The sequence below is a fragment of the Triticum urartu genome, chromosome 6A (assembly GCF_056163025.1).
Source record: "Triticum urartu cultivar PI428250 chromosome 6A, HENAU_Tu73, whole genome shotgun sequence".
Lineage (NCBI taxonomy): Eukaryota > Viridiplantae > Streptophyta > Magnoliopsida > Poales > Poaceae > Triticum > Triticum urartu.
The window spans coordinates 21,251,585-21,323,673 of record NC_141878.1 but is presented as its reverse complement, the minus strand read 5'-3'; the positions used below and the strand labels follow the sequence as shown (position 1 = coordinate 21,323,673).

The 72,089-nt window shown below is 49.1% G+C and overlaps 1 protein-coding gene and 1 pseudogene across 1 annotated transcript; one reads left to right on the top strand and one right to left on the bottom strand.

Annotated features, from left to right (window-relative positions):
* Positions 1-7,272: 7,272 nt before the first annotated feature.
* Positions 7,273-10,787, bottom strand: LOC147963380 (putative disease resistance protein RGA1; annotated as a pseudogene).
* Positions 10,788-18,667: 7,880 nt separating this feature from the next.
* Positions 18,668-20,238, top strand: LOC147963379 (uncharacterized). Its single transcript, XM_087531343.1, has 2 exons — positions 18,668-19,964; positions 20,201-20,238. The coding sequence occupies exons 1-2, from the start codon at positions 18,668-18,670 to the stop codon at positions 20,236-20,238; spliced, it is 1,335 nt and encodes a 444-aa protein (XP_087387469.1).
* The last annotated feature ends 51,851 nt before the right edge of the window (positions 20,239-72,089 follow it).

Here is a 72,089-nt window from a genome sequence, read left to right as displayed (position 1 = left end):
TGCACTCCTTACATAATCTCACTATGTTTTATTCCTATGCATGTCAGTTATTGTACACAATGGAACTCAACATGTAGAGCAAAAGAGACGAGCCTTGTGTGGCAATAAAATTTCATGCAGACGTCGCTCCATGGTGGGCGCAAAGGCAGCCCCCCTCCACCCATTTCGGATCGTAATCAAGAGGAAGATAACTGTTCTGAGGGGGATTCATAAGCAGAAGACCACTCCTATTTACCCCATGAGGTCTTCGCTCTAACTTGACATGCTGATGTTGGTAATATCATGCATATGATGCCTTGCATTGCTTACTGTATACATCAAAGATGTCATCTGCTTAGTTTAGACATGCTTTTGTCAATGCCATATGTTTAGTTTCTTTATCGTATATGTGAATCATGCAATGCATCTTGTTTAGCCAGACATCATATATGTGAATTTTGCAATGCCACCCTGGTTAGCTAGTCATCTTACATTTCTTCTGGCGGGCAAGGCGAGTCGCAGCACAGGGAGAGCTAGGGGCGCGTGACCAGGACGGCAAAACCGCAGGGAGGAACAGAGGGTCCAGCAGCCAGGAGGTTTCGAAAAAGAAACGCCCCGCCGACGGGATGCGGGTAGAGACGGAGACAACCAGGGGGACGTGGTCAGAAGTGATTCTGGGGCGAGAAGCAAGCGTGGAGTCCCGGAAGAGGGAGTCCCAGGCTGTGTCGACAAAAGCCCGGTCGAGCCGGGCGAGAGTGGGAGGATCACGTTTATTAGACCAAGTGTACAAGCGATCAGTGAGAGGGAGTTCCAGCCATGCCAAGGCATTGATCATGGCGTTGAAAGTGGACGCGCGGCTAGCGTCAAAGCGTCAAAACGATCATTGTTCTTCTCCCTAGGCAGGCGGATGAGATTGAAGTCCCCCACGATCAGCCTTGCCCCATCAATGGCTGGCGACAAGGAGAGCATATCATCGACAAAGGTCGCAGTAAGAGAGTGGTCAGCCGGGGCATAGACGTTAGTTAGGGAGAAGGAGAGGTCGGAGACCGTGGAGGCAAGCTTAGTGGTAAGAGAAAAACACGACCGAGCGCAACTGACAAGGGACAGCTTACGGGGATCCCAAGCCGTGATCACTCCCCCTCGAGACCCATCGGCATCCTTAGTGACAAACTCAGAGAGATAGGGGGGGGGGGAGGAAGGACTGAGCTTTGAACACATCAAGAGCCGCGAGCTTGGATTCTTGGAGACACACCACAGTGGGGGACGCGGACGAGATAGAGTTACGAACGAGATCACACTTATCAGGGTCCCCAAGGCCCTGAACATTCCAGAAAAAGAAAGACATGCATTGAACGCGACTAGCCATGGACACCAGCAGGCACCCAAGGGGGAATACAAACACACACGCTACAATGGGAGTAAGACACCACGTCACCCAACCTGACAGCGATAAGGGAAGAACGAAGAAGCAACAAGCCCCGGGCAACACAGTCGGGAGCGGAAACAACCAGGACTCTAATCATGAAGAGGAGCCGACACCGACGAAGACTTGACAGCAGCCGCCGCACGCAGCCCCGCGACGGACGCCGAGGGCAGAGGCCGCACCACCGCATCGTTGACATGGTCGCGCGCCGCCTTGTCCTGGAGACGGGAAGAGCACCCAATCAGGGCGTCCTTAAGAGCACGACGCTTGGCTGCCTTGTCCGCAATCAGAACGAACGCGCCCGTGTCAGCCAGAGCCAAACGCGTGCTGCGCCGCTCCGCCTTCTCCCCCAGCCCCGCAAGCCGCGAGCCCGCGCCAGGATCCGCTACATGGCTATCCATGCAAGGCAGGCCCACGCCCCCCGCGCCATGCAGGCTATGTCGTCGGGCAGCTCAGTGATTTGCACCGAGGAGGCAGAGCGAGGGGAGCCCCAGGCCACCACTGGGGGGCCGTCCTCCCCCACCCCACCGGCGAGCGCCCGGTGGGAGACGGCACCGGGAAGGGGAGGGGCGCCTAGGACCCGCAGGATGGAGTCAAGGGCATCGCCACAGCCCCGGCTGCCGAATCTGCCGACCGGGTGAAACGCCGGGGCCGCGATGTCGCCGTGACGGCGCCGCCCATCGGGCCGGTTGTGGGCGAAGGGGGGGAGCTGAATAAGGGCACGTACTCGCCGTTCGCGTCGAAGGAGCGAGACATGGGCCAGACCGCGGCAGGCTCGATGGAGATGGCGCGCGCCTCGAACGGCCCTCCCCACGGCCAAACGTCTCACGGGATGTTCCGTGTGCGCTCTAGCAGAACGACGACACGGATCGTGGCGAGCTCGTGACCGGAGAGGGCACGGGGGTCGATCTCCAGGACACGCCCGAACCCAGAGAAGGCCGCGGGGATGCAAGTCGGGGTCACGTACTCCGCAGGGAAGCCCGTGGCCGCCAATAGGGCGCACTGCCGAGCGCACTGCGGAACGCGCCCGTACAGCTCCTCGCGTTGACGAAAGTGTTAGGGGGCTCGATGGAGACGACGGCAAGACGGCGCGCGGCCTCGAGGTCTCCGGGAGGCATAAAAACATCCATGGCATCGGGGCGCTGGGATTCCGCCACAACGGACACCCTACTGCCCGAGGAAACCTCAGAGCCGGAGGAGGTGGAGAGGCGCGAAGAGCTATGCGGCGACGGCGGGTCGCGAGGAAGAAGCAGCTCTGGTGGCGGCGCAGGGGCCGCAGCGGCCAGGACGACCGGCTGCGGATGGCCGAGCTCAACCAGCGCATGGGGGGGGGGGAGACAGCGGTGGTGAGCGGACCACCGCGTTCAGCGAGATATCACGCGGCGACGACGGAGGGGAGCGGGCCCGCGAGCTGGACTCGCCCACCTCGAGGCGCCTCGGAGCGAGGGCCGACGGTAGAGGGTGACGAGCAGCGGAGGGGTAGGGGGTTTGGCGACGGGGGGGAGGTGGAGGGGTAGGGCGGAGTGGGGAAGCAGCACGGCTTGGCACGACGGACGGGCGAGGAGGGGCCACAGGATAAGAACGGGAGCGAGCGCGGTGGCCGGAGCGGCGGCAACGGCGGCAGCGCACCGGGTCCCGACAATCAACGACGAAGTGCCGCGTCGAGAGGCAGCGAAAACAGCCACGGAGAGAGAGCGGGGGGGGGGGGGGGGAGGGCGCGACTGCGGGCGGGGGGCAGGGGCAGAAGGGGATAACAGCGCGAAGCGATATGGGCTCTTGTCCCCAGCCCCGGGAGCAGGAGAGGGCGAGTTAAGGCCGAGGGCCCCCACATCCAACGCGCCAATTAACGTGTCATATCTGGATAGGATGGGCGACGCGGCGCGGACCAGCTCCACCCCCCCCCCCCCCCCCCCCCCGCAGAGACAGCCGGGCTACTCGCTCCCCCCCCCCCCCCAGCGACCGGATTAATGGAACCCAGCATGGCTTCAGCGGGGACGGGGCAATCCGGGGGCGAAACGTGGCACGCGATGGGACGGGGCAGAAGAGCGGGAAGGCATGACCTAGGTGGAGGCAAGCGGCTACGAGCCGAAAGGCTATGGCGGCGCCCATGCGCATTAACCGAGCGCTTGAAAGCGGCAGGTGGGGCGGACGCGTGGGACTCGAGGGCGATCGAAGCCAACGCGCGCGCCTCGGCCACCGACAGACACAGCTTGAGCTGCACCGCCGCCGACGCGCCGACGCGGGACTCGACCATGAGCTTGGCGACGGCCTCGCTAGCCACTTGGATGGAGAAAATCTGGGGCTCCGTCTGCACCGCCACAAGGCAAGCGGGGCGCACGCAGAAGAGGATCGAGGCAAGGGTGGATAGAGAGACAGCGGAAAGAGGGGGCCCCGTCGCGGGGACGACCACCCACACCATCCCGGGACTGAGAGGCGAGCCAGGACGAGGGTCGAAGACGACACTGCACCGAAGGGAGGAGAAAACACGGTCTTGGAAGGCTTTACCTGGACGAGGCACGACGCGGAAAGCTCTCCCCGAAGCGTGGGACTTCTTGCCGCTGTCAGAACCGCCAGGTCGACGGCCAAAAGCTGGAACAGACGGCGCGGTGGGCAGCAAGGGGTGGGTGGGTGGGGGGGGGGGGGGTGAGTGGCGGCGGGCGGGGTTGAGGTGGGCGGGGCGGCGGTGGGGCGTCGGCGGGATCGCCTGGCCTATCGCCAGAGCTCACGCCCACCCCCTGCATGCAAATAATCTTCGTTGGTCACTCTCGATGAACCACTTTAAATGCCAAGCTAGGGGACCGATGACTACAGATAAATCTGAGCTGTTTCTGTCTCGTTTCAATTTCTCATAACCTATAACGCGGCGGCTTAAACGTCCACATGGTGGCTTAAACGTCCACGCGACGTTAACCATAGATCAGGTTTAAGTCTATAGCCTTGCGTCGTTCCGACAGCATATGAGCTAAATAATATTAAATTCAGGCAAAGCGCATAAAGAAATCAAATTTGATGTCTAGCTCTTCTGCCAATCTTCAGACTGCTCGGTAGGAAAAAATATGGATACAACCAAATTGTTACCAACTATAATGTTATTCAGCATGTAGTAAACAAGGGAGCTTTTGGCGGAAAGCCGGAAACAAACTAGGGAAAAAAACAAACTAGGGAGAGGACTGGTTGACAAAATTTGAAGGAAGTTACAAACACTGATATGTGTATAGCTCTCAAGTCCTCAACTTAATATATTACTAGTACAACCATTTCCATCAAGATGAATGTGCTTAAGCCACAACGAATGCACTATCTTTAGGACAACATTTACATTTACACGTCATCAGGTCTGCAGTCTGAAACTCTGTCCTCATGCATGTTAGAACATTGGAACTCTCAAGTGTGAAACGCTGTCCTCATGTATGTTCATGGCATCAGTCTGAACATGGACCCTTCATATTCCAGTAGCAGCATCTGCTGCAGAGATATGACTCTCTGTAAAGCCATAATACAATTGCTTTGCTTCACAAACATCACCTCAGTTTCTCGATTTTGGCTACATTCCCAGAATCGTACGTTATGCATGCCATATGTTCTCAACAGATAAAAATAGTTGGTCACAACAAGTTCAGAGTTCAGACACTCTATGTAAACTGGGCCGGAACTGATCAGTAGTAATCAGCATATATATGGATTGCACATCGATGGAAGAAGCAGCCAGGGGATATACCTAGTACTGGTATTGACACATCATTGCATCTGTCTTGACTTGCAAAAGATGAAAGTACTTATTCTCCTTTATTTGAATCATATCATCTGGGCATAACATCAGAGTTGCCGCCTGTATATTAAATAGAGTCATAAAATCAATCAAAATTTCTTTTCTGGATAGTAGATTCATGAAACGGAACTTAACTAATATGATTAATCACATAACTGAATCTAACATTGTTTTTTCCAGACTTGCTTTGAGAAATAAGTTTGTATCCCTTATGGAGAACTGTACATATCAGGAAGCTAGCTATTTCAGTAATCGGACTTTTCTCGAACTGGTAATAAACTTGATAGCAAGGTGCACTCAACATTTAGTACTATGTTAAATACTCCCTCCATTCACAAATATAAGATGCTTTAACTTTTTCTGATTCATATGTATATAGATACATCTTATTATGTTTGTTCACTTATTTCAGTCTTTATGTAGTCCATATTGAAATATCCAAAACATTTATTATAATTGCAAACGGAGGGAGTAATATTTTGAGAAAATGTGATAAGCACTGAAGAGAACCTTTGAGTGCTCGTAGAGCAAAACCTAGTAAAGTACTGCAATGATTGGGGGAAAGAAACATGCAGCCAATTTCATAAGAATGCCATCTTCTGCAAAATGATTCATCTTTCAGTTTCATACTTGTACACATGTTTCATACAGAACTGATATAGCTTACTTTTTTTTTTCTCAAACACTTGCCTATAGCCTAAATTAATCAACAACGTCACCAAAGCTTCACTATCCTCAATATCAGTTAGTGCAAGGAAGATGCGAGCAATCGACATAGTATATATGAATAAAATGTTGATGAGATACAATAATGGAGAAATATTATCATTTGATCAAATGTACCCAAAAATATGTAACAAAATTCTTTTATGAAAAAAATTGTTGATGAGCTACAATAATGGAGAAATATTATTATTGGATCGAATATGTAACAAAATTCTTTTATAAAAAGGTATCACTATTGTTTTCCTTTTAATAAATTTTCTTTTCAAAACAATTATATCCTTCACAATGAATATTGTCCCGTTACAATATGTTCATATATTTTCTTTAGAAAAGGAGGATGCACCCCCGGCCTCTGCATCTGGACGATGCATACAGCAACTTTATTAATTATTAAGCACAAAAGACCTTACAAAGTGGTACATCAGTAAGCCTGAAGCCACCATCTAGGCAACATCTGTCGCTAATCCTACCCCCTTGATGTAGTGGTGCCGAATGTCCGAGCCTAATACCAAACAGACATCGCACCAAATCCTAACATCTAATTCCGGATGCCCCATCCTAGCCACATACCGGGACTGGGTCACACGCCGGTCCGGCGCACTCACCGAGGCTGCCGCCGCCTTCTTTCACCTATCCATCTCCAGAGCAGGTACTGACGCACAGACCTTACCAGGCCTGCCGTCGACGCCACCATGGCGCCAGACAGCTCGACCACCCTGCGCTCGTCCATCCAGCCGCATCCGTCGTGGATATGCAGCTGCACCATGCTGCCACCACTCGTCGTCAATGACGCGGTAGATACAACGCCGCACCACCTGGCAACCTCCACACCATCGCCGCTGCTGGAGCTACTCGGATCCCACCATCCACAACATCTCTCCCCCGAACAGCAGTTCCTCCCAAAACGGCGCCTCCATGGAGGATACGACGCGCATGACGCCGCCGCCGCCCAATCCAGACTGAATTTTGGACTTTCGTCCGGGAGGGGTTCGGGGGTGGATAGGGGGGACCTCGGCTTCGCCTCCAGGAAGGGTAACGGCGTCAAGTGACGTCGCCGATGCCGGGCCGAACACGCCAACCAAAGTTTCCTCCGGTCCCCATCTTATGCCACCAAACCTTCGTGTACTCCGGATCCGGCAAGCCACGATCCGAAACCTGCGAAGATGAAAGAGCCATGGGGCTCAATCCACCAGAAAGGAGGATCGAGAAGAACTCCTTGTAGATCTCCAGACGCCGAATCCAACGATCCGACGTGGCCAGCGACGATCATCACCACCCCGCGGCGGCCTACGGAGTTCGAAGAAAAGATCCAGATGGATCCGATCTGGATCCGGCGGCACCTGCGACCACCGGTCAGGCCAACGCAGCCACCACCTCACGACACGCAGGTCGCCACCGCCGCGCCGCGCACGACGCCGATGGGAGACCCGCCCGCAGCGCCGCCGGACCCCATGTTCGCCCGGCGTTCCTCTGGATCCCGCTGTCCCGCGCCAGCCAAGACGGAGAGCAGGTACAATATGTTCATATATTATCATATATGTTGACCCCCGTTACAATATGTTCATATATGATAAAATAGAAAACTTTTCAATGTGAAGGCTCCGGCAAACAAGAAAGACTCTCAGCTCTACCAAAAGGATTTAGTAGCCTAAACCTTCAAGGTAGAATATAGGAGCTTTGTTTTGCGAAGATGTAAAGATACCAAGCATATAGCTGGTCACGTATATAACGAGACAGAAAAATGCTAATGCATAATGCAACCGTCTTTGCTGGTGACAAGAATGCGTACCAATTTCCTCGTCGAAGAGGCTGTCTTACTTCTGTCAGCTCTGGGCAATCAAGAATACACACGGACTCTACCTGAGCAACTGCTACTGAACCACCTATGGATCTGAGGATTGAACAGTGTGCTATTTTCAATTCCTTCAATGCTGGAGTACCCCCCAGCTGACGAATGTCGATGGACTGCATGCTTTGACATGCTTCCAAGTTGAAGCTCTTGAGGGAGGATGGTAATGTTAGTACCATCTGTGTATTTAACTTAGGACAGTTTTCAATATCCAGCTTCTGCAAACAAGAAAAACCATGGAGCTTATCACCTGGCAAGGACGTCAGCTCCTCACCATTCCAAATCCGAATTTCCTTCACAACAGGTAGATAAGCAGGCGTCAGGAATTCATCAAGGCTCAACAATTTCGTGCAGCTGGTAATATATAGAAAATCAAGGGATGAGAATGCTCCAATGTTGTTGCTGCTGCTTGCTTCAGAGACCCCAACTGATACAAGAGAGGCGCATCGGTTCATTTTTAGATACTTAAGGGATGGTAAATTGCTACTCCAGACTTCCAAGGGAATATATGTTAACCATTCGCAAAATATTTCCAAGTGGGCGAGGAAATTGAGGTTCTGAAAGGACCTCACAAATTGATTCGTGAAATACCCAACGTTCTGTAGGTAAATCCTTCTAAGAGAAGTGGGGAAGGCTACAAAACTTTGCCAATTGATTTTAGGACAATCTGTGATCTTCAAAATTTCAAGCCGGTGAAGATTGTCTGCCTGGTCTGGATCACATATGTACGGGCCAAAAAATGATACACTCTGAATATTCATGCATTCATGAAAGTCCAGGAAACTTAACCTTGGCAGGAGGTTAGGACGAAGCCAACTAGGACAAGATTCACCTCCATAACGCCTTATTCTCAATTGTTGGAGATTCCAGTGAGGCAACACTTCAATCTGCTTCTCCATCATTTGTATCGCCTGATCACCAGTCCATTCTATCCAGAGTGTATTAGAGTGATCCTTGTTATAACTAAAGCGCTTTGATTTTATTTTTTGTAAGCTGATGGCATCACTGAAGCCTTCAGGGAAACTCTGAAACACACAATCCTTAGCTTCTATAGCCTTGAGAAGGTGTAGATGACAAACCGATGAAGGAAGGGTGCTGAAAGTAGGACTTCCGAGTAAACAAAGGTACCGTAGATGCTTCAAGTTGCCCATGCTCTCAGGTAACTGCCTTACTCTGGACAGCCTAAAACTCAGTACACGGACTTTAGGGAGATTCCTGAACCAACAGTCAATCACGGGATAAAAATCGTTTGCACTTTTGTACAATTCATTGCACACCAGGGATCGCAATTTTTTCTTGTTGCATAACCTCTTCAACTCTGAACAGCCAACATTTTCATTAGTGAATACTGACAGATGACGAACATTTGAAGGGATTTTATCAAGATCGCTTGCGTGTTTTATGATGAAGCATTCATACATTGAGACCAGCTGTGCCGTATCATGCATCAAATCATGAATAACATACTTATCACTCTCTTGAGTTACTCTCCGTGTGTACTTGTTATTTTGTTCAGCTGCTCTCTGAAAGAATGATCCTTTTACAAGCTCATCAAAACACAAGGATGCCTCTTGAGGTTCCACATATCCTTGTGCTATCCAAATATCTGATAAAAACATTTTATCAAATTGGTGATCTTTGGGATACATTGCACAAATTGAGAAGCACTTCTTCAATAATGGTGGTAGGTACATATAACTCAATCTAAGGGCTGGCAAAATGTCAGCCACATCTTGTTCTAATTGCCACAACTCACTTGTCAATATAGATTCCCAATGTGTTGTGCTTAGGTCCCTTTGCAACAAGCGTCCAAGAGTTTTGGCAGCCAAGGGAGAACCCTTCAACTTAGGAAGTATGTCTTTTCCAATGCACTCCAACTCTAGGTCGTTGCAACTCCTATTGGATCCGAATGCACAAAATTTGAAGAACTCCCAGAAAATAGCATCTTGCAAGCCCTCCAACTCAAAGCTCTTCATGCCAGTGCTGACTAGATTAGCAACCTCAAAAAATCTAGTGGTGACCAAAATCATACTTCCTTGAAGAGCATTTCTCAAAGGTACGCAAAATTTGTCCCACTCCGCGCCACCATTTCTCAATGCATCACCCCACATGTCATCAAGGACAAGTAACAACTTCTTAGATTCCACAGAATGAGCCAGTTTTCTCACGTGGTTATTCAGATTATCAAATGTTGTATCTTGTTCCATCTGCTCCAGAATCTCTTTAATTAACCTCTTTATGTCGAAATCATCAGAAACACAAGTCCAAATTATGCAGTCAAAGTGCTCCTTCACTTTTGCATCATCGCAGATTTGTTGTGCAATAGTTGTTTTTCCGACACCCCCCATACCAAATATGGGAAGCACACACAAATCAGTCGCTCTGGCTTCATTCTCGGTCCTCCCTCTCTTGCTTGTATGTACTCCTAACTTTTGAACCAAGTGTTTCAGTTCTTTTTCACGGCCAAATATTTGTGGCACCTCAGAAAAAGCACTTGTTTCTGGCCTGATTGATTTGTCAAACTTCAATGGTGCTTTATGCAATCTCAAATCCTTCGATTGATAATGGATGTGATCTAGGTTACCCTGGATTTCCTTCACTTTGTTGAAGTGGTCACAATTGTTGATACTTTTGAAGAACTCTAGAAAGGCAGCATGCATGTGTTCTTCACCTGAATTCTTGCTCTCCTCAAGCTTCAACTTGAGTGCATAATATTTGAACTCATCAAGAAAGTCCTCAGCATCATAAACTGCATCCTTGATGTGCGGGAGAAGCTCGGCTGCTGGTTTCTTATGGCTCTGCCACTCAACACGCTCAATAAGGTCAAGCATCTTGGGCATAGTTGTCTGGAGCTTCCAAATGTCGTTTTCCAAATGACGTAATTGCTCCCTTTCAGCCAGAATCTGGTGTTGCACAACTGAATTGCCTTCACCCAGCAGCTGACGTCGGGCCGCTACGATGCATGGCGTGACCCAGCCAAAAAAATCCCGACATGCATTGATGTGTGCAAATACACCAGCAACTGCCTTGAATGTTTCCATAAACAGCCCGAGGACTGCTGTGATGAATACAAACAAAATTAAGATTAATTGTGAAGAGTTTGATGAGTACAATATTGAAACCTACTACTCCATCCGTCACATAATATAAGAACTTTTCAAGCAGTAGCAATTATCTCAAGTGAGGATAGATGCAATATGAACAGATTGTACCTTCACTCTCTTGCTGGACTATGGTTTGTACAAACTGTTCTCTGTTAGAATGAGTCCGACCCAGGGATTTTATTCTGCCGAGAGAAGGTCAACTGCACTAGTTGTCTGACATGCCTTCTGCAATGACCTGGTGGTTGCCCTTGTAGCCACCTAGTTAAAAGAATTTGATGCTAACTAGTATAAGACTTAGAGCAATATGAAGTTAGATTTAACATTTAAGTGAATGGCCGAGATTAGAGAGTTCAAAAATAGACCAAAATGTCCAGTGAAATTTTGCCTTCTTTCTTTATCTGAAGTTTATATAAAGCGATTACAACTAATTTAAACCCATGAGTTAAATCTAATTAGCAAATAAAATTTTCAGTAAGAATCCCCCAATCAGCTTTCTCATGGAGACTATAAATAAATGTACGATATCATGCGGACATCCAAACAACCATTTTGACAATATTTCTTACGAAATGAGTGAACAGCATTGTTGCTATCCTTTTAAAGGCATTTTATAGAACACCATGCAGGCGGCTGCAGGGTGCCAAGAACAACTAGCCTGACGGAAAGTGACTAATAAGGTTAGGTGTTTCTTTGATCATGTCGTGTGTTTACTTATAAACCCACTCTCTTTTATTAAGGTTGCAACCGAAAATGAAAAAGGAAAAGGAAGGGCAGACGGTGGTGCCTGGAACCAAACAGGTTGTGTGCGGTCTCTCTGTTTCCTCCGCTCGAGACCTGCGAGCTGCGGCGCCGGCGGCTGTCGAATGGCTCTCTTGGGCGGAGTACTGCTACAACACCTCCTACCACTCTGCCCTGCGTGCCACACCCTTCGAGGTGGTCTACGCTCCGCCATCCATCTTGCCGTTCTAGCCTGAGACGGCCCGGACCGAGGCGGCGGCCGATCTTCTCCGTGGCAGGGATGAGATCCTTGCTGAGGTGCGCCAGCGTCTCCTCTAGCCCCAGTAGCTGTCCAAGAAGTACTACGACGCCCACCACCGCGAGGCGGATTCACGGTGGGCGACTAGGTGTGGTTGCGCCTACTTCACCGCTCCATGCAGTCACTGGACCCGCGCGCAAAGTGCAAGCTGGGTCCCTGCTATGTGTGGCCGTTTCCAGTGTTGGAGCGCATCGGCAACGTCACCTACCGCCTTCTGCTACCTTCGGGCGCTCGCATCCACGACGTTTTCCATGTTGGCTTGTTGAAGCCTTTCTGCAGCGAGCCACCGGCGGCCACGCCGGATCTTCCTCCGACCTCCAAGGGCCGTCTACTTCCCAGTCCAGCGAAGGTTTTGAAGGGCCAACAGAGCCGAGGTGCGTGGCGCTTGTTGATTCAGTGGCAGGGACTTTCGGAGGAGGACGCCACTTGGGAGCACCTCGGCGAGTTCCGCAAGCATTTTTCCGACTTTCAGCTTGTGGACGAGCTGCTTGCGCAGGCGGGGAGAGATGTTATGACCGGCATACACTATAGCCGGAGGAGGCCTCATGGCGCAGGCAGTTAGGGGCCCAACCCAAGTTATCTTATCGTGTTAGGGGCTTAGCCCAATTATTTTATTAGGAGGATTATATGAACTCATGTACGGACTCGTTTTGAAATTAAGAAGAAGCAATTATATTTGCTCGGCTTCCTGAAGGGAGCCGGGAGACCTAAACCCTAGCCGGCGCCCCCTGCGCCCACTCTCCCTCTCGCATGCGCGACGACAGCGCCCCAGCGCCGGCGACCTCGCCTTCCTGCAGGCCAACCTCCCTTCCATCCCTATAACCTGAGAGCTCGTCCTGGTAGGGACCCGGTTCCTATCAAATGACCTGGTGGTTGCCCATGTAGCTACCTAGTTAAAATAATTTGATGTTAACTACTCCCTCTCTCCCAAAATAAGTGTCTCAACTTTATATTATCTTTACACAGAACAATATGAAGAATGTTACGTTTAACTGAATGGCCGAAGTTGTAAAATAGCCGAATGTCCAGTGCAACTTTGCTTTCTTTCTTTCTTTATCTGAAGTTTATATAAAGCGATTACAACTAATTCAAACCCATGAGTTAAATCTAATTAGTAAATAAAATTTTCAGTAAGCATCCCTCAATCAGCTTTCTCATGGACACTATAAATAAATGTACGGTATCATCCGGACATCCAAACAACCATTTTGACAATATTTCTTACGAAATGAGTCAACAGCATTGTTGCTGTCCACATTTTGTCAAACACCATGCAGGTGGCCGCAGGGTGCCAAGAACAACGAGCTTGACGGACCGTGACCAAGAAAGGTTAGGTGTTTCTTTGATCATGTCGTGTGTTTGCTTCTAATTCACTCTCTATAATTAAAGTTGCAAACGAAAATGAAAAAGAAAAAGGAAGGGGAGGCCGTGGCGCCTGGAACCAAACAGGTTGTGTGCGGTCCACTCTCCTCGAAACCTGTGAGCTGCGGCTGACGGCCGGACTAGGCACTAGTACGTACAGTAAGCAGCTAGTAATGGTGTGGTACTGTACCAGTGCAGGCAGCAGAGATGGATGACGTACCTTTTGGTCGTCTCTGATCCTGTTGCTCCGGGAGATGGATGCAGGCGCAGGATGAAGATGGCCGCCGTGGACCGAAGCAGCTGAAGCGGACATAACTCCCTTTGAAGGAGAAGGGGCCTGGCCTGACCTGGCCCTTGCCGGATGCGTGGGCGTAGAAGCCTATGTCGGAGGACGGAGTTACCTATGCCACTACGGTGGCCTACTCACCTGGAATCCTCCTACCTCTCACGAATTAACCAAGAGACATCGCAGATGTCTAGGAAAACCAGCCGGGCTATACCAGGCGCGGGAAAAACCAAGTCATCAGACTTTTTGAAATAAAATATGGCGCACGCGACGCTGTTTCGCTCAGTTGAACGATTAGTGAATCTGAACCTCTCTCGAGGAAGAGCAGCTGAACTATGCAAGTTATACACCACCAGGCCAACACTTCTGTTTCACTCGGCTTCAGTGTCTTCAGGTCGTGTTCGCCCGAGGATTGAACCGAAGGTCTCTTCCTGGCAGTAGACGAGGGCAGGGGTTGTGACCGTCATTCCCGTAGGCCATAGCTCCATTCCTGCCGACATGGCATGCAATAGAGAGGGCGGAGGCTGCGCATCAGGCGATGGTCGTTGGTCGCTGGCGACAGAGTAGGGAGAAAGGCGGCAGAGGAGTGGATCAACAACAGTCATAGAATAGGAAATGCAGATTGGATACCTTTCTCGAAACTCATTTTGGCTTAGCTCTACAGTCACCTAGAAAACGAGGCGACTGTCTTTCGTGTCTTGTGTGAACGCATTCAACTAGCAGTTTTGCATCTTATCCTTGCATATGGTTTCCTCCAAATTCTCACCAAAGCTAGTTAAATTGGAAGTCAACCGTATCTTACTGAGAGTTTGAGACCATGAATATGATATTCAAAGGGAAAATGTGTGTGTATATATGGATAGATATGTGTGGACTTGCATGCCACAGTGGGGGTCTTTATCATGCTTTGCACGTGCTTGACAAACTAGAAGCAGAATGAAAAGCATGATGGCTCACAGTTGGACTCTGTTCCTTGATTGAAACCTCAGTATCAGCATGAGCAAATATTCAAAAAACAAAAAACATGACCAAATATTTCTTGGTACCCAACAAGTCATGTGAGCAAGAAGTAGGCGCATGATGCTTCCATATGGACAATAATAGCGCATAACCACTTAATTTTGATAGCACCAAAATCTAACCTAAATGAAAAAATTGGAAGTGGCGCAACGGAAACTAGAGTGTCTTATTCAGTGGCACGCACTCTGTCTTATTGTTATCTTCCGAGTTTTATTTATTCCATATTGTAAAAATCCATTCAAAATAAAAGTTGGTTACATTCGAAGTATATCATAATTCAAGCAAGATTCCTAACCAACAGATCTACGTGTACGTCCATATTCAAGCAAGATTCCAGACCAACAGATCTTCTCATTGTGTTTTGCACATCACTTGCTCGGGACACACACACATGTACCAAGGAAGAAAGACAAAGTCAGAAAAATGGGAGCACATGCCACTAAATAGTTCAGCACCTGGCAGAACAGAAATCCATGTGCTCAGTATAGCTACCGCTAGGGATGCAAATCAGCGGCTGATCCATCATGCTTCCTATTCAGCACTAGAAAGATCAGTTATACCTGAATTATGGTGTGTTAGTTTAATTTATACTAGCTTGGCACTTTCATGCGGGACGTTGCTCGGCGCTCTGCATACCCACCACCGCAAGAGTACATGTATAGTTGGATGCATGACAAATCCATTGGAATTATTTTGAAGACAAAAAAACACCCATTTCAACTAGGAAAATACAGTTGATAAGGAGCAAGATCCATCACATATACAACACTATACAATTTAAATCTTGAAGGATAAGATTTACAACTGCAAGGCGCTAGCTCAATTGTAGCACAATGTGGAAAGATTTATAAGCGGTTCAAAGGAAACATGAAAATGAGTGTGGCACTTATTTGCTGCCGAGACGACGAGGTACATTAGAACCATTCGACCAAAAATGCACCCACTGCTTGTATCTTGGAAGCCTCCAATAGGGGCAGATCGTTCATCACCGTTGTCTAAAGGGGTACGATGACTGAAAGTATGATGTTTTTTTCCCGGTTGTACTGTAAGCTGCAGTTGACCCTTGATCACATTTCCAGCGGCAGAATTATAGGAATGCTTTGCATGAGTATTGCAGGACTCACACACTCAAATAATTGGTACTTCTGCATGCAATGATTGGATTTGGTTTTCTCCAAATTCTCACGAAAACTAATTAGTTGAAGGTCAACTTGTCAAGCCTATCTTATTAAGAATCCGAGACCATGGATGCTATGATATTCAGGAGAACGGTTAGTGTATATATAGAAGTTAGAGAGCAAGGGACTAAGACTGGCAGAGTGTTAGTGGAAGGAGATACAAACCCACGTTAGCTGACGGTTCGCATGATGGCTCTGCAATATCAATATTAGCGTGGGCAGAAGTTTCTTGCTAACCCACAATTCGTGTGACTAGGTTCATAAGATATGTTCGCCCCAAAAAAATAAAAAGTATTCAAAAGATGTACTGTTAGAAGTAGGCTCCCACTATTTTCTGTACCATAATGACTCATATATATTTGTCATTGTGTCATAATGTAGTACCAAATGAGATCCCATTTCTGTTATGCTACTTAAATTGTATCCAAATTTCTGTATAGAGTGACTTTTAGTTTTTGTCCACTAGTTCTATTTTTCAAAAATTACCCCATTTAAAAGCTTTTTGTTAGGATCATCGTACCGTACCCCGCAGATGGCTACCATACCGACCTTCGTCTTACTTTTTTTTAGAAATGGAGGAGGACCCCCGACCTCTGCATCTGGATGATGCATACAGGCACTTTATTAATTATTCACACAAGACCCTACAAAGTCATACAGCAGTCAGACTAAAGCCACCGTCTGAGCAACATCTGTTGCTACTCCTATCCAGATGATGTAGGGATGCTGATAGTCTGGGCCTAATACCAAACAGACCTCGCAGCCAAACCTAACATCTAAGACCTGAGGTCCCAATCAGAACGCCTGCCGGGTATGGGGCACCCACCAGTCCGGCGCACTCCTCAACCAGGACGCCTGCCGAGTATGAGGCCGCCACAGCTACCTGCCATCAATCCATCTCCAGTGTTGTACTGCTGCACCTACCTTGCTTGGTCTAGCTGTCGTCGATGCCACCACAATGCCAGATATCGCCACCATCCTCCGCTCGTCCATCATCACACGCCCACCGGCGAGACCCCGCCGCTCCATGCCGCTGAGAGCCGCCGTTGTCGACGTGCCAGATGCCACGCCGCTCCTCCTTCGCGAACACCACCTGCTGCCACTGGTCCCATCCTCTCCGCCCGCAGTTCCTCTAACCGAGCATCCAAACGCCCTAGGCGGCACCTCCAAGCGTACGACACTCGCAGTGCCGCCGCCGCCCAATCGCAGGAAGATTATGGGTTTTCACCCGGGCATGGTGTCGGGGTATAGGGCAGGGACCTTGATGGCACCTGCAAGGAGGAGAACGGCGACCCTGGTCGTCGCCACCGTCGGGATGAACGGGTTACCCAGAGTTTCCTCCGGTCCGATGTCACCTCAACCAGCCCCCGCGAATGCACCGAGGCCGACGACCGCGATCGTAAGCCGTCAAGTGCAGCGGGAGAGAGCCTGCAGCGCGAAGGAGATCCACCGGCAACTCACCGCCCACGGGGTCAAGACATCGTCCATCCACCCCCCATCCACACCGCCCGAGGCCGCTGCCCCGGCACCACCCACCGCACACATCCCGTCGAGACATGGGGGAAGATCCTCACTGACGCCACCAGGATTCACCACACCACGAAAACACCAAGCCGGGCAGGACGAGGCAAGGCCACGTCGGCCAGATCCATGCGGATCCGGCGAACCCTAGCCCACCAACCGCCAGATCAGAGGATCTGGCTCCGATCCCAGGGCCGAGGCGGCCGGATCTGACGAGCGGCGCCGTCCCAAGCGAAGGCGCGGGGCGACAACACCGGAGGCAGCGGCCGCCACAGAGGGCCGGCCTCGGCGACCACCAGGGGAGACGCGGGCGGCGGCGCCCGATGCAAGGTGGGGGAGTCTCCAGAGGCCTAGGTGGGTGCGCGCGGAAGTCCCCGCCGCTGCCTACCGCCGAGCGGGCAGGCCCGACAACGGCTGCCGGCGGCGGCGGAGGAGGAGAAGGCGAGACGGGGAACCGGCGGCGGCGTAGGGTTTCGCCCCCGAGTCGCCCGAGAGCGGACCTTTATAAGGGACAGACGGAAGAACATGATCATTCCAGAGCATATGCATATACTAGCTTTGGTAAGAATTGTTGGCATTTTAGACTCACCTGCGCAAGCGTAATGACAGAAAAGACCCCCTCTTGTGGAATTTTCAAAAAAAAGAACACCTACCCGTGATGGCAAGCGGTATGTGGCCCTTTCCGGCACTACCTGCGGCAACAACACTGTTCCTCCACAGAGGACGATGCACAACATACATACGTGAAGACGATGAACAGTGCATCAATAGTGTTACTGCCACAAGTTGTGGCGACAAGAGCCACATGTTGGTTTCCGCACTTGCCGCCATGAGGCAGGTGGTCTTTTTTTTGGCAATTCCGCTCAAAGATGGCCCTTTCTGTCATTACACCCGCGCAGGTGGTCTAAACTGTCAAAAATTTATTACATCCATGCACGTGATCTAAAATGTCAAAAATTCAGAATTTTATGGCAGTTTATACGACACAGGTGTAATGACAGAAAGGACCACCTCTGAGTGAAATTAGCAAAAAAGAAGACCACCTCTCTTGTGGCGGCAAATGACACATGGCGGACGAGCGACATGACCATGACGAATTGAAAAGCATCTGAATGTCCCAGTGCACTAGGCTCTGGGCGTAGTGTTAAAGTATACCTTTTGTTCATATCACATGTAATAGGAAACTAGCACAATATCCCACCGAATATTGTATTCTGATTCGACTGAGGATTTGCTTTGATTTACCTTGATTACCAAGGCATGTACTCCTATATATTGTGAATACAAGGCAGCCCCATGTGTGGCGTGAATCACACAATCCTATTCTGTTTCTTGGTATCAGACTACATACGATCCTCCCTGATTGCCTAGCTTGCTCCCTGCCATCCTCCCTGATCGCTAGCTTGCTCCAGCCATGTCCACCGAACCCAACACCAGCTCCTCCCTCGCCTCCGCAACCCTCCCCGCCACCATGAACTCCACCAACGGCGCCCTGGTCACTGCCGTCATGCCCGCTGCTGCGTCCCCAACCGTCAACGTCGCGAGCGTCCGTACCCATGTCCCTGTGACACTGGACCTCAACGCCTCCAACTTCACCAAGTGGAGGATGCTTATCCGCGTGCTTCTCGGCAAGTACGATCTGCTCTCCCATGTCAACACCGTCACTGCCGAGACGGACCGCACCGCAGACTGGGTTCGCGAGGACTATATTGTCCGCTCGTGGCTCTATGGGTCCATCTCGGACGAGATCCTTGACATAATCATGGCAGAGGACCAGACAGCGCACGAAGCTTGGACGCTCATCACCAACCTTTTTCTCGACAATCAGATGACCCGCGCTGTTTACCTCGAGGCGGAGTTCCGTGGCCTCGTCCAGGGCGAGCTCTCCATCACCGCCTACTGCCACCGTCTGAAGGCGCTCTCCGACGCCCTCAGTGACGTTGGCACCCCCATCTCCGACCAAACGCTTGTCCTCAATTGCCTTCGTGGTCTCAACCCGCGCTTCTCGGACATCACGACGATTGTCACCATGCAGAACCCTCTTCCTTCGTTCAGCCAGACGCGGTCGCTGCTGACTCTCCGCGAGACTCAGCTCGCGAATTCCGTCGCGATAGGGCACCAGACGGCGCTCTACGGAGGTGCGCCTCCTCACTGCGCCAGCGGCTCCGCCTCCTCTGGTCCCCAGCGCGGACCTGACCGTGGCGACGGCGCTCGGCGCGGCGGCGACGGCCCTCGCTATGGCAACACCTCCGGGGGTGGCTCCTCCGGCGGACACCGCAACGGCGGCAACTGGAAGAAGAAGAAGGGCTCCGGCGGCGGGAACGGCGGCGGCGGCGGCCGCTCCAACTCCCACGACAGAAACCTCCAGCGCGGGGCGCCCTCGTCTGTCAGCCCCTGGGTCTGCTTCAATCCTTATACGGGGCAGGCCCAGCAGCTGTTTCAGGCGCCCCCAACAGCGCGGCCCAACGCTGGTGCTGGCCTCCTCGGGCCGCGACCACCCGTCCTCCCGCCAGCCCAGGCGTTCACCTCCCTGGCCCCGTTGCACGGCCAGGCCTTCGGCAGCAATCCGCCGCCAACTCCTGCATACGGCGGCACCCCGGCGTGGGACTGCTCCGCCCTCCTCGCTGCCCTAAACAACGCCGCGACTCCATCGACAGTCGGTGAGTGGGTAATGGACTCGGGAGCCACGGCACACATGGCCTCCGACCCCGGTATGCTTCAACATCTCACACCTTCTCCCTCCTCCTCCGTTGTCACCGTGGGCAATGGTTCCACCTTGCCCATCTCACACACTGGACACACATATATACCTTCCTCCACTCGTTCTCTTTTCCTTCGCAACGTCTTGCTTGTCCCTCATATTGTCAAGAATTTACTTTCAGTTCGTCGCTTCACAATTGACAATCTTTGTTCTATAGAGTTTGACCCCTTCGGCTTTTCTGTGAAGGATCTTCGCACCAAGGCCGTGATTCTTCGCTGCAATAGTCTCGGAGACCTCTACATCTTCCCATCATCGGTCTTCAACCACTACGCCCATGGACTCCTCGCCACCACCTCCACCGAGCTTTGGCACCGTCGCTTAGGTCTTCCGGGACGTGACACCATGTCCCACCTTCATAAGAACTCTTTTATTTCATGTAATAAAGCAGCCACGCATATTTGCCATGCTTGTCAGCTCGGCAAACACGTGCGCTTGCCTTTCGCTAGGTCTACTTCAATAAGCGCCGAACCATTTAAGTTGATTCATTGTGATCTTTGGACTTCTCCACTTTTGAGTAATTCCGGTTTCAAGTACTACCTTGTTATCGTTGATGATTTTTCTCATTTCATGTGGACCTTTCCTCTCCGAAAAAAGTCCGATACCGCGGCGATTCTTCTTAATTTTGTTGCTTACATTCGCACCCAATTCTCACGTCCTCTTGTTGCCATGCAAGCTGACAATGGGACTGAGTTTATCAACTCCACGGTCACCTCATTTTTCTCGACTCACGGCATTCACCTCCGTTTTTCGCGCCCCTACACGTCCGCCCAAAACGGCAAGGCCGAACGTGCCATCCGCACGCTCATCGATGTCACTCACACCCTCCTATTCCAATCCTCCATGCCTCCATCCTACTGGGCCGAGGCTCTCGCCACGGCAACATATCTTGTCAACATCCGCCCCTCACAATCCATTGGCTTTCAAATTCCCTACGTTCGTCTCTACGACGCCAAGCCAAACTATGCCGCTCTTCGTGTTTTTGGTTGCTTATGTTACCCCAACCAGTCCGCTACGGCCCAACATAAACTCGCCCCTCGGTCAACTGCTTGCGTCTTCTTAGGATATCCGTCTAACCACAAGGGTTTCCGTTGTCTAGATATATCTACCCGGCGAGTCATCATATCTCGCCATGTTCTATTCGACGAGACGATTTTTCCTTTCTCCTATTCTGCCCAACGCCCTACGAACCCCCTGGCCGAGCTTGATTTCCTTGTTGACTTGGCCGCTTCACAACACACACCAGCCAGCCCTGTCCTACCCAATGTGCATGTGCATGCCAACCCCTCCACACCGGTGCGAACCACACCAGCGAGTACCCCGCCAACCCACTCCCCATTAGCCCGCACCTCGCCTGGCTCTTCCATGCGCTCACCGCCTGGCTTTCCTGCGCGCCCGCAACCTGCTATGCATGCCAACCCGCAACCCGCCATGCATGCTGATCCACAACCCACCATGCATGGCGGCTCCCCATCTACTCCCACGACGGATCGGCCCATTTCTTTTCCTGGCCCGACCTTTCCTTCCACTCGCACGACGACGCCGACGCCCTCTGACTCCTCGGCGTCCACTAGTCCATCCCCGCCGGTCGTGGTGCACCGGCCCCCTTCCCCGTCCAACACTCACACCATGGTAACTCGTGCTAAACGTGGCCTCTTTCAGCCCGTTGACCGTCTTAATCTCTCTGCGACTCACTCCACTCCCTCTCCTATTCTAAAAACATACCGGGATGCACTCCATGACCCGCACTGGCGTCGTGCTATGACCGAGGAATTTGATGCTCTTGTCACTAACGGGACGTGGTCTCTTGTGCAACGTCCTCCTCGTGCTCATGTTGTTTCAGGGAAGTGGATCTTCAAACATAAATTCCACTCGGACGGCAACCTTGCCCGGTACAAGGCGCGATGGGTGGTACGAGGTTATTCTCAACAACAGGGCATTGATTTTGATGAGACATTCAGCCCTGTTGTTAAGCCTGCGACGATCCGCATCGTTCTCAGCCTTGCGGTCTCTCGGTCATGGCCAATTCACCAGCTCGACGTCAAGAATGCTTTTCTCCATGGCACTCTTGACGAGGAGGTCTACTGCCAGCAGCCTCCCGGCTTTGTTGACGCTCGCTGCCCGGACTACATGTGTCGCCTGCACAAGTCTCTTTACGGCCTTAAGCAGGCCCCACGCGCTTGGTACGAGCGGTTTGCCCTCTTTGCACATCGGCTTGGCTTTGTCGCTTCCAAGTCGGATGTGTCTCTCTTCATCTACAGGCGCGGCACCGATCTCGCTTACCTCTTATTGTATGTGGACGACATTGTCCTCACTGCATCGACGGATCAGCTCCTCCGATACCTGACACAGCAGCTCCACACAGAGTTCGCCATGACAGACCTCGGTTCTCTGTCATTCTTCCTTGGCATCTCTGTCACTCGGACATCCTCAGGCATGGTCCTCTCTCAGCGACAGTATGCCTTGGAGTTACTTCACCGCGCTGGCATGGTTGACTGTAACACCTCCGCTACTCCCATTGACACCAAGTGTAAGCTCTCGGCTCAGGATGGCCCTCTTCTCTCCGATCCCACCGAGTATCGGAGCTACGCCGGTGCCTTGCAGTATTTGACACTCACGCGACCAGACATTGCGCACGCAGTTCAGCAGGCCTGCTTATACATGCATGCACCCCGAGAGCCTCATATGCACTTGGTTAAGCGCATTCTCCGGTACATAAAGGGCACCCTCGACCTCAGCTTACACCTCTTGAGTTCCTCCTCCATAGCGCTTACAGCCTACTCTGACGCTGATTGGGCTGGGTGCCCTGATACTCGACGCTCTACGTCTGGCTACTGCGTCTATCTCGGAGATAACCTTGTCTCTTGGTCGTCTAAACGACAGACCACCGTGTCTCGCTCCAGTGCCGAGGCGGAGTACCGTGCGGTTGCTCATGTTGTTGTTGAGTGTTGTTGGATCCGTCAGCTTCTTGGTGAGCTTCATCGCCCTCTGACGTCTGCCACGGTTGTCTTCTGTGACAACATTAGTACTGTCTACATGGCCTCTAATCCGGTCCAGCATCGTCGCACCAAGCACATTGAGATTGACATCCACTTCGTTCGGGAGAAGGTGTCGCTTGGTGAGGTCCGGGTTCTTCATGTGCCATCCTCGCATCAGTATGCTGACATCATGACAAAAGGATTGCCCTCACAACTCTTCCTTGAGTTTCGCTCCAGCTTATGCTTGCTCCCCTACGACGCACAAGCTGAGGGGGGATGTTAAAGTATACCTTTTGTTCATATCACATGTAATAGGAAACTAGCACAATATCCCACCGAATATTGTATTCTGATTCGGCTGAGGATTTGCTTTGATTTACCTTGATTACCAAGGCATGTACTCCTATATATTGTGAATACAGGGCAGCCCCATGTGTGGCGTGAATCACACAATCCTATTCTGTTTCTTGTAGAAGAGGAAGTCGAGGTTGAGCAGCATGAGGAGCTAATCCGCGTGGATGAACACACATTGCGATAGTCCATGAGTTGTTGTCAGAGACGCGACTAGCTGGAGTTCCACTAGTTGTGTGCGCCGCTATGAAGTCGGATCTAGGAGATTTCCTGGAACAACTTAACTTGGAAGAACAGGAATTCGATGATCTTGTTATCGATGAGGATGATCCTGAAATCAACGAAAGCGTCAGATGGCTTGCCCTAGCTAGGGTTCACACGGACAAGTCCTTCAGCCAGACTGCTTTCTACAAGGAGATGCGCGCGGCGTGGAACATAGCCCAGCCGGTTAGGTTTCGACCGGTTGGACCAAATCTGTTCGTCGTTCAAGCCTCCTGTCTTGGAGATTGGGAGCGCATGCTTGATCAAGGACCATGGCTGTTTCGGAATATGCTCGTGTTGATGTGCCCATATGATGGTTTTACCAAGGCAGAGGAGGTACCTATGACCTTCATGCCAATCTGGCTTCAAATTCACAAGCTTCCTGAAGGTTTTTGCAAGGAGAAGATTGTGCAACATCTACTCCGGAACTCGGGTAAGATCTTGGAGATGAGGCTAAACGGAAACACTAGAGGGGATTATGTCAGGATAAGAATACACCATGACATTCGCCAGCCTCTAACAAAATTTGTTAGCATTGTTCGAGGCCATGAAAGGCAAGTGTTCCTGGTGCGTTATGAGAAATTGGCCAGATTTTGCAGCATCTGCGGCTTAATTGGCCATGAGTACAAAGAATGTGGCAATGGCATTTATGAGGAAAAGGATAAGAAATACGGGGTGTGGTTGTATGCTGATGGCCCTAATAGACAACGTCAGGAGGAAAATCCGGTGCGAGGAGGGGCAAGGCAGTATGATGCTACACCCCAGCAGACTAAGGCTGGCATGGGGGCGGTTGACCCTGATATTCTAGATACAGCTACAAGTCCCTCAAAGTCTGGCCATACTTCCATGCAGGTGGATCCGGCGGCCAGGAAAAGGTTAGCTATGGATGGTGTGAACTCTGATGAGGTGCTTGGTGCCCAGAAATCAAAGGAGGATGTTCCTGCGCTGACCCTTGGTAAGAGAGAGGATGATGGGACCAATTCACCTAGCAGTAGTAGTGGAAGCAAGCGAGCAAAAACTAGTTCAGACGGTGCAGCGGGCGAGAAATCGGCGGCCTCCTTGAGGGACGACCGCCGGGCACAATGAGTCTGTTATGTTGGAACTGCCGGGGGGACTGCCAGACAGTTCGCGAGGTTTTGGCCCTCTCTAAAGCCAATTCCCCGGGGCTCATTTTCTTATCTGAAACTAGACAAGCCTCAAATAAAATGGAGTGACTTAAGTGCAGACTACAGATGAAAGGTTTTGCGGGAGTATCAAGTCAGGGTCTTAGTGGAGGCCTTGCTCTTTACTGGGATGAGAGTTTGCAAGTTACAGTTCTTGATGCATGTGCACGGTATATAGACGTGCGGATAGTGGATGCTGCGAATGATAAATCTTGGAGGACAACCTTCGTGTATGGCGAGCCGAGAGTGCAGAATCGGCATCGTACGTGGAGTGCTCTATCTGATCTTAGGGCAGTTTCTGTTGAACCGTGGTTAGTGTGTGGAGATTTTAATGAAGCTATGTGGCAACATGAGCACTTTTCTCAATCATAACGGTCTGAAAGTCTGTTAGCATGTGAATTGTGGGATCTTGGTTTTAGTGGCGTTCCTTTCACATACGATAACGGCCAGTTTGGAGACATGAACGTACGGGTCCGTCTTGACATGGCTTGTGCGAACAAGGCATGGAGGGACTTGTTCCCCCTCACGCAGGTGATTCATCTTGCTACTTCCTGCTCGGATCATGCGCCGGTACTAGTACATGTATCTTCATCACCACCAAGAACTAGGCCGACATCTCGATATGAGATCATGTGGGGGAGACATCCGGGCCTCTCCTCGGTTGTGGCAGAACGCTGGGAGCGGAGCCGGCTGGCGGGAAACCTCGGTGCGGTCCGTGACGCACTGAAAGAGATGATGAACAAGCTGCGATCTTGGAGCAAAGAGAAGTTTGGGCATGTCATATCTGAACTGGAAAAGCTTCATCACCTACAGCTTCATGACGCTGACAGAAACCTGATAAAACAGAAGATGCATCAACTAGATGAACTCCTCTATAGGGAGGAAATGCTTTGGCTTCAGAGATCTCGAATAACATGGTTGAAGGAGGGAGAACGAAATACGACATATCTCCACCGGCGCATAGTGTGGCGGGCTAGGCGGAACTATATCCAACGTCTACGGCGTGCGGATGGTACATGGTGTTCTGTCCCGACGGATATGCAGCGAATGGCTACGTCGTATTTCAAGGAGGTGTATACAAAGGACCCAACCTTGACGCCGGAGGTCGTTTTGGAGAGTATTAATTGCAAGAAGGTAACCCAAGGTATGAACGATATACTATGTGCTCCGTTCTCGGAGGAGGAGGTGTCCGATGCTTTATTTCAGATCGGTCCCCTCAAAGCGCCAGGGACGGATGGTCTCCTGGCGAGATTTTTTCAACGAAATTGGGCAGTGTTGAAAGCTGAAATTACAGCTGCTGTGCTGGAGTTCTTTAGGTCAGGTGCTATGCCACACAGTGTCAATGATACGACTATTGTTCTTATTCTGAAAATCCCTTTCCCCAAGGAACTTAAGGACTTTAGACCGATAAGCCTATGCAATGTCATTTATAAGATCGTTTCAAAATGTTTGGTGAATAGGCTAAGGCCAATGCTGGCGGAGTTAATATCGGAGAATCAGAGTGCTTTTGTCCCCGGAAGACTTATTTCAGATAACTCTATAATTGTGTTTGAATGCATTCATCATATACAGTCGCTGAAACAAAACAGGCCAGCGGCGTGTGCTTACAAGCTTTATGTGTCAAAGGCATATGATCGTGTCGATTGGGATTTTTTGGAAAATGCACTTCGCAAATGGGGATTCGCTGAACAGTGGATATTGTGGATTATGGTGTGTGTCAGATCAGTAAAATACTCTGTCAAATTCAATGGACAATTGCTGGAGAGTTTCTTTCCTTCAAGAGGACTAAGGCAAGGTGACCCTTTATCACCGTTTTTGTTTCTCTTCGTTTCTGATGCTCTTTCTGCTTTATTGTCAAAGTCAGTGGCTGAAGGTGCCTTAAAGGGGGTAGCAATTTGTCGAGGGGCACCAGTTATATCCCACCTGCTTTTTGCGGATGATACTATGCTGCTATTTGAGGCTTCCGGCCAGCAGGCGCACATTGTCAAGGGGCTGTTGAACACTTATACCTCAGCTACGGGTCAACTCATTAACCCAGAGAAGTGTTCCATCCTTTTCTCAGACAACTGCTCTGCTGTGGTGGTAGATGATGTCAAGAGTATCCTGGAAATTAAGCAGCAAGTGTTCGAACCTAAGTATCTCGGCCTTCCTGTTCCGGAAGGAAGAGTGCACAAGGGACAATTTGAATCCCTACAAGAAAGGTTGAGGAAGAGATTAATTGATTGGAGTGAACAATATGTCTCAATGGGCAACAAAGAAATCTTGATCAAGGCAGTAGCGCAAGCAATACCTACATATGTTATGAGTGTATTTCGGCTACCGGCCTCTGTGTGTGATGACTTAACACGTATGATGAGACAGTATTGGTGGGGAGTAGAGAATGGAAAGAGGAAAATGGCCTGGCTCAGCTGGGAGAAAATGATCTTACCCAAGGATATGGGGGGCATGGGTTTTAGAGATATGAGGGCGTTTAACCGGGCGCTTCTTGCAAAACAAGCCTGGAGGTTGCTTGAAAGTCCTGATAGTTTATGTGCTCGTTTGCTACGAGCTAAATATTATCCCAATGGGAATCTGCTTGATACAGTCTTCCCTTCTGGTTCGTCTGCTGTATGGAAGGGAATCATGTACGGTCTCGATCTTTTGAAGAAAGGGCTCATATGGCGTGTGGGCGATGGTTCACTAATCAGAATGTGGAGGGACCCATGGATCCCGAGGAGAGATGACTTCAAGCCAATCACTCCAAAAGGAAATTGTAGATACAATTGGGTAGCGGACTTCCTTGATGAATCAGGTGCATGGAATATGGAGATGCTACGGCAATACTTCTGGGATATGGACGTCCAGGAGATAGTGAAGATCAGGACGTCACCAAGGCAAGGTCAGGACTTCCTGGCATGGTTTCCAGAAAAGAGTGGAGTGTTCATGGTCAAGAGTGCGTATCATTTGGCAGCTGAGAGCCATGTGGAACACGCTGCAGGCTCATCTAGCAATAACCCGAGTGGCCACAGGTCCATATGGAGACGCGTATGGGATGCTCGGGTTCCACTCAAAATGAGAATAATGGCGTGGAAGGCCGTGTCAGGTGCTCTAGCAACGAACCACTGTAAGAAATATAGGCATATCTCAACTCGAGATACTTGCCCGCTCTGTGGTACAGAAAAGGAGACCAGTTTCCATGCGCTGGTCACCTGTGATTATGCTCGAGCAGTATGGACGCAAATGCGGTCAGTTTGGAACCTTCCTGATCATCAACTGCTTCGAGACACGGGAAAGGAGTGGCTCCTGAATATTCTTATGAATTGTACTGATGAAATGCGGGATTGCACTATCATGTTAATTTGGAGGATCTGGTTGTTGCGGTCGGACATGGCGCATGGCAAAGATGTTCCGACCCCGACGGTGACGGCTGAGTACCTCGAGAGTTACATGCACTCACTACACTTGGTGAGAAAGTACTCGACGGAGGAGATTATCAAGGGGAAGATGGTGGTACACAACGAGGATCCGGTCAGGCCGCATGGTGAGACACCGCGGCTGCCATGGCCACGACCGGCAGAAGGCCAAGCTGCACTTTCGGTCGACGGGTCGTTTTCTTCATCGGATGGGTCTGCAGCAGCGGGCATGATACTAAGAAGATACGATGGTACGGTAATCTTTGCCGCATATCGATGTATCTTCAATTGCAATGATGAGCTGGAGGCGGAGCTACATGCAATAATGCAAGGAATGGCACTATCAATCCAGCATTGTGATCTTCCCATCATCGTCCAATCCGACTCCTCTCAGGCTCTGTCAGCTCTGACAGGGGAAGCTCTGACAGGGGAGAGCCTTTCCCGCTCGGCTTATGGTCACTTAGTAGCTGAGATTCGTTATCTCATGGGTGAAAGAGAGTTTATTTCTTCGAAAATTAAACGAGAGCAGAATATGGTAGCAGATCGTTTGGCTATGTATAGCCGTACAGAAAGTACTACAGCTGTATAGCATGGACGGGGACCTCCGTCTGTAGAGGAGCTCTTGTCACTTAATTGTAACTCTATGTTTATGGAATAAAACTCTTTTACCATCGCAAAAAAAAGTTGTGTGCGCCCAGGTTGCTGATGCAACTGTTCACGGCGCGCGCGCCTGCCACCCTATCGCCACTAGGACACGTTGCTGCTTCGCCGCGACGCTGTCGTGGTCTACCATCACCACAAGGTCCCTAGTGAAGCCCGACTGCTAGATGCTCTGTGCCACCGCGATGGTGCCACACATGTAAGCGTCCGGCGAGTGCAGCACCGTCGTCGTGTACGCCACCTGGCCACCGTGCATGTCATGGAGCACCCGGTCGTCGTCGCTGTGCTCCGATATAGGGCAAAAGTGGCGGGCGTGGAGTGGTGCGACTGGTGTTGGACGAGCTGGTGCATCGGGTATGCGCGTGAATGCCACCTCGCCCGGTTGTTGTGGCGATGCTTCGTGTCCCGCGCGTCGTGCTTGCTGCTTGCCTCCGGCATGAGCGGGGCTCCCACTGCTAAGAAAAAGCCTATACACATAATCTTACCATTAGCACATTTTAAAATAAGGCGCTGCTGCTATATAGCAGTAGCGCGCTTCAAAAGAACTCGCTGCTGAAATAAAAATAGCCGTAGCGTGCCTCCTGTAAGCCGCGCTACTACTATAATTGCTACGGCCCCGCTGCGAAGCTAGTTCTAGTAGCAGCGCGTTAGTACGAAGAGCATTACTGCTACAGATCATAGCAGTAGCGCCTTGCTCTAAGACCCGCTATTGCTAACTTTACTACAAAAATTTAGTCCCACCTCACTCCGGAAATAGGGTTTCTACCACCTTAAATATGTTACTTTTCAAACTATCATAAACACTTGGTCTTCATTGAACTCTATGTGTAGAATTTGTGGCCGCAATATGTGACAAATCAGATTGTACACAAAAAGATCATTGATGATCAATGTATTTTTTATGTTTATATTTACATGCTGACACATAGCAGTAGCACGTTCTGAGTGAAAGGCGCTACTGCTAGGTCGTTTAGCAGTAGCGCCTTTCCCTATAGCGCGCTACTGCTAAGCCATTCTATCTTCCACCCCTCACTCTCCTCTCTCTGATCCACTCACACTCACGCTCACTCGATCTCCCCCCTCAACCCGCCCCCCCCCCCCCCCCCCCCGCGCCGGTCCTCCCCCGCCGGCCGCCCTCTCCCCACCGGCCGCCGTCGCGTACCCCTCCTCCCTCCGCGCTGCCATCACCTCCTCCTCCTCGTTGGACTCGGTACCGCCCTCCTTCTCCGTCCTCCCTCTACTCCTCCGTCCGCCGCCGGCAGGCCCCTCCTCGCTCCGCCTTCCTCCTCCGTCCTACTCTATCCTCCCTCCTCCAGTCGCCCCTCCTTCTCCCTCCTCCCTCCTCCATCCACAACCCCTCCTCCTTGCTACATTTTGATTTAGTAGGCTAGTTCATATGCAACATTTTGATTTAGTTGATATGATTTAGTTGATTTAGTAGGCTAGTTGATTTAGTTGATTTAGAACATTTTGATTTAGTAGGGTAGTTGATATAGTAGGCTAGTTGATTTAGTTGATTTATTAGGCTAGTTGATTTAGTTGATTTATAGAACATTTTGATTTAGTTGATTTAGTACGCTAGTTGATAGCTCTGAAGATTTGGCACGACCTAACTAGATGCTTGGAAAGAAATGCACCATTTTATTGTTATTTTTTGGCAAAATGTAGGTGCCAATTTAGTTAAATTTTCCACTTGTTTTTTTAATATTTTACCTTAGGCAATAGCGGCCAAATTAGATGAAATGTCTTGGTAGGTGGTACCCTGATTTGGTAGATATTTGTGAAAAGTTTTTTCGGCAATAGGTGCCACTGAAATGCTTTGGTAGGTGGTACCTTGTCATCTTATATGTTACTAGATCTTAGGATTATAATTGTCCATCAAATTTCTTCTTGCGGAAGAATCTCTTCATCTAGAGATATCGGTGATATATACACAAAATTTGGTATTTGCCTGCTAGCTGTTGGTTCTATTCTAGAAGGTGTTAGTAAGCTATGAAAATATAAGTGAAGAAGAACCAAAATATCACATGCTACTGTTTTTCTTTCCTGTGAAGTGGATCGTTAATCCTTTGGTCATATTGCTTTAGGAAAACGGCACCACCACCACCACCACCATGTCGACTGTGCAAGTCAAGGTGCGACAGCAGCCTTGCAACTGGCAAGCTGTTCGGCATCTACTTCCAGCCATGTTTTCGTCATGCGGCGGTAAGAAATTATATGAAATGTGTAACAACTATTTTATTTTTAGTGTTGGCATTACTGCATTGTGTCATTTTGTTTTTTTACACAGATCGTCCCATGCAATGTGAGGTTAAAATTCAACAAGCTGACAGGAGACACTGTGACATTTGAGGCTCCTAGGGGGCCGTACACTATGGAGGTCGAGAAAGGACGCAATATGTCGCAGATTGGAGATGGATGGGGCTGTTTATTACCCGCATGCGTCTTACTGGTGGTGAGTTGATCAGCTTCTACTTCAGAGCAGAAAGACCCAAGCTGGCTGTCATTTATATCAACCTGGTGGAAGATGATGAAGATGACGAAGATGATGAAGATAATGAGGACCCACTCGATGAAGATGATGAGGACCCACTTCATGAAGCCATCGTAGCTCAAAGAATGAGGCTGAGCGAGGAGGAGGTGCACAACCTATGGGACATAATTCCGTCACGTGATGACTTTGTCGGGGTGCCATTCGTGACCCGCCTGACAAGTACGACGGTCGATCGGCATGGTATGATATGTTATACTTACAAATGCAAATTATCCGATGATATGCTGTGTGGAATCTAGTCCATGATATGCTTTAGTGTAGAGTCTGATCACATGTTTATTAGTGCAGAATCCAAGAAACTATTAATAGTGTAAATAACACATATATACTTATTAGTAGAATCCATGCTTAGTACAAATGTGTAGTACTATGTTTTTTGATAGTGTAGAAATCTATACTACATAGAAATATATTTGCAAGAGTATTTGCGAGGCTATTTATTAATTGATATGTTTTTCTTATTCTGAAGTTGCCAAAGAGCCTATCTGTGAGATGTGGTATCAAGCCTGATGAAGAAGGCCCAGTTGAACTACGCCTTACCGCAAGGGGCTCCGTCATCACCTGTACTTACCGCATGGACACGGACGGTCGCACACACTTAAAGTCGGTTGGTTGGAAGAGATTCCTCGTTGGCAAGAATCTTCGTGTTGGACATGCCATCCTAATTACTATGAGGAACACCCACCGCACAGGCTTGAGGATGATGATCGTCGTTGATATCATCTAGAACTACATATTGGGGCAGCAATCAGTACTATCTGTCTACTATCTGGTTAATCTCGGGTGTCTACTATGAGTTTCATGTTGGGTGCAAACAAACATTAAAGGAGCCATTATCTGTATTTTTTAACTAAAGCTATTATCTGCCTGCTATCATTGGTTTTGGGTCTATCCACATTTTGCTACCATCACTCTGGATTTGTGCATGCACTCCTTACATAATCTCACTATGTTTTATTCCTATGCATGTCAGTTATTGTACACAATGGAACTCAACATGTAGAGCAAAAGAGACGAGCCTTGTGTGGCAATAAAATTTCATGCAGACGTCGCTCCATGGTGGGCGCAAAGGCAGCCCCCCTCCACCCATTTCGGATCGTAATCAAGAGGAAGATAACTGTTCTGAGGGGGATTCATAAGCAGAAGACCACTCCTATTTACCCCATGAGGTCTTCGCTCTAACTTGACATGCTGATGTTGGTAATATCATGCATATGATGCCTTGCATTGCTTACTGTATACATCAAAGATGTCATCTGCTTAGTTTAGACATGCTTTTGTCAATGCCATATGTTTAGTTTCTTTATCGTATATGTGAATCATGCAATGCATCTTGTTTAGCCAGACATCATATATGTGAATTTTGCAATGCCACCCTGGTTAGCTAGTCATCTTATATGTGAATTATATCATGACATCATTTTTTTATTACGTGTTAAATTTGTCAACAATGTTAGTACATTCAATTACTCTTCCTGTGCATCAGCCATTCGGCACGGTCATTGAAAAATCTGGAGTGGAAACAAGGTCTTCAGAGCAGACAATGATATCAGCGCATGTCTTGCTGGTTACAGATATAGCTCCTCAGAGGAGGATTCAGAGACAGAAGACCAGTCCTATTCCCCCCCCCCCCCCCCCCGAGGTGCATGCTCTAACTTGGTAGGGTTATGTTTCTCATATCGTGTGTATGGTATCTTGCATTGCTATGTCATTTGCTTAGTTTAGACATGCTTTGTGTGAATGCCACCTGTTTAGTGTCTAACTACAATATACTAGTCGTCAACCCATGCGTTTGCACGGGCTAGAAAATATTCTCTTTGGATATTGCTGATTCATTTGGTATTATTTTAATAATGCATTTTAATGAAGAGAGTTTATGATATGTAGAAATAAACACTTTACAATTTATATTCTAGCAGAATTAATACGTATGTTAATTTTTATAGGTCCATTTTATTAATTAACAAAACCAGAATTAATACAATTATAGAACCCCATTTACGTGAAATAATATCCAACTTGTATATACATTAGAAGATTCCCTTGCAATGACATTTGCAATTGCAGTGAGTTTTGAGAAACAATATCCCTTGAAAATAGTCGGCAGTGCTTCTCATATTTGTGTTAAAGTATTCATTTTTTTAACCATAAGAATAATCCGCATCAGTTTAATGACAACGACTACTCGGAGCACTTCATCACCCTCTGAACCTCAGGGTTGTCTTCCTTTAACTTAATCCCTCACGTTTCTATTATTATTGAATGATACTCAATGTTGCATGGATGGAATAGATTGAATAAGCGTTGTAAACTCAGTCAGAGTATATACTTAAAAATTTCTTAAGTTTATGCACACATGAGCATTCATAATCTTACCCTAAGCCAATTTCTTTCTTCACATAATGATATTAAAAATATGAAAATAAGGTTTGTAGTGTTGAGTAAAAAGGATGTGTGTATCAGAGTATGCTAATATGATCTACCCCTTAGGAGATCCGACAAATACATTCCTCTGAGCAAATTGTCATGCTGGTCCCTTTACTATTTGTGGTGTGAACATAATCACCTCTTGGCCCATTGGGAAGTTCTCCTTCTATAACTTCAGAAAAACAGGGTTATCATTCATGAGAATTTATCTCCCGTGTATCAAATTAAATTGTAGAGTACATCATTGTACTTGAAAAAATGATTTACCCAAATTATAGTGGATGTGGTTGTCAAGTATCCCTATTTAAAATACCCAAACAACTTTCCTACGATATTTCTGTGTGTGACAATTGCTGTATATTATCCTAGTTTTATGTTACAATTATGTGATTTCACATATTAAACTAATACATTGGATCATGTAATAAATTATGTGATTTCTCATATTAAGCTAATACATTGGGTGATGTTACAATGAGGGGATTTCACATATATTGAACTAATAGATCAGGCCTTTATCTCACAAGGTAAGAATTTTTTTAGTAGGCATTGACTCTTTTTTGGTAACGTGACACTTGAGAAGTATTTATTTGTGTGTCATTTTTTCAATTTTTCAATGGAACATGTACGTGTGCTGGGAATTTTGATGTGCAAAATTTTCATGTTTTAAGCTAAGGCGGACACTTTTACTTGCATGCTGAATTAGAACATGGACTCTTTTTTTCTAACGTGGGGCTTGAGGACTACTCATTTGTACGTGTCCTTTTTATATCCATTTTTTTCTTTGTGGGTGATTTTTTTTATGAAGGCAGAAGGGACATGTATTTTGTCTTGCTTGGAACTTGAACGTCAGTTTCTTTTTAACATCGAACTTGAACGTGGCTCTTGGAGACACTTTTTTTTTGGAATAAGACTCTTTTTTTGTTAAAGGAGTATTTATGTGTACGTGTCCTTTTTTAATTTGTAAAGGAAACATGTACATGTTTTTTTATGTGGGAATTGCGACATGGAAACTTTTTCTAACGTGATGAATTGGGACGTGGACCTCTGTTTCAACGTGGGGCTTGTGGACTTCTCATCTGTACGTGTCATCTTTATTATGTGCGTGCCATCTTTTATTAAAAATATGGCAGGTTTCCTAGTATATCCCGACCAATAAATATTAAATCTAATTGTTATATTATTCTTGATGATGTGGATTAAAATCGAGGCTTGAAAGGTGAGGAGAGATATACACGAGATTTTATCCTTCTAGGAGATATAGGTGAGAGATTGTTAGAATTGGGTTGTGGGAGAGAGATGGGCACGTGAGAGTTTTTTACACCTGAGAGATTGAGAGATTCAATCGTGGAGGAGATATCCATTAGAATTTTTTTCTTTCTGAGAGAGATTGAAGAGAGATCTACACCATAATAATTTGGTCCCACCAGATTAACGGCTCTTAATTACTGATTAACGTGGTAATTTCTACGGAGTCACAAATTAGTATAGGTATAGATGTGAATTATGCAATGCCATCTTGTTGCAAGACATTATATACGTGAATTATGCAATGCTATCTTGTTGCAAGGCATTATATATGTGAATTATGCAATTCCATGCTGTTTAGCCAAGCGTCATATACGTGAATTATATCATGCCATCCTTTTTTTGTATTTCTCATTGCTTTTGTTGACAATGTTTGTATATTCAACTGCTCTTCCTGTGCATCAGCCATTTGAATTGGTGATGGAGAAATCTGGAGTGAAAACAAGGTCTTTAGAGCAGACAATGCTACCTGCTGAAGCAGATATCTTGCTAGTTACAGATAGCTCTTCAGAGGAGGATTCAGAGGCAGATGACCAGTCCTATTATCCCCCTGGGGTGTATGCTCAAATTTGGCAGGGTTATATTACTCATATCATGCATATGTTGTATTGCAATGCTTAGTTTTTACATCATATACACGATATTGAATGACATCTCCTTAGTTGAGACATCATATATGTGATTGCCCTCTGCTCACTTCCATAGTATATAAATCATATATTTGAATTATATCATGCCATGATGTTTACATAGACATCATGTATCTGAATTATGGCATGCCAACCCATTTTCGAAAGACATAATATAGTTATATCATCTCATCCTGTTTACATAGTCATCATATTTTGAATTATGTCATTCTATCTGTGAATTATATCATGCCATCATGTTTCCATCGATGGCATGTTTGTGATTTATGGCATGCCAACCACTTTAATAGACACATCGTATAGTTATATCATGTCATCCTGTTTACATAGTCATCATATTTTGAAGGATGTCATTCTATCCTGTTTAGTGAGCCATCATACATGTGAAATTGTGTCATGCTATCCTGTTTAATTAGCCATCATATATGTGAAATTATGTCCTGCTATTCTGTTTGGTTAGACAACATAATGTTGGGGAACGTTGCAGAAAACAAAAAATTTCCTACGGTTTCACCAAGATCCATCTAGGAGTTCATCTAGCAACGAGTGATTGGATTGCATCTACATACCTTTGTAGATCACGCGCGGAAGCGTTCAAAGAACGGGGATGAGGAAGGCGTACTCGACGTGATCCAAATCACCGGAGATCCTAGCGCCGAACGGACGGCACCTCCGCGTTCAACACACGTACGGTCAGCGTAATGTCTCCTCCTTCTTGATCCAGCAAGGGGAAGGAGAGGTTGAGGAAGATGGCTCTAGCAGCAGCACGACGGCGTGGTGATGATGGAGCTGCAGTACTCCGGCAGGGCTTCGCCAAGCTCTATGGAGGAGGAGGATGTGTTGGAGAGGGAGAGGGAGGCACCAAAGGCGTGGTGTGAGAGGCCCTCCTTCCCCACTATATATAGGGAGCCAAAGGGGGGGCGCCGGCCCTAGGAGATCCAATCTCCTAGGGGGGCGGCGGCCAAGGGAGGAATCCCTCCCCCCCAAGGCACCTAGGAGGTGCCTTCCCCCTTTGGGACTCTTTCCTTCTTGAACCCTAGGCGCATGGGCCTCTTGGGGCTGGTGCCCTTTGCCCATGTAGGCCAAGGCGCACCCCCTACAGCCCATGTGCCCCCCCGGGGCAGGTGGCCCCACTCAGTGGACCCCCGGGACCCTTCCGGTGGTCCCGGTACAATATCGGTGACCCCGAAACTTGTCCCGATGGCCGAAATAGCACTTCCTATATATAATTCTTTACCTCCGGACCATTCCGGAACTCCTCGTGACGTCTGGGGTCTCATCTGGGACTCCGAACAACATTCGGGTTACTGCATATACATATCCCTACAACCCTAGCGTCACCGAACCTTAAGTGTGTAGACCCTACGGGTTCGGGAGACACGTAGACATGACGGAGACGACTCTCCGGCCAATAACCAACAGCGGGATCTGGATACCCATGTTGGCTCCCACATGCTCCTCGATGATCTCATCGGATGAACCACGATGTCGAGGATTCAAGCAACCCCGTATACAATTCCCTTTGTCAATCGGTATGTTACTTGCCCGAGATTCGATCGTTGGTATCCCAATACCTCGTTCAATCTCGTTACCGGCAAGTCACTTTACTCGTACCGTAATGCATGATCCCGTGACCAGACACTTGGTCACTTTGAGATCATTATGATGATGCATTACCGAGTGGGCCCAGTGATACCTCTCCGTCATACGGAGTGACAAATCCCAGTCTTGATCCGTGTCAACCCAACAGACACTTTCGGAGATACCCGTAGTATACCTTTATAGTCACCCAGTTACGTTGTGACGTTTGGTACACCCAAAGCACTCCTACGGTATCCGGGAGTTACACGATCTCATGGTCTAAGGAAAAGATACTTGACATTGGAAAACTCTAGCAGACGAACTATACGATCTTATGCTATGTTTAGGATTGGGTCTTTTCCATCACATCATTCTCCTAATGATGTGATCTCGTTATCAATGACATCCAATGTCCATAGTCAGGAAACCATGACTATCTGTTGATCAACGAGCTAGTCAACTAGAGGCTTACTAGGGACATGTTGGTGTCTATTATTCACACATGTATTACGATTTCCGAATAACACAATTATAGCATGAATAAAGAAAATTATCATGAACAAGGAAATATAATAATAATGCTTTTATTATTGCCTCTAGGGCATATTTCCAACAGTCTCCCACTTGCACTAGAGTCAATAATCTAGTTACATTGTGATGAATCGAACACCCATGGAATTCTGATGTTGATCATGTTTTGCTCTAGGGAGAGGTTTAGTCAACGGATCTGCTACATTCAGGTCCGTATGTACTTTACAAATATCTATGTCTCCATTTTGAACATTTTCACGAATGGAGTTGAAGCGACGCTTGATGTGCCTGGTCTTCTTGTGAAACCTGGGCTCCTTGGCAAGTGCAATAGCTCCAGTGTTGTCACAGAAGAGTTTGATTGGCCCCGACGCATTGGGTATGACTCCTAGGTCGGTGATGAACTCCTTCACCCAAATTGCTTCATGTGCTGCCTCCGAGGCTGCCATGTACTCCGCTTCACATGTAGATCCCACCACGACGCTCTGCTTGCAACTGCACCAGCTTACTGCCCCACCATTCAAAATATACACGTATCCGGTTTGTGACTTTGAGTCATCCAGATCTGTGTCGAAGCTAGCGTCGACGTAACCCTTAACGACGAGCTCTTCGTCACCTCCATAGACGAGAAACATTTCCTTAGTCCTTTTCAGGTACTTCAGGATATTCTTGACCGCTGTCCAGTGTTCCTTGCCGGGATTACTTTGGTACCTTCCTACCAAACTTACGGCAAGGTTTACATCAGGTCTGGTACACAGCATGGCATACATAATAGAACCTATGGCTGAGGCATAGGGGATGGCACTCATCTCTTCTATATCTTCTGCCGTGGTCGGACATTGAGCTGAGCTCAATTTCACACTTTGCAACACAGGCAAGAACCCCTTCTTAGACTGATCCATATTGAACTTCTTCAATATCTTATCAAGGTATGTGCTTTGTGAAAGACCTATGAGGCGTCTTGATCTGTCTCTATAGATCTTGATGCCTAATATATAAGCAGTTTCTCCAAGGTCCTTCATTGAAAATCTTTTATTCAAGTAGGCCTTAATGCTGTCCAAGAGTTCTATATCATTTCCCATCAAAAGTATGTCATCTACATATAATATGAGAAATGCTACAGAGCTCCCACTCACTTTCTTGTAAACGCAGGCTTCTCCATAAGTCTGCGTAAACCCAAACGCTTTGATCATCTCATCAAAGCGAATGTTCCAACTCCGAGATGCTTGCACCAGCCCATAAATCGAGCGTTGGAGCTTGCACACCTTGTTAGCATTCTTAGGATCGACAAAACCTTCCGGTTGCATCATATACAATTCTTCCTTAAGGAAACCATTAAGGAATGTCGTTTTGACGTCCATTTGCCATATTTCATAATCATAGAATGCGGCAATCGCTAACATGATTCGGACGGACTTCAGCTTCGCTACCGGTGAGAAAGTCTCATCGTAGTCAACCCCTTGAACTTGTCGATAACCCTTAGCGACAAGCCGAGCTTTATAGATGGTTACATTACCATCCGCGTCTGTCTTCTTCTTAAAGATCCATTTATTTTCTATGGCTCGCCGCTCAACGGGCAAGTCAGTCAAAGTCCATACTTCATTTTCACACATGGATCCTATCTCGGATTTCATGGCTTCTAGCCATTTGTCAGAATCCGGGCCCGCCATCGCTTCTTCATAGTTCGAAGGTTCACTGTTGTCTAACAACATGATTTCCAAGACAGGGTTGCCGTACCACTCTGGTGCGGAACGTGTCCTTGTGGACCTTCTAATTTCAGTAGGAGCTTGATCAGAAGTATCTTGATCATCATCATTAACTTCCTCTCTTGTCGGTGCAGGCACCTCAGAAACATTTTCTTGAGTTGCGCCATTTTCCGGTTCAAGAGGTAATACTTCATCAAGGTCTACTTTCCTCCCACTTACTTCTTTCGAGAGAAACTCTTTCTCTAGAAAGGACCCATTCTTGGCAACAAAGATCTTGCCTTCGGATCTGAGGTAGAAGGTATACCCAATAGTTTCTTTAGGGTATCCTATGAAGACGCATTTTTCCGACTTGGGTTCGAGCTTTTCAGGTTGAAGTTTCTTGACATAAGCATCGCATCCCCAAACTTTCAGAAACGACAGCTTAGGTTTCTTCCCAAACCATAATTCATACGGTGTCGTCTCAACGGATTTCGACGGAGCCCTATTTAAAGTGAATGCGGCAGTCTCTAAAGCATATCCCCAAAAAGATAGCGGTAAATCGGCAAGAGACATCATAGATCGCACCATATCTAATAGAGTGCGATTACGACGTTCGGACACACCATTATGCTGAGGTGTTCCAGGCAGCGTGAGCTGTGAAACTATTCCACATTTTCTTAAGTGTGTGCCAAACTCATGACTCAAGTATTCTCCTCCACGATCTGATCACAGGAACTTGATTTTCCTGTCACGTTGATTCTCAACCTCACTCTGAAATTCCTTGAACTTTTCAAAGGTCTCAGACTTGTGTTTCATTAAGTAGACATACCCATATCTACTCAAGTCATCAGTGAGGGTGAGAACATAACGATAGCCACCGCGAGCCTCAACACTCATTGGACCGCACACATCAGTATGTATGATTTCCAATAAGTTGGTTGCTCGCTCCATTGTTCCTGAGAATGGAGTCTTGGTCATTTTACCCATGAGGCATGGTTCGCATGTGTCAAATGATTCGTAATCAAGAGACTCTAAAAGTCCATCAGCATGGAGCTTCTTCATGCGTTTGACTCCTATGTGAGCAAGGCGGCAGTGCCACAAGTATGTGGGACTATCATTATCAATCTTACATCTTTTGGTACTCACACTATGAACATGTGTAACATTACGCTCGAGATTCATTAAGAATAAACCATTCACCATCGGAGCATGACCATAAAACATATCTCTCATATAAATAGAACAACCATTATTCTCGGATTTAAATGAGTAGCCATCTCGTATTAAACGAGATCCCGACACAATGTTCATGCTCAAAGCTGGCACTAAATAACAATTATTAAGGTTTAAAACTAATCCCGAAGGTAAATGTAGAGGTAACGTGCCGACGGCGATTACATTGACCTTGGAACCATTCCCGACGCGCATCGTCACCTCGTCCTTCGCCAGTCTCCGCTTATTCCGCAGCTCCTGCTTTGAGTTTCAAATGTGATCAACTGCACCGGTATCAAATACCCAGGAGCTACTACAAGTACTGGTAAGGTACACATCAATTACATGTATATCACATATACCTTTCGTTTTGCCGGCCTTCTTGTCTGCTAAGTATTTGGGGTAGTTCCGCTTCCAGTGACCACTTTCCTTGCAATAAAAGCACTCAGTCTCGGGCTTGGGTCCATTCTTTGGCTTCTTCCTGGCAGCTTGCTTGCCAGGCGCGGCAACTCCATTGCTGTCTTTCTTGAAGGTTTTCTTACCCTTGCCTTTCTTGAACTTAGTGGTTTTATTCACCATCAACACTTGATGTTCCTTTTTGACTTCTACCTCTGCTGATTTCAGCATTGCAAATACTTCAGGAATGGTCTTTTCCATCCCCTGCATATTGAAGTTCATCACAAAGCTGTTGTAGCTCGGTGGAAGTGACTGAAGGATTCTATCAATGACCGCGTCATCCGGGAGATTAACTCCCAGCTGAGTCAAGCGGTTATGCAACCCAGACATAGTGAGTATGTGCTCAGTGACAGAACTGTTTTCCTCCATCTTACAGCTGAAGAACTTGTCAGAGACTTCATATCTCTCGACCTGGGCATGAGCTTGGAAAACCATTTTCAGCTCTTCGAACATCTCATATGCTCCGTGTCTCTCAAAACGTTTTTGGAGTCCCGGCTCTAAGCTGTAAAGCATGCCGCACTGAACGAGGGAGTAGTCATCGGTACGTGCCTGCCAAGCGTTCATAACGTCTTGTTCTGCAGGGAGAACAGGTGCGTCACCCAGCGGTGCTTGTAGGCCATAATCTCTCTTGGCAGCTATGAGGATGATCCTTAGGTTCCGGACCCAGTCCGTGTAGTTGCTGCCATCGTCTTTCAGCTTGGTTTTCTCTAGGAACGCGTTGAAGTTGAGGACTACGTTGGCCATTTGATCTACAAGACATATATTGTAAAATATTTAGACTAAGTTCATGATAATTAAGTTCATCTAATCAAATTATTCAATGAACTCCCACTTAGATAGACATCCCTCCTGTAATCTAAGTATAACATGATCCGAGTTAACTAGGCCGTGTCCGATCATCACGTGAGACGGACTAGTCAACATCGGTGAACATCTTCATGTTGATCGTATCTTCTATACGACTCATGCTCGACCTTTCAGTCTTCTATGTTCCGAGGCCATGTCTGTACATGCTAGGCTCGTCAAGTCAACCTAAGTGTTTGCATGTGTAAATCTGTCTTACACCCGTTGTATGTGAACGTTAGAATCTAACACCCGATCATCACGTGGTGCTTCGAAACAACGAACTGTCGCAACGGTGCATAGTTAGGGGGAACACTTTCTTGAAATTATTATGAGGGATCATCTTATTTACTACCATCGTTCTAAGTAAAAAAGAGGCAAAAACATGATAAACATCACATGCAATCAAATAATAATAGTGACATGATATGGCCGATATCACATAGCTCCTTTGATCTCCATCTTGGGGCTCCATGATCATCTTGTCACCGGCATGACACCATGATCTCCATCATCATGATCTTCATCATCGTGTCTCCATGAAGTTGCTCGCCAACTATTACTTCTACTACTATGGCTAACACGTTTAGCAATAAAGTAAAGTAATTTACATGGCATTTCTCAATGACACGCAGGTCATACAAAAAATAAAGACAACTCCTATGGCTCCTGCCGGTTGTCATACTCATCGACATGCAAGTCGTGATTCCTATTACAATAGCATGAACATCTCATACATCACATATATATCATTCATCATTCATCACAACTTTGGCCATATCATATCACAAAGCACTTGCTGCAAAAACAAGTTAGACGTCCTCTAATTGTTGTTGCAAGTTTTACGTGGCTGAAATAGGGTTTTAGCGAGAACGTTTTCTTACCTACGTTTAAAACCACAACGTGATCTGTCAACTTCTATTTACCCTTCATAAGGAACCTTTTCATCGAATCCGCTCCAACTAAAGTGGGAGAGACAGACACCCGCCAGCCACCTTATGCAACTTGTGCATGTTAGTCGGTGGAACCGGTCTCACGTAAGCGTACGTGTAAGGTTGGTCCGGGCCGCTTCATCCCACAATACTGTTGAAGCAAGATAAGACTAGTAGCGGCAAGAAAGTCGACAACATCAACGCCCACAACAAATTGTGTTCTACTCGTGCAAGAGAACTACGCATAGACCTAGCTCATGATGCCACTGTTGGGGAACGTTGCAGAAAACAAAAAATTTCCTATGGTTTCACCAAGATCCATCTAGGAGTTCATCTAGCAACGAGTGATTGGATTGCATCTACCTACCTTTGTAGATCACGTGCGGAAGCGTTCAAAGAACGGGGATGAGGAAGGCGTACTCGACGTGATCCAAATCACCGGAGATCCTAGCGCCGAACGGACGGCACCTCCACGTTCAACACACGTACGGTCAGCGTAACGTCTCCTCCTTCTTGATCCAGCAAGGGGAAGGAGAGGTTGAGGAAGATGGCTCCAGCAGTAGCACGACGGCATGGTGATGATGGAGCTGCAGTACTCCGGCAGGGCTTCGCCAAGCTCTATGGAGGAGGAGGATGTGTTGGAGAGGGAGAGGGAGGCACCAAAGGCGTGGTGTGAGAGGCCCTCCTTCCCCACTATATATAGGGAGCCAAAGGGGGGGCGCCGGCCCTAGGAGATCCAATCTCCTAGGGGGGCGGCGGCCAAGGGAGGAATCCCTCCCCCCCAAGGCACCTAGGAGGTGCCTTCCCCCTTTGGGACTCTTCCCTTCTTGAACCCTAGGCGCATGGGCCTCTTGGGGCTGGTGCCGTTGGCCCATGTAGGCCAAGGCGTACCCCCTACAGCCCATGTGGCCCCCCGGGGCAGGTGGCCCCACTCGGTGGACCCCCGGGACCCTTCCGGTGGTCCCGGTACAATACCGGTGACCCCGAAACTTGTCCCGATGGCCGAAATAGCACTTCCTATATATAATTCTTTACCTCCGGACCATTCCGGAACTCCTCGTGACGTCCGGGATCTCATCCGGGACTCCGAACAACATTCGGGTTACTGCATATACATATCCCTACAACCCTAGCGTCACCGAACCTTAAGTGTGTAGACCCTACGGGTTCGGGAGGCACGTAGACATGACGGAGACGACTCTCCGGCCAATAACCAACAGCGGGATCTGGATACCCATGTTGGCTCCCACATGCTCCTCGATGATCTCATCGGATGAACCACGATGTTGAGGATTCAAGCAACCCCGTATACAATTCCCTTTGTCAATCGGTATGTTACTTGCCCGAGATTCGATCGTCGGTATCCCAATACCTCGTTCAATCTCGTTACCGGCAAGTCACTTTACTCGTACCGTAATGCATGATCCCGTGACCAGACACTTGGTCACTTTGAGATCATTATGATGATGCATTACCGAGTGGGCCCAGTGATACCTCTCCGTCATACGGAGTGACAAATCCCAGTCTTGATCCGTGTCAACCCAACAGACACTTTCGGAGATACCCGTAGTATACCTTTATAGTCACCCAGTTACGTTGTGACGTTTGGTACACCCAAAGCACTCCTACGGTATCCGGGAGTTACACGATCTCATGGTCTAAGGAAAAGATACTTGACATTGGAAAACTCTAGCAGACGAACTATACGATCTAATGATGTGATCTCGTTATCAATGACATCCAATTTCCATAGTCAGGAAACCATGACTATCTGTTGATCAACGAGCTAGTCAACTAGAGGCTTACTAGGGACATGTTGGTGTCTATTATTCACACATGTATTACGATTTCCGGATAACACAATTATAGCATGAATAAAGACAATTATCATGAACAAGGAAATATAATAATAATGCTTTTATTATTGCCTCTAGGGCATATTTCCAACACATAAATGTGAATTATTTCATGCCCTTTTTTCTTCCCTACTATCCATTGCACCTGTCTATCTTACAATGTCTGTACATTCAATTACTTTTCTTGTTTATCAGCCATTTTCAATTGGAGGGGGTGATGGCAGTATTTGTGGGAGTAAAAACACGGTCTTTAGAAAAGTTCGTGCTACCTGTCGATGGAGATAAAACCACGGTTGTACTTGCCCAAGAACCAACCCCACCACACATAACCCACACTCACGCAGATTGTACCCCTACCCGGACAGAGAACCAGCTACTGATGGGGAACGTAGTAATTTCAAAATTTTCCTACGCACACGCAAGATCATGGTGATGCGTAGCAACGAGAGGGGAGAGTGTGGTCTACGTACCTATGCAGACCGACTGCGGAAGCGTTGACACAACGTAGAGGAAGTAGTCGTACGTCTTCCCGATCTGACCGATCCAAGCACCGTTACTCCGGCACCTCCGAGTTCTTAGCACACGTACAGCCCGATGACGATCCCCAGGCTCCGATCCAGCAAAGCTTCGGGGATGAGTTCCGTCAGCACTACGGCGTGGTGACGATGATGATGTTCTACCGACGCAGGGCTTCGCCTAAGCACTACAACGGTATGACCGAGGTGGAATATGGTGGCAGGGGGCAGCGCACACGGCTAAGGAACGATCATGAGGATCAACTTGTGTGTTCTAGGGTGCCCCCTGCCCCCGTATATAAAGGAGCAAGGGGGAGGCCGGCCGGCCTATGGGGCGCGCCAAGGGAGGGGGAGTCCTCCTCCTAGTGGGAGTAGGACTCCCCTTTCCTAGTCCAACTAGGAGACTTGGGGGGGGGGAGGAAAGAGAGGGAGAGGGAGAGGGAAAGGGGGGCCGCGCCCTCCCCTCCTAGTCCAATTCGGACTCCCTTGAGGGGGGCACGCCACCTCTTGGGCTGCTTCCCTCTCTCTCCCCTCAGGCCCAATAAGGCCCATTACTTCCCCGGGGGGTTCCGGTAACCCCTCCGGCACTCCGGTTTTCTCCGAAATCACCCGGAATGCTTCCGGTGTCCGAATATAGCCGTCCAATATATCAATCTTTATGTCTCGACCATTTCGAGACTCCTCGTCATGTCCGTGATCACATCCGGGACTCCGAACTAACTTCGGTACATCAAAATGCATAATCTCATAATAACTGTCATCGTAACGTTAAGCGTGCGGACCCTACGGTTCGAGAACAATGTAGACATGACGGAGACACATCTCCGGTCAATAACCAATAGCGGGACCTGGATGCCCATATTGGCTCCTACATATTCTACGAAGATCTTTATCGGTCAGACCGCATAACAACATACGTTGTTCCCTTTGTCATCGGTATGTTACTTACCCGAGATTCGATCGTCGGTATCCAATACCTAGTTCAATCTCGTTACCGGCAAGTCTCTTTACTCGTTCCGTAATTCATCATCTTACAACTAACATATTAGTTATAATGCTTGCAAGGCTTATGTGATGTGCATTACCGAGAGGGCCCAGAGATACCTCTCCGACAATCGGAGTGACAAATCCTAATCTCGAAATACGCCAACCCAACATCTACCTTTGGAGACACCTGTAGTACTCCTTTATAATCACCCAGTTACGTTGTGACGTTTGGTAGCACCCAAAGTGTTCCTCCGGTAAATGGGAGTTGCATAATCTCATAGTCATAGGAACACGTATAAGTTATGAAGAAAGCAATAGCAACATACTAAACGATCGGGTGCTAAGCTAATGGAATGGGTCATGTCAATCAGATCATTCAACTAATGATGTGATCCCACTAATCAAATAACAACTATTTTGTCTATGGTTAGGAAACATAACCATCTTTGATTAATGAGCTAGTCAAGTAGAGGCATACTAGTGACACTCTATTTGTCTATGTATTCACACATGCATTATGTTTCCGGTTAATACAATTCTAGCATGAATAATAAAGATTTATCATGATATAAGGAAATAAATAATAACTTTATTATTGCCTCTAGGGCATATTTCCTTCAATCTCCCACTTGCACTAGAGTCAATAATCTAGATTACACCGTAATGATTCTAACACCCATGGAGCCTTGGTGCTGATCATGTTTTGCTCGTGGAAGAGGCTTAGTCAACGGGTCTGCAACATTCAGATCCGTATGTATCTTGCAAATCTCTATGTCTCCCACCTGGACTAGATCCCGGATGGAATTGAAGCGTCTCTTGATGTGCTTGGTTCTCTTGTGAAATTTGGATTCCTGTGCCAAGGCAATTGCACCAGTATTGTCACAAAAGATTTTCATTGGACGCGATGCACTAGGTATGACACCTTGATCGGATATGAACTCCTTCATCCAGACTCCTTCATTTGCTGCTTCCAAAGCAGCTATGTATTCCGTTTCACATGTAGATCCCGCTACGACGCTTTGTTTAGAACTGCACCAACTGACAGCTCCACCATTTAATGTATTTAGAATTATCCGGATCAGTGTCAAAGCTTGCATCAACGTAACCTTTTACGATGAGCTCTTTGTCACCTCCATATATGAGAAACATATCCTTAGTCCTTTTCAGGTATTTCAGGATGTTCTTGACCGCTGTCCAGTGATCCATTCCTGGATTACTTTGGTACCTCCCTGCTAAACTTATAGCAAGGCACACATCAGGTCTGGTACACAGCATTGCATACATGATAGAGCCTATGGCCGAAGCATAGGGAACATCTTTCATTTTCTCTCTATCTTCTGCAGTGGTCGGGCTTTGAGTCCTACTCAATTTCACACCTTGTAACACAGGCAAGAACCCTTTCTTTGCTTGATCCATTTTGAACTTTTTCAAAACTTTGTCAAGGTATGTGCTTTGTGAAAGTCCAATTAGGCGTTTTGATCTATCTCTATAGATCTTAATGCCTAATATATAAGCAGCTTCACCGAGGTCTTTCATTGAAAAACTCTTATTCAAGTATCCCTTTATGCTATCCAGAAATTCTATATCATTTCCAATCAGTAATATGTCATCTACATATAATATCAGAAATGCTACAGAGCTCCCACTCACTTTCTTGTAAATACAGGCTTCTCCAAAAGTCTGTATAAAACCAAATGCTTTGATCACACTATGAAAGCGTTTATTCCAACTCCGAGAGGCTTGCACCAGTCCATAAATGGATCGCTGGAGCTTGCATACTTTGTTAGCTCCCTTTGGATCGACAAAACCTTCTGGTTGCATCATATACAACTCTTCTTCCAGAAATCCATTCAGGAATGCAGTTTTGACATCCATCTGCCAAATTTCATAATCATAAAATGCGGCAATTGCTAACATGATTCGGACAGATTTAAGCATCGCTATGGGTGAGAAGGTCTCATCGTAGTCAATCCCTTGAACTTGTCGAAAACCTTTTGCGACAAGTCGAGCTTTATAGACAGTAATATTACCGTCAACGTCAGTCTTCTTCTTGAAGATCCATTTATTCTCAATTGCTTGCCGATCATTGGGCAAGTCAACCAAAGTCCATACTTTGTTCTCATACATGGATCCCATCTGAGATTTCATGGCTTCAAGCCATTTTGCGGAATCTGGGCTCACCATTGCTTCTTCATAGTTCGTAGGTTCATCATGATCTAGTAGTATGACTTCCAAAACAGGATTACCGTACCACTCTGGTGCGGATCTCATTCTGGTTGATCTACGAAGTTCAGTAGTATCTTGATCTAAAGTTTCATGATCATCATCATTAGCTTCCTCACTAACTGGTGTAGGTGTCACTGAAACAGTTTTCTGTGATGTACTACTTTCCAATAAGGGAGCAGGTACAGTTACCTCGTCAAGTTCTACTTTCCTCCCACTCACTTCTTTCGAGAGAAACTCCTTTTCTAGAAAGGATCCATTCTTGGCAACGAATATCTTGCCTTCGGATCTGTGATAGAAGGTGTACCCAACAGTCTCCTTTGGGTATCCTATGAAGACACATTTCTCCGATTTGGGTTCGAGCTTATCAGGTTGAAGCTTTTTACATAAGCATCGCAGCCCCAAACTTTAAGAAACGACAACTTTCGTTTCTTGCCAAACCATAGTTCATAAGGTGTCGTCTCAACGGATTTTGATGGTGCCCTATTTAATGTGAATGCGGCCGTCTCTAGAGCATAACCCCAAAACGATAGCGGTAAATCTGTAAGAGACATCATAGATCGCACCATATCCAATAAAGTACGATTACGACATTCGGACACACCATTACGCTGTGGTGTTCCCGGTGGCGTGCGTTGCGAAACTATTCCACAATTTTTCAAATGTACACCAAACTCGTAACTCAAATATTCTCCTCCACGATCAGATCGTAGAAACTTTATTTTCTTGTTACGATGATTTTCAACTTCACTCTGAAATTCTTTGAACTTTTCAAATGTTTCAGACTTATGTTTCATTAAGTAGATATACCCATATCTGCTTAAATCATCTGTGAAGGTGAGAAAATAACGATATCCGCCACGAGCCTCAATATTCATCGGACCACATACATCTGTATGTATGATTTCCAACAAATCTGTTGCTCTCTCCATAGTACCGGAGAATGGTGTTTTAGTCATCTTGCCCATGAGGCATGGTTCGCAAGTACCAAGTGATTCATAATCAAGTGGTTCCAAAAGCCCATCAGTATGGAGTTTCTTCATGCGTTTTACACCGATATGACCTAAACGGCAGTGCCACAAATAAGTTGCGCTATCATTATCAACTCTGCATCTTTTGGCTTCAACATTATGAATATGTGTATCACTACTTTCGAGATTCATCAAAAATAGACCACTCTTCAAAGGTGCATGACCATAAAAGATATTACTCATATAAATAGAACAACCATTATTCTCTGATTTAAATGAATAACCGTCTCGCATCAAACAAGATCCAGATATAATGTTCATGCTCAACGCTGGCACCAAATAACAATTATTTAGGTCTAATACTAATCCCGAAGGTAGATGTAGAGGTAGCGTGCCGACCGCGATCACATCGACTTTGGAACCATTTCCCACGCGCATCGTCACCTCGTCCTTTGCCAGTGTTCGCTTAATCCGTAGTCCCTGTTTCGAGTTGCAAATATTAGCAACAAAACCAGTATCAAATACCCAGGTGCTACTGCGAGCTCTAGTAAGGTACACATCAATAACATGTATATCACATATACCTTTGTTCACCTTGCCATCCTTCTTATCCGCCAAATACTTGGGGTAGTTCCGCTTCCAGTGACCAGTCTGCTTGCAGTAGAAGCACTCAGTTTCAGGCTTAGGTCCAGACTTGGGTTTCTTCTCTTGAGTAGCAACTTTCTTGCCGTTCTTTTTGAAGTTCCCCTTCTTCTTCCCTTTGCCCTTTTTCTTGAAACTAGTGGTCTTGTTGACCATCAACACTTGATGCTCCTTCTTGATTTCTACCTCCGCGACTTTCAGCATTGCGAAGAGCTCGGGAATAGTCTTATTCATCCCTTGCATATTATAGTTCATCAAGAAGCTCTTGTAGCTTGGTGGCAGTGATTGGAGAATTCTGTCAATGACGCAATCATCTGGAAGATTAACTCCCAATTGAATCAAGTGATTATTATACCCAGACATTTTGAGTATATGCTCACTGACAGAACTGTTCTCCTCCATCTTGCAGCTATAGAACTTATTGGAGACTTCATATCTCTCAATCCGGGCATTTGCTTGAAATATTAACTTCAACTCCTGGAACATCTCATATGCTCCATGACGTTCAAAACGTCGTTGAAGTCCCGATTCTAAGCCGTAAAGCATGGCACACTGAACTATCGAGTAGTCATCAGCTTTGCTCTGCCAGACGTTCATAACACCTGGTGTTGCTCCAGCAGCAGGCCTGGCACCCAGCGGTGCTTCCAGGACGTAATTCTTCTGTGCAGCAATGAGGATAATCCTCAAGTTACGGACCCAGTCCGTGTAATTGCTACCATCATCTTTCAACTTTGCTTTCTGAAGGAACGCATTAAAATTCAACGAAACAACAGCACGAGCCATCTATCTACAATCAACAGCAAGATACTATCAGGGACTAAGTTCATGATAAATTTAAGTTCAATTAATCAAATTTAAAGAACTCCCACTTAGATAGACATCCCTCTAATCCTCTAAGTGATCACGTGATCCAAATCAACTAAACCATAACCGATCATCACGTGAGATGGAGAAGTTTTCAATGGTGAACATCGTTATGTTGATCATATCTACTATATGATTCACGCTCGACCTTTCGGTCTCCGTGTTCCGAGGCCATATCTGCATATGCTAGGCTCGTCAAGTTTAACCCGAGTATTCTGCGTGTGCAAAAACTGGCTTGCACCCGTTGTAGATGAACGTAGAGCTTATCACACCCGATCATCACGTGGTGTCTGGGCACGACGAACTTTGGCAACGGTGCATACTCAGGGAGAACACTTCTTGATAATTTAGTGAGAGATCATCTTGCCGGGGTACTGATCCACGGGCACCTATGGGACCGGCGGACCGGGTCCGTTTCGGTTCGGCGGGGGCGGAGATCGTGCAAAGAGCAGATCGAGGCGAAGCACACGAGCGATTTACCCAGGTTCGGGCCGCACGGATGCATAAAACCCTACTCCTGCTTAGTGGTTTGTATTGAGTTCTTGCTCGGGAGCGCGGAGTGCTACAGTACACACCAGCAGCTAACGAGACCGAGCGTGAGTGTTCTTGAGCTAGCTAACCCCCTCCACGTTGCGCATGGGCCTCCTTTTATATGCTCAAGGGGTCACCAATAGGTGGCAACGGAGGCAAGGGTAAAAATGGAAAGGTGCTGTCGTAGGTACAGCTACCTGCTACAGTGTATCATACCTAACCCTGACGGCAGGGGACAAGGGCATTAAATGCCCGTCTGTGTCGCCTGAACAGTGCAAAAAGGACCGTCAAGGACGCCACCGCTCGCCACGATGGCGATCTTGTCAGCGCCGCTTGCCACCGCGCACCGCAAGCTGCACAGCCTCCCGCCACGTACGCCTGGAGGGTCCCAGAGCGACACGTTGGTGGATGTGCTGGAGCGCGGTCACAGAGTGATGGCTTGCCGCGGCAAGCGCCTTGCCGCGGTCGTTGTCTTGTCGCGCCCGGGAGCTTGTCGCTCACCGAGCCTTGCCGGGGCGCGTGGCGCGTCGCGGCAAGTTCCTTGAAGTGCCTTGGTTGTCCTTCCCGACAAGCTCCTCTTGCCGGGGTCTTGAGGTGCCTTGGTTGGCCTTCCCGGAAAGCTCCTCTTGCCGGGGTCTTGTTTCCTTGGCTTGGATACTTTGTTCTTGAATGGCTCGAAAGGAACCACGGAGGACCTTGGCGGTCACCCGGCAAGCCTTGCCGCGGGACCCTGCGACTGCCCGTGCACAAGTTCGGGATACTAGGGTACCCCTACTCTAGTACACCGACAGGAGCCCCCGGGCCTGGGCCATACACGGTGCCGAGCGCTGTTGGGCCAGGCCCAAAATAGGGCACGGGCACGCGCGGCCTAGGTTACGCCGTATCTCTCTCCGTATCCACCGCGCCCTCCCCGAACGGCACGCGTTGAATGCGGCATCGTGGGAGAGATCGTGGGTGGTTACTTTATTTGGAAATGCGGAACGTCCGCCCCCTCCCACTTTATAAGCAGGGGAAACAGGGGAAGTTCGCCCATTCGCCCGTTGCTGTTTCCAATCTCAGAAATCTCCGCCGCTCCCCCGTCTTCCCAAAGCAGAGAGAGAGAGAGAGCAGCGCTCTGCCCCCCATCGCCACCAGCCCCACTAACGCCGTCGACCTCCTCCACTACTTCCGCCATGGCCCCGAAGGCCGACAAGGGGAAGGTCGTGAAGTCGACCGAGGCGCAGCGGCTCGCGGCGCTGCGGAAGGAGCGAGCAGTCTTCCCCCCCAAGCTTGCCGCGAAGGAGCTGAGGGAGAACTTCTATCTCTTCTGGTCGACGGAGACACGAGCGCATCCGCGCACGAAGGTACTCCCCGCCGCCGCTTGGAAGAAGGCCCCGAATGGATACCCCTTCTTCGCATTGTTCTTCTACTGCGGGCTCTGCCCGCCCTTTTCTGAATTCTTCTGCGACATCATGAATACCTATGGATTCCACCTCCTTGACTTCACCCCCAACGTCGTCCTGACCATGGCAGTTTTCGCGCATCTCTGCGAAAACTTTGTCGGAGTCCATCCCAACGTAGCCCTCTTTCGCCATTTCTTCATACCCCGAGTAGAGAGAGGAGAGCCTCTATCCGGCGGAATCGCCTGGATCTCAAGGGCCGGCAAGAAGGAAACGTATCTGGAGGGAGAGTTCCGCGGCAAGTGGGAGGAGTGGAGGGCAGATTGGTGCTGGATTGACGAGGAGAACCCGCAGCCATTCACCATCCGGCGCCAAACCCCAATAGAACGCGGCAGCGATTGGAGTGACGTGGCCCCGGAGGACTATAGGCTCAGGATTGCCGTCACCAGGATCCTGCGCCTCAGGCTTGCCGGACTCACTGTCGGCGCTGTTGGCGCGGATTTCCTTTGCCGCCGCATCGCCCCCCTGCAGGAACGGGGGAGGCCCACTTGGGAGTTCAAGAACGCGGCAGACATCATGAGGCTGCGGCCGGGCCTCAACTTCAACTTCACAGTCTTGGAGCTCAACGCGATGCTTCAGGAGCTCTTCAAATATGACCCCCAACATCCTGAGGTCTTCAGGTTGCCGGGGGGTGTCGTTCCATTGTGCAACAATTCCGCGCTCGACCGCATCCGTGCAATGATGCCGGAGTGCGACTCGCACGGAATTGTGCCAACTTGGCAGGAGCCTGCAGACGACGTCGTGCAGCAATTCTTTGATGACTTGGTGGAAGTGCCGATCCGCCCTGACGAGAAGGACAACCTCACCCGCGACACCACGGATGCAGAGATGGCGCTCATCGCCACTAGGCTGGAGGAGGCAGCGGCAGCCGCAGCCGCGGGCGAGTTTGGATTCACTATGGAGGAGGCAGACGCACCAGAAGCGGCAAGCCGTGCCGAGCGAGGAGAGCCCGCCGGCAAGAAGGAACTTGCCGGGCGTGACGCCGAGCCGAGCGAGCCCGCCAAGGACACGAGCGGCTCATTGGAAATCGACTCCTCTTCCACTTCGTCTTCAGACAGCTCGCCGCAAGCAGAGCCTCCATCCCCACCAAGAAGGCGTCTCCGCAAGGCCGGCGACGTGGCGGAGCGGCAAGCAGGTCAACAGTCGCCACGCCGCGTGACACGCTCTACCGCGGCAAACACCGTTGCCGCAGGAGCGCCTCATGCCGCGACGGCAACTGGAGCGGAGTCTAGCCGGACCGCTGCTTCAGTTCCTGCCGCTGCTCACGCCGCGCCGGAAGCGGGGTCGTCTCAGACCACCGCCACTGCTCCCGCCAAGCGGCCAAGGGAAGCTTCTCCTCCGCCTCCTCGCGCCGGGCGCGCGCCGGACTTCGACTTCTCCGCATTCAGCTCCGACGAGGAAGAAGAAGAAGAGTAAGCCTCTCTTGCTGTACTTGCAGTTCTTCACTCCTTGCTGTTTATCTTGCTTCTCACTTGCTTTTCTCTGAACTTGTTCCTCTTTAGGACTCTGGCCCAGAGAGCGGCAAAGAGAGCTAAGGTCCCGGTGATCGTCATCGAGGACGAGCCCATTGCGACAGCAGGTGGCGCGCCCGAGACAACCTTGCCGGACCCGGCGACTTTTCTCCAGAGCAGCCCCCAGCGTAAGTGTATGATTTGCTTCCCGCTGCGAGGTGCGCATGAGTACTTGTCTTTACTGATATCTTCTTGCTAACTTGTGTAGGAGCCGAGCAGCCCCACCAGGAGCCAAGGGAGGATCCCCCGACAAGGGAAAACTCTCCGACAAGGGAGGGCTTTCCGGTAAGGGAGAAATCTCCGGCAAGGGAAGGTTCTCCGGCAAGGGACAGCAGCAGCGGCCCCCCAACGGCAGAGACCACAACTGCAGAACCCGGCACAGGTACTCCTTTGCTTCAAAACTTCCCTTGGGCTCTTCTTCTCTTGATCTTTCTATGTTTTTGCTGGATTTTGCTTGACTCTTCTCCCCTTGCCGGCTGTCAGACCCATCTGCTGCGGAGCAGATGGAGACCGAGGTCGCCGCCGAAGAAACGGCCGGCGCTGGCGATCCTGCCGGTGCCGAGGCCGCCAAGGCTGCCGCCGCAGCAACTGGTGAGGAGTCTGGCGATCGTACCGACGGCCCAGAGGCCGCAGGAGCGCCAGGCGCTACGCCGACCGCCAACCCGTCCGCCGAAGCCGCAACGCCAAGCGCCGAGGGGCCCCAGCTAGGCATCTACTTGAAGGCCGGCGACAACGTCTTCATCAATCCTCCCGGGGCATCCAGCTCCAGGGCGCCGGTCGAGGGGGAGATCTTCGACGGGGAAGTGCTCGCCTCCGCGGGGCTGACACTGGTCGACGCGCCGAGCAGCAGCAGCAACGAGCCCGAGGAGGAGTGGCTGCTGCGGAAGTTGATGTCGCTCTACCGCGCGCGGCAAGCTAAGCTGGAGTCCCGCGAGGCGCTTGTCGCGAAGGCGGGAGCAGACATTGAAAAGCGCGCGGAAGAGCTCGGGGGTTTCCACCGGGAAGCCCTCCGATCCCTGGCAGAGGAGCGGGAGCAGCTCGCTGAGGCGCAGAAGGCCTTCCTCCTCGAGAAGGTCGAAGTCGAAGAGCGGCAGCGACTTGCCGCTGTGAAGCTGGCCGCGGAGGAGGGCGAGCTGGCGCAGCGGAAGGTCAACCTCGACGCCCACGAGGAGGAGCTTGCCGAGCGCGAGGAAAAACTCGGCGGAGCCCTCAAACAAGCAGAGGACGCCGCCGCCGCCGCCGAGGCCGCCAAGGAGGAGTTGAAGACGAAGGTGGCGCGGCTGGAGGCGGATCTTGCCGAGAAGGGCAAAGTGCTCGGCGCCGCCAAGGACTCCAACATGGGTCTTGAGCTGAAGCTGACCGCTTTGACCAAGGCTCTGGATGGCGCCAAGAAGCAGGAAGCGGCCTTGAAAGAAGAGATCAAGGCCGACAAGGTGCTGCTAGAGAGCGTTGCCGCCATCCAAAACACCTTCAGGGAGACTGTGGAGCATTGGACAGAAAGTCTGGTGAACGCCGCCACAGATATTGACAGGGAGTTGGCACAGCTAGGGATGGAAGATCTCGGGTATCCCTCCGACGACAACCTCCAACCCAGCGCCAAGCTCGTCTTGTTCTTCAAGGGCGTGGCGACGGCCCTCCAGCGACTCCGGGAGAGGATCCCGAAGCAGCTGGCCGACGAGTCGCGCAAGATCTGCGCGGGAGCTCTCCAGAAAGTGCTGATGAAGGTGGCCTTCCGCAATCCGGGCCTCCGCCTCACCAACGTTCTCAGGACCTTGCCGCCGGATGCTGATCTGGAGGAGCTCAAGGCCCTTGTCGCACCCATTGTGGACAAGGTGAGCGGGATCAAGAGGATCGAAGGCGATCGCGTAGATTAGGCCGCCCATTACTTCTTTTCTTGTCGCTGTTTGGCAAGTTTATGGAAACAATGTATTAGAGCCGCGACAAGCTATCTTTGTAATATAACTCTATTCTGGGTGTTAATTGCAATGTTATTCCCTTTACTTGATTCCTCCCTTTGTATGTCTTTTTACCCTACGCTTTTAGGGAACTTGCCGGTGCAGGCACCTTGGCCGCGAGCACTGAGTGCGGAACGTCAGCAGCCTGCTGGCGGTGCCGCTACCGGCAAGAAACCTTGCCGCAACTAGTTGCAGCTCACTTAAGTTGTCGAGCGAACTCGAAACAAAGTAAGGGCGCTAGCAGCTCACTTAAGTTGTTGAGCGGACTCGAAACAAAGTAAGGGCGCTAGCAGCTCACTTAAGTTGTTGAGCGGACTCGAAACAAAGTAAGGGCGCAACTAGCTACGAGTTGGTTCCTCCGCGCACAGGTTTTCCATACAAAGTGCGGTCGTTCAAGGAAAATAACTTAAAATTTAAAAAATCTGATTGCTCAAACTTTGGCAACTTAGCTTTTCTGTTGCTTGCTTCCCGGCAAAGCGAATCTTTCTTGAACGACGCCTGGTCCATACCATCGTCCTCTCCTTCCCCCCCCCCCGGCAAACTTGTGGGCGAGGGGAACCTTCCTTTCAAAAGAAAGAAGAGACAATACAGATATGGAGCCTTACGGCTCGTTATTGCTTACCTGGAGTAGGTGCTGCACAAAGTGTCAGATCGTATATGCCAAAAAATAGAAAGCATGAAATCGACAAAATGTGCGGAGCACATGAGCTTTACTTATGCACGGGGTCTGCGCCTAGCTTTGTACAAAGGATTACATGCAACAGCGGCAAGACTTGTACAAAAGGTGGTTGCGGAACAGGTTCCGGCAACCGCGCCTTACGGGTAAAACTTACGAAGATGTTCAATGTTCCAGGAGTTGCTCACCGGAATGCCATCTTCGGTCTCAAGGCGGACAGTGCCAGGCCTAGTGACTCGTTTCACCCGGTAAGGGCCTTCCCACTTCGGCGTCAACTTGTTGGAATTCTTGGCGGTCTGAACACGCCGAAGAACAAGGTCACCTTCCTCGAGACTTCTGGCGTTAACTTTGCGGCTATGGTAGCGGCGCAAAGTTTGTTGGTAGCGAGCAGCTCGCACAGCAGCCTGAAGACGATCTTCCTCAAGGAGCAGCGCGTCATCTTGTCGCAGCTGCTCTTGCTCAAGCTCATCATAAGTGAGCACTCGAGGTGACCCGTATACGAGTTCCGTGGGGATAACTGCCTCTTCTCCATAGACTAGAGCGAAAGGTGTCTGCCCAGTGGCTCGATTTGGCGTCGTCCTGATCGACCAAAGAACCACCAGCAGCTCCTCGATCCAGTTTCTTCCGGACTTGTGCAGCCTGTCGAAAGTTCTGGTCTTGAGCCCGCGTAGCACTTCAGCATTTGCCCTCTCCGCTTGACCGTTGCTTCTCGGGTGAGCAACAGAAGCGAAGCAGACCTTGGCGCCAAGATCTTGGATGTACTGCATGAAGGTGCGGCTCGTGAATTGTGTACCGTTGTCGGTGATTATCCTGTTAGGGATCCCGAAGCGGCAAACAATCGACCTGAAGCACTTGACTGCTGACTGTGCTGTCACCTTCCTCACTGGTTCCACTTCCGGCCACTTTGTGAACTTGTCGATTGCAACGTACAAGTACTCAAAGCCCCCGACTGCTCGGGGAAAGGGGCCGAGGATGTCGAGCCCCCAGACCGAAAATGGCCAGGATAAAGGGATCGTCTGGAGAGATTGAGCTGGTTGGTGTATCTGTTTGGAATGGAACTGGCACGCTTCACACTTGGTTACTTATGCAGTCGCATCCTGGAGGGCTGTTGGCCAGAAGAAACCTTGCCGGAATGCTTTGCCGACAAGTGCTCTTGCACCGATGTGGTGGCCACATATGCCTCCATGTATCTCTGCCAACAGCTTTTGTCCGTCTTCCCGGTGAATACACTTCAATTTCACACCGTTGAGTCTTCTTCTGTACAGTGTCTTATCGACAAACTGGTACATACTTGACTGCCGGGCTACTCTTTCCGCTTCTTCTTGCTCTTCGGGAAGTTCTCCTGTCTGAAGGAAATGGACAATCTGCTGCGCCCATGCTGGAGCTTGTGGCTCGACAACAAGGACTAAAGGCAAATCTGCTGCTGCGGGAACATCCGCTTCTACAGCGAGAACTTGCTGCTCTGCCGGAGCTTGACGTTCCCCGGCAAGCTTGCCGGAGCAAAATTTGTCGGGAGCCTCTGCTTCAACGGAACAAACCCTAGGGCTTGCCGGAGCAGACTGCTCCTCAGCACTCTTAGCGTTGATCTTGGGGACCTTCTTGGCGGCGGCTTCAGGAAGCTCTGCCGGCAAATAGTCACCAGAAATCAACTTCCTCTTCTTGCTCTGTCCAGTTGATGGTGTTACGGACGGCTGAGTCAGCTTGAGCACAAAGTTCCCTGGTTCCACAGGTAACTTAAGTGTGGCGCACTTTGACAGGCCATCGGCAATGGCGTTCTGAGCTCTTGGAACATGCTCCATTTGTAGGCCGTCAAAGTGCTCTTCTAGCTTTCTCACTTCGTCGACGTAAGCTTCCATCAACGGACTCTGATAGTTCTTGTTTACTTGGCGGACGACAAGCTGTGAGTCACCCCTGACAATGAGCTTCTTGATCCCAAGGTCTGCCGTGATCCTGAGACCGGCAAGCAAGCCTTCATACTCTGCAGTATTGTTTGTTGCTTGCTCCTTGGGAAAGTGCATCTGGACTACGTACTTGAGGTGCTCTCCGGTGGGTGCGACAAGCAGCACGCCAGCACCGGCGCCTTGCAGCGAAAAGGCACCATCAAAGTACATCAGCCACTCTTTGCTTGCTTCTTCGACGGGGTGCTCGTTTATGGAATTTCTTCATCTGGTGTTGGCGTCCATTCTGCTATAAATTCTGCCAATGCTCTGCTCTGGATAGTTGAAGTGCTCTCATGTGCTTGGAAATAGTGGCGCAGCTTTCTCGAGGATTGGAAATAGTGGTTCCAGTGCTTGACAGTTCCAGTGCCCACTCAACAATCCTGCCTGTCGCTTTTGGATTTTGTAATATCCTCTTCAGCGGAAAGCGGGTGACAAGTGTGATCTCATGTGCTTGGAAATAGTGGCGCAGCTTTCTCGAGGCCATGAGAAGGCCGAAAAGCAACTTCTGCATGCCAGAGTACCTTGACCTAGCCCCCTGCAGAAGGGAACTGACAAAGTAAACTGGGCGCTGCACCATCTTCTTCTGTATTTCCTCGCGTATCTGCGCAGATCCATCTTTGTCGGGACCAGAGCTTGTCGGGGAAGCCCCCTGCTTGTCGCTGGATGTGCTTGCCGCGGTTGCTGGCTCGTCATCTGCCTCCCTCTCCGCTACTAACGCAGCACTAACCACTTGATTGGTTGCCGCTATATATAGCAGCAACTTCTCTTATGGCCTAGGTGCGACAAGTATTGGAGGGGAGGACAGGTATCTCTTCAAGTCTTGCAGCGCAGCCTCCGCTTCCGGAGTCCATTTCATTGGACCTGCCTTTTTCAATAATTTGAAAAATGGCAGGGCGCGCTCAGCAGACCTAGAGATAAACCTGCTGAGAGCAGCCACGCAACCGGCAAGTCTTTGTACATCCTTGACGCGCTTTGGTGCTTCAATCTGCTCAATGGCCTTGATCTTGTCGGGATTGGCTTCAATTCCCCGCTGGGACATGAAGAACCCGAGAAGCTTGCCGGAAGGAACTCCAAACACACACTTCTCTGGGTTGAGCTTGAGGCTGATCTTGCGCAGATTTGCAAAGGTCTCGTCTAAATCTTGAATCAGGGTTGCTCTGTCCTTGCTCTTGACCACTATGTCATCCATGTAGGCTTCCACATTTCTGTGAATTTGCGGCTCAAGGGCGATATGGACTACTCTTGAAAATGTTGAACCAGCATTTTTTAATCCGAAAGGCATCCGTATGAAACAGTACGTGCCACATGGAGTAATAAATGCGGTCTTCTCCTCATCCTCTTCTGCCATGAAGATCTGATGATATCCTGAGTATGCGTCAAGAAATGAAAGCAAATCACATCCGACTGTGGAGTCAATAATCTGGTCAATGCGCGGCAAAGGAAATGGGTCTTTGGGACAAGCTTTGTTAACATCGGTAAAATCGATACAAAGTCTCCATTTCCCATTTGCCTTGCGCACGACTACAGGATTGGCCAGCCACGTAGGATGGAGCACTCCTCTGACAAGGCCTGCTGCTTCCAACTTCTTGATCTCTTCTGCTATGAATTCTTGGCGCTCCACTGCTTGCTTCCTGACCTTCTGCTTGACGGGCCGTGCATGAGGACAAACGGCAAGGTGGTGCTCAATTACTTTCCTGGGAACACCGGGGATGTCAGACGGTTGCCACGCAAACACGTCGACATTCGCCCGCAGGAAAGCAATGAGCGTGCTTTCCTATTTAGGGTCGAGAGTGGCATTGATGGTGAAGGTACCACCAGTGCCGTCCTCCTTGGCGGACACCTTTTTCGTCTCTGGCGGAGCTGCCATCGTCTTCTTACACTTGCCGGTGGAGCTCGATGGTGCGTCCTCGACGGCAGCGCAGCACTTCGAAGAGGTGCGCTTGCCGGAGTGGGCATCAGAACTCTTGCCGGACTTGGTCTTCTTCCCCCCGGGAGCTTCAGCGGCAAGTGATTCGCGATCTGCTGCGGCTGCTGCTTCCCGGTAGATCTTGTCGGCGCAGATAAGAGCATCTTTCTTGTCGCCAGGGACAGAGATGACGCATATCGGGCCTGGCATCTTCAGTATATTGTATGCATAGTGAGAGGCTGCCATGAACTTGGCGAGTGCGGGACGGCCAAGTATCCCATTGTAAGGTAATGGAATATCGGCAACGTCGAAAGTGACCCTCTCAGTCCTGAAGTTCAGCTCGCTGCCAAATGTAACTGGCAACGTGACCTTCCCCTTCAGCTTGCTCCTTCCCGGATTGATTCCTTGGAATGTGCCGGTCTCTTCGAGCTCGCTGTCGGGGATCTGGAGTTTCTGGAGCACAGCGGAGGAGATCAGATTCAAGCCGGCCCCGCCGTCAACTAACATCTTGGTGACCTTGAGGTTGCGGATAGTTGGTGAAACCAACATCGGCAAACACCCGACCGCAGTTGTGCGATCAGGGTGGTCCTCAATATCGAAGATGATAGGCGTGCTGGACCACTTCAGAAGCTTGCGTGATTCGACGGGTGGTTCTGCTGCATTAACTTCCCGCACCCACTGCTTGAGCTGGCGGTGCGAAGTATGCAGAGAAGCGCCACCGTCAACGCACAAGACCTCTGTGGCTTTCTGGAACTCCTGCTCACTGGTCTCGGCATCCTCCATGTCTTCGTCGTCGTCGTCGTCTTCATCGTTGTCGCGGCCGCGGGGAGGTCTATCTCCTTGCCGCTGCTTGGCCTTGCCGCGGCGTCCTCCCCGGCCGGCGCGCTTCTTGCCGGATTCTCCAGCACCTCCTTGGGCCCTCTCCTCGTCGCGTCGCTCGTATTCAGCTTTTTGCTGCTGAACAAGCTGCTCGACTTTCTTGCAGCTCTGGAGGTCGTGGCCCTTGGTGCGGTGAATCTTGCAGTACTGCTTGTCGGTGCTGTCCTGCTTGTCGGCGACCGCCACAGCCTGGCAGTTGGCGCATGCGGCAATTTCCTTGCCGGAGCTACCAACTTTGGCTTTCTTGGCGCCACCTTCGTTGCCGGACTGCTCAACGACTAGCACCTCTTTGCCTTTCTTCTTCCTGTTCCGCCGCCGGTTTTTCTTTGCCGGGGCAGTATCCTCGCTGTCAGATCCTCCTTCTCCTGCATTCTCTTCGGGGAGTTTCCTCCCTTCCTCAGCACGTGCACACTTGTCGGTCAGGGCATACAGCTCACTGACGTCTCTGATCTTGCACATCGCCATCTCCTCCCGCATCCTGCGGTTACGCACGTTCTGATGGAAAGCGTTGATGACCGCGACAGGGTGGACATCTGGGATGTTGTGCTGTACACGGCTGAATCTCTGAATGTACTTGCGCAGGGGCTCTCCTTCCTTCTGGGCGAGCAGATGAAGGTCACTCTCTTGGCCATGAGGTTTGTGGCCGCCTGTAAAGGCGCCGACAAACTGATGGCATAGGTCTGCCTAGGAGGATATGGAGTTGTCCGGCAAGTGCATGAGCCAGGACCTGACGTTGGGCTTGAGCACCAGCGGAAAGTAGTTGGCAAGGATCTTGTCGTCTCGCCCCCCGGCAGCCTGCACCGCGATGGTGTAGATGCTGAGGAACTCCGACGGATGCGTCTTGCCGTCGTACTTCTCGGGTACGTCTGGCTTGAAATTCTTCATGCTGGGCCACTGGACTTGCCGCAGCTCACGAGTGAACGCAGGGCAACCTACCGCGTACGGCAAGTCGCCTGGTTCCCCTGGCGCATGCATATCGACAGAGGGCCCAGCGCGCTGGTCTGATTGACACCGTGCTTCTCTTCGACGCTCGATGCGAGTACGAGCGTCTTCTTGTCGTCGTTCTTGAAGAACTTGGCGCTGATCGCGACGAGCCCGCGGATCTGATGACGCAGTGGAGTCGCTGTCGAGGTGGATCCGGCGAGTCGGCGACCTTGGCCTTCGGGGCGGAGAGTGCACAGAGGTTGCACCCCCACCGGTCTTGTCGCCACCGGCTCGTGCCTGGCTGGCTGGCTGCGGCTGCGATGTGCTCGGCTGCCGTTGAGTGTCGCCGTTGGCGAAGCCGATGAGACTCTGGATGGTAGCCCTCCAATCGTCGATCTTGTCTACCGTTGGAGGGTAGTCTAGGAGCAGTTGAGCTCGCGCCAAAGCTTCTGCTGCAGTGGCGGGTGGCAGTGGCGAACGGTGCAAGGAGCGGGATATGCTCGGACTTCTAACCACGTTAGAAGGAGCAGTATCCCGTCCGGGCGACCGCGTCTCGCTCGCGCCAGCATGTTGGCGAGCATGGTGGTCTTGAGCGCTCCGAGATCCACCAGCTCGATCTTGGTCTAGCAAACGCATGGTACCGTGAGTACCATGACGCCGCTGGTCCCGCGCCTCCTGAGATGGGCGCGGTGCATGTACGGACGCTGAGGTCTTGGAGTGCGCCCGATCGTTATGGGAGCCGGCTACGCCGCCGATGGGCAGCACAGCCTTGTCCTTGGACCTGGCAGCACCGTGAGCTCCCTCGTCGACGCGTGTTCTTCCGCCGGCGCCTGCCCCATCAGCCGTTTGCTCCGGCGATGGTGGGTTTGGCGCGGACGGAGCAGCCGCCTCCGAAACCTTCTTCTTCGGCGGCATGTTGATGAAGATGAGGAAGATCTAGCCCGCGAGAACGCCGGATCTGGTTCACACAACCTCGACGCCCCCTACCTGGCGCGCCAAAGATGCCGGGGTACTGATCCACGGGCACCTATGGGACCAGCGGACCGGGTCCCTTTCGGTTCGGCGGGGGCGGAGATCGTGCAAAGTGCAGATCGAGGCGAAGCACGCGAGCGATTTACCCAGGTTCGGGCCGCACGGATGCGTAAAACCCTACTCCTGCTTAGTGGTTTGTATTGAGTTCTTGCTCGGGAGCGCGGAGTGCTACAGTACACACCAGCAGCTAACGAGACCGAGCGTGAGTGTTCTTGAGCTAGCTAACGCCCTCTACGTTGCGCATGGGCCTCCTTTTATATGCTCAAGGGGTCACCAACAGGTGGCAACAGAGGCAAGGGTAAAAATGGAAAGGTGCTGTCGTAGGTACAGCTACCTGCTATAGTGTATCATACCTAACCCTGGCGGCAGGGGACAAGGGCATTAAATGCCCGTCTGTGTCGCCTGAACAGTGCAAAAAGGACCGTCAAGGACGCCACCGCTCGCCACGATGGCGATCTTGTCAGCGCCGCTTGCCACCGCGCACCGCAAGCTGCACAGCCTCCCGCCACGTACGCCTGGAGGGGTCCCAGAGCGACACGTTGGTGGATGTGCTGGAGCGCGGTCACAGAGTGGTGGCTTGCCGCGGCAAGCGCCTTGCCGCGGTCGTTGTCTTGTCGCGCCCGGGAGCTTGTCGCTCACCGAGCCTTGCCGGCGCGCGTGGCGCGTCGCGGCAAGTTCCTTGAAGTGCCTTGGTTGGCCTTCCCGGCAAGCTCCTCTTGCCGGGGTCTTGAGGTGCCTTGGTTGGCCTTCCCGGAAAGCTCCTCTTGCCGGGGTCTTGTTTCCTTGGCTTGGATACTTTGTTCTTGAATGGCTCGAAAGGAACCACGGAGGACCTTGGCGGTCACCCGGCAAGCCTTGCCGCGGGACACTGCGACTGCCCGTGCACAAGTTCGGGATACTAGGGTACCCCTACTCTAGTACACCGACACATCTTATAATGCTACCGTCAATCAAAGCAAGATAAGATGCATAAAAGATAAACATCACCTGCAATCAATATAAGTGATATGATATGGCCATCATCATCTTGTGCCTGTGATCTCCATCTCCGAAGCACCGTCATGATCACCATCGTCACCGGCGCGACACCTTGATCTCCATCGTAGCATCGTTGTCGTCTCGCCAATCTTATGCTTCCACGACTATCGCTACCGCTTAGTGATAAAGTAAAGCATTACATCGCGATTTCATTGCATACAATAAAGCGACAACCATATGGCTCCTGCCAGTTGCCGATAACTCGGTTACAAAACGTGATCATCTCATACAATAAAATTTAGCATCATGCCTTGACCATATCACATCACAACATGCCCTGCAAAAACAAGTTAGACGTCCTCTACTTTGTTGTTGCAAGTTTTATGTGGCTGCTATGGGCTTAAGTAAGAACCAATTCTCACCTACGCATCAAAACCACAACGATAGTTTGTCTTGACTCCGTTTTAACCTTCGCAAGGACCGGGCATAGCCACACTCGGTTCAACTAAAGTTGGAGAGACTGTCGCCCGCAAGCCACCTATGTGCAAAGCACGTCGGGAGAACCGGTCTCGCGTAAGCGTACGCGTAATGTCGGTCCGGGTCATCACGTCCAACAATACCGCCGAACCAAAGTATGACATGCTGGTAGGCAGTATGACTTATATCGCCCACAACTCACTTGTGTTCTACTCGTGCATATAACATCAAACCATAAAACCTAGGCTCGGATGCCACTGATGGGGAACGTAGTAATTTCAAAATTTTCCTACGCACACGCAAGATCATGGTGATGCTTAGCAACGAGAGGGGAGAGTGTTGTCTACGTACCTACGCAGACCGACTGCAGAAGCGTTGACACAATGTAGAGGAAGTAGTCGTACGTCTTCCTGATCCGACGATCCAAGAACCGTTACTCCGGCACCTCCGAGTTCTTAGCACACGTACAGCTCGATGACGATCCCCGGGCTCCGATCCAGCAAAGCTTTGGGGATGAGTTCCGTCAGCACGACGGCGTGGTGACGATGATGATGTTCTACCAACGCAGGGCTTCGCCTAAGCACTACAACGGTATGACCGAGGTGGAATATGGTGGCAGGGGGCACCGCACACGGCTAAGGAACGATCACGAGGATCAACTTGTGTGTTCTAGGGTGCCCCCTGCCCCCGTATATAAAGGAGCAAGGGGGAGGCCGGCCGGCCTATGGGGCGCGCCAAGGGAGGGGGAGTCCTCCTCCTAGTGGGAGTAGGACTCCCCTTTCCTAGTCCAACTAGGAGACTTGGGGGGGGAGGAAAGAGAGGGAGAGGGAGAGGGAAAGGGAAAGGGGGGGCGCCCTCCCCTCCTAGTCCAATTCGGACTCCCTTGATGGGGGGGGCGCGCCACCTCTTGGGCTGCGGCCCTCTCTCTCCCCTCAGGCCCAATAAGGCCCATTACTTCCCCGGGGGGTTCCGGTAACCCCTCCGGCACTCCGGTTTTCTCCGAAATCACCCGGAACGCTTCCGGTGTCCGAATATAGCCGTCCAATATATCAATCTTTATGTCTCGGCCATTTCGAGACTCCTCGTCATGTCCGTGATCACATCCGGGACTCCGAACTAACATCGGTACATCAAAATGCATAATCTCATAATAACTTTCATCGTACCGTTAAGTGTGCGGACCCTACGGTTCGAGAACAATGTAGACATGACCGAGACACATCTCCGGTCAATAACCAATAGCGGGACCTGGATGCCCATATTGGCTCCTACATATTCTATGAAGATCTTTATCGGTCAGACCGCATAACAACATACGTTGTTCCCTTTGTCATCGGTATGTTACTTACCCGAGATTCGATCGTCGGTATCCAATACCTAGTTCAATCTCGTTACCGGCAAGTCTTTTACTCGTTCCGTATTACACCATCTTACAACTAACATATTAGTTATAATGCTTGCAAGGCTTATGTGATGTGCATCACCGAGAGGGCCCAGAGATACCTCTCCGACAATCGGAGTGACAAATCCTAATCTCGAAATACGCCAACCCAACATCTACCTTTGGAGACACCTTTAGTACTCCTTTATAATCACCCAGTTACGTTGTGACGTTTGGTAGCACCCAAAGTGTTCCTCCGGTAAACGGGAGTTGCATAATCTCATAGTCATAGGAACATGTATAAGTTATGAAGAAAGCAATAGCAACATACTAAACGATCGGGTGCAAAGCTAATGGAATGGGTCATGTCAATCAGATCATTCAACTAATGATGTGATCCCATTAATCAAATAACAACTATTTTGTCTATGGTTAGGAAACATAACCATCTGTGATTAATGAGCTAGTCAAGTAGAGGCATACTAGTGACACTCTGTTTGTCTATGTATTCACACATGCATTATGTTTCCGGTTAATACAATTCTAGCAAGAATAATAAACATTTATCATGATATAAGGAAATAAATAATAACTTTATTATTGCCTCTAGGGCATATTTCCTTCAGCTACACCCCTTCTAACCCAATCCCAGCAGATAGTAACCCAGTTCCCGTTGACACAGCACCGTCTCCATGACAGAGCACCCGAACACGAGCAGTTAGTAAGGCAACTACAATGCCCAAAGCACGAGGACCACCACTCCGAACCCCAAGTCAATGCTTAAAGCAGAAGAAGAATTGTTCTCAGGTCCGGTTCCGTAGCTATGGTTCATACTACTTCACTCTTGCATCACTGTATTTACTCATACCAACTAATTTCAAATTTGAAGGATGCAATTGAAACTCGAATGGCGCAACAGGTATGTTTTAAACCTGTTTCTTTAATGTGTTTGCTGTTGTAACTTGCTCTATGTTGATTTCAGTTCCAATTGAATAAATAGTTATGTTCTCATGCCATGCACATTACAAGTGTTGTTATTGCTGTGTAGTTTCCCACACTTATATTATGTCTATGCTGCTTTGTCTTAAATAGATATGATTCGAACTGTATCTATCTTGATTTGGCAACATAAACTAGAATGATATAGACCATACAGTGACCATAGTACATAGATATGTGTTTGTTTCATGCTGTTATCCTGTCCACCTTACTACTGAACTGGTTTACCAAAATGAGTTTCATACACTACATTGTAAACTTGTGATGTGTTTGTTTGTTTGTTTGTTTCTCTTTTAGAACATGGATAAAATATTGGGGAAGAGTACCCCGTTATGCAATGGTAAAGGAAGTAATGCAGATAAGGTTCAAGATAGTGAGACATCCCTGTTGGTCTCCAAGAAAGATGATAAAAACTATATTGAAGACACTGGGACAACCCCAAAGTCCTGTCTTGATGTAGTGTTCGAGTTACTGGCTACTACTACTGGCACCAGCTCTTCGAACTCACTGCCTGAATCAGTTCGGCTTCTTGAGTCTCAACTTCAAGTTGAAAGACATCGATCAGATGTTATGCGACGGGAAGCCGAAGGACTGAGGAAGTCCCTGCAGAATTCAGATGCCTACTTTCTGGTGCAACAGCAAGTGCTGGAGGATTTAAGCGCCAAACAAGAGAAAGTTGATAAGCTTGCTAAGCATCTTGCCAGCATTATGGGTACCCAGGATTTTGTTTCTTGAGCTCTTCTGAAGTGGTTTCAGTTCTGGACTTGTTTTGCTGCAGCGTTTATATGCTGCTTTGTTCCCTATATTTGCACTAGTGGTGAACTTTGATGCCCAGTGGATGTAATATGTGTAATAGCCGTGATAGCCTAGCATAAGTTGTTGGCTACTTTATTTCCTTATTGTCTTGTTTATTTGTTTTCTTGTAGTCAGTGCAGTTCTTTTTCCGCGGTTTGCTAGTGGCCGCAATAACCTACTTTTTAAAACTAGGCCACAATAACCATGTGCTACATATTTACTATAGTTAACATGGGCCTCCTATGGGCCATAGAAACAATGGGCCTTCTACGGGGCATAGAAACAATGGGCCTTCTACGTGCCATATCATCAATGGGCCTTCTACGGGCCGTATGATCGGTTGGCCAAACATGGGCTAATAACAGACCACATTATGGCCGTAAATGGGCTAGAGTTGAAATCGTCCGTTCATGGGCCGGCCATAACGGTCATCGTTAATCGGCCGTATTTTATGACGCTATGAAAACGGCCCAACGTATTAACGGGCCACAAACGGGCCGACTGTAACCACGGGCTGAATTTGACCCACAAGCAGAAAATGACACTAACGGGCCATAAGTAAACGAATGCTGGAAATGAGCCCAAGAATAAATGGGCCCTGAGAAGGCTGAAAGATAACATGGGCTGGGAATGGCCCAACGATATAATGGACCTTTAATGGGTATAAAGTGATACACTGTCCAATACAGGCCAGTTACACCACGTGCCGTTAATGGGTATAAAGTGATACACTGTTCATGACGGGCCAGTTTTACCACGGGCCATTAATGGGCTGAGAGTTACAAAGGGCCTCATATGGGCCGAAAGACGTCAAGGGCCATACATGGGCCGGAAGTTAAAACGGGCTGGAATTATATTGGACGGCCCAGGTGACGCTACTGGGCCTAATCCGGATAGGCCATAAATGGGCCCTGGGTTAGCGGGCTGTAAATGGGCTATATGCGAACAAGCCGTTAACAGGCTTGCCGTGGGCCGGCCCGCCACCTTTTGACCAAGTCAAACGGGCCGGCCTTTTCACAGGAATGGGCCTCTGTTGGGCCGTGCCACGTGTGGACGTATCATAGGCACTTTGGGTCCAATGAGTGGATGACATCTGTCCCAACGGTGAGCCGACACGTGTTTCCTCCAACAAATGATGATTTTACACGTGGAAAATCCCCATTGGTCGGGGTTGTTAATGGGTTATCAGATCCAAAACCGGGCCCGGTAGCTTAACGACGTTCTGTTACGGTGGATGCCACGTGTTGGTCACCCTTGACGAAAGCACTTCTGTGACGCGCGATTTATCGTCATGGAAGTGGTCACTTCCGTGATGATAAATTTGGTAATGTCATGGAACACTTCTACGACAGGACAGGTATGACTATCTTGATTCTGTCATAAAATCGTCATGGATGTACATGCATGACAGAAAACGTGACCTACTGTGACAAACACGTATCATCACGGAAGTGTCTTTTTTGTAGTGATAAGCATAACGTAAAATTAACTCCGAGGGTTTGAAATAAAGGACATTAGGTTCTACCTCATCAACTACTTCTCAGTTCCCACATGTTAACAAATCCTACTCATGCAATGTTTGAGGGTTGAAACTAATGCAAAAAAATTAGGTAACAAAAGGGGTATGATCAAAGTGTTACTTGCCTTGCTGACGATATGCAAACCCTAGAGACTCGTAGTAGCACGCTTCGCACTCCGGAAATTCTATCACAAACAAACAATAGCATACATAAGCACTCAAGCATATATTCAAGGGTAAAACTCATATGAGAAATTCCAAGCTGAAAGTTCAACTGAAGTGCTTCGATTTGCAAAAAGAATCAATCAAATCGCAGCTACGAAACTCAAACTACGATCAAAAGAAGTTCGAATTCAAATCTTTTTGAAACCAAATTTTAATTTGTCAAAACCATGTTCAAGTTGATTAACTGGAAAGAGGGGTTCGAGACGAAGATTTTGGCGTTCGTTTCACAGGATCTGGACAAACGAGTAAGAAGTTGCGAGGGTTTGAAGATCAGGGGCTAATCTGCGATAAAAATAATCGTGCATAGGTCCCTGGCCAAAAATAAGATAAAAGAAAAAGATAATCGAACGAACGTTCGCTAACAGGGACAAACGGGCGAAAGAGTTTGCTAACAATAACGTTCGGGTGAACGTTCGCTAGTTAGCGAAACCGAAAAAAACCAAACCGAACCGATCTAAAACGAAAACCGAAAAAAACTGGCGGTGGTTTGGCGTTTTTACCGGTTCTTCGAGAAAAACCAGGACGACGGCGGCGAGATCCGGCGAGACGGGCGGCTCCGGCGGGGCGGAGCGGCGTCGAGGGCGGCGGCGTCGGTGCGGAGCGGCGGCGCGGTGCGGTGGCGCAGCTGCGGCGGCGGGGTGCGGCTGAGGCGGCGGCGGCTGCGGTGGGAGGCGGCGGCTGCGGCGCGGCTTGGTGAGGAGGAGAGGGCGGCGGCGGGGCGGTATATAAAGGCTAGGGCGCGGCTTGGAGGAGGGGCAACGGGGCGGGGAGGCGATGTCCGACTCGGATTGGGAGTCCGGCGGTGGCGCGGCTCCCGTGCGGCGAAGGTGGCGGAGGCCCGGCTCGGCTGGGCCTTCGGCCCAGTCGGGTGGAAACTTTTTTTAATATAAATTCCTCCGTAGAGAAAAAATCCTAATAAAATATTTTGAAAATTGTAAAAATGCCAAAAACAATTTTCACCGTCTAAAAAAATATTTAGAACAAAGAGAACATTTTTCTGGCCTAAAAATGCAATTTTAAAATAATGCATATTTTTCTAATTCACGTAAAATCTCAAATAAAATCCAAATAAAATAATTATTTGATTTTGAAATTTTTCCTCCAATATTCTTCTCTTTTTGAAGAAGTCATATTATCTTCTCTCTTTTATTTTTAATATTAGAAATATTCAAAGAGAAAAATATTAAAATCAAATTGATCCTCTTTTGAGAAAATTCAAATATGAAAATTTATGGAATCCCCAACTCTCTCCTTGGATCCTTGAGTTGCTTAAGATTTCTAGGACCAGAATCAAAATGCAAAATAAAATATGATATGTATATGATGACATCCAAATTGAAAATTGGGATGTTACAATGCAATAGATTATGTAGTGCACAATCTTTCCCATTACATAGATCAAGACTGCACGGATGTTATACTGCACACAAACCATGGATTTACAATCATTGCTACTGTAAGACTTGATGAACGTGGTGACTCCTATTTTGGCACTAGCTTTTGAAAGAAATTTCTAAGTTTTATGTACTGAAATCTGGCACTAAAATTGCACTGCACATAAAAGGGCCTGGTCATGAGATATATGCTAACTTCCCCGACAAAATCATCCGCCCAGACTTTGTTCGAGGTAAGTTTTCTTTTCAACTATCTGCATGTTGACTTACCCAGCAATGTCAAATGAATTGTGTAGTATTTAAGTAACCAATTGTTATTCCATTTTCTTACTATATTCCTGCCTAATAACTTCTAGTTACCAATACACTTTTCTATTGCCCTGTTTTGACTAAATAATCCCTGTACTCCCATTTCTATCAGAAAGCGCCACTGACAAGGAGACTCCAGAGGTGGAGAACGGGGCTGCCAACAAGCGGA

Bases quoted from the DNA above. Each gene is read 5' to 3' on its own strand.
- LOC147963379 (XM_087531343.1), top strand. From the start codon at position 18,668: ATGTCCACCGAACCCAACACCAGCTCCTCCCTCGCCTCCGCAACCCTC. The intron at 19,965-20,200 runs GTATGCTTCAAC...TTTTCTGTGAAG, and splicing joins ACACATGGCCTCCGACCCCG to GATCTTCGCACCAAGGCCGT.